This window comes from Nicotiana sylvestris, chromosome 4, assembly GCF_000393655.2.
Source record: "Nicotiana sylvestris chromosome 4, ASM39365v2, whole genome shotgun sequence".
Lineage (NCBI taxonomy): Eukaryota > Viridiplantae > Streptophyta > Magnoliopsida > Solanales > Solanaceae > Nicotiana > Nicotiana sylvestris.
In genome coordinates, this window is record NC_091060.1 from 74,926,775 (window position 1) to 74,987,722 (window position 60,948).

General features: G+C 38.9%; 1 protein-coding gene across 6 annotated transcripts; it reads left to right on the top strand.

The window, feature by feature from the left end:
- The first annotated feature begins 41,132 nt into the window (after positions 1–41,132).
- On the top strand, positions 41,133–53,408 carry LOC104220731 (uracil-DNA glycosylase, mitochondrial). 6 transcript variants are annotated; one of them, XM_070172022.1, is made up of 9 exons: positions 41,133–41,479; positions 42,247–42,503; positions 42,942–43,100; positions 45,033–45,063; positions 50,045–50,180; positions 51,557–51,640; positions 52,591–52,728; positions 52,920–53,078; positions 53,186–53,408. In XM_070172022.1, the coding sequence occupies exons 1-7, from the start codon at positions 41,218–41,220 to the stop codon at positions 52,655–52,657; spliced, it is 996 nt and encodes a 331-aa protein (XP_070028123.1). In that variant the 5' UTR covers positions 41,133–41,217; the 3' UTR covers positions 52,658–52,728; positions 52,920–53,078; positions 53,186–53,408. The 6 variants fall into 6 exon arrangements, with proteins under 6 accessions (XP_070028123.1, XP_009769957.1, XP_009769956.1 ...); XM_009771655.2 differs by having other exon boundaries at positions 53,378–53,408; XM_009771654.2 differs by lacking the exon at positions 52,920–53,078 and having other exon boundaries at positions 53,378–53,408.
- The last annotated feature ends 7,540 nt before the right edge of the window (positions 53,409–60,948 follow it).

Consider the following 60,948-nt stretch of genomic DNA (forward strand, 5'->3'; position numbering starts at 1 on the left):
AAGAAGGTTCACCTCCTCTCACACGAGCTTAGTTCTCACAGTTATTCTTGCAGAAGTTCATTACTTCACTCACAGAGAGGAGTTCTGTAGTCAGTTCGAGCGCCTTTAGTAAGGTAGTATGACTGTTAGTCTGTATGAGACTAGATTTGTGGATCTATCACAGCATGAATCTATCCTAATATATGTTGAGAGGGAAAAAGTGCAGAGGTTCATAGACGACCCTACATATGGCATCAGGATGTAGATGGCCAGGGGACAGAGGATGATATTTCTTTCACTCCGGTAGTAGAGATCGCCAGGAGGATCGAGCACATCAGAGGTTAGGCTAGGGAGACAAACTCTGACAAGGCCTTGTTATTTTGGATGATTCAATGGTGCCTCACCCGGAGGCATGGGTTCTTTTTGTAGAGGCCATCTTATCAGGCTGGTTTACTCAGCTCTACAGGTTACACATGGTGCTTTGGGTGATCGTGTGGCTTGTGGGCCTTGTTCTGAGCAGCTAGCATTCAGTGCACCTTTAGCTCCCATTAGTGCACCTTTAGCTCCTGCCAGGCCAGGGGCAGTTTCTTCTGACACCATGATCACATGTATTGTTTCAGTGTGCCATATGGATGCTTTAATGCTATTTGACCCTGGATCCACTTACTCTTACGTGTCATCCTATTTTGCTCATTATTTGGATATGCCTCGTGATTCTTTAGATATGCATGTTCATGTATCTATACCGGTGGGTGATTCAATTATGGTGGATCGTGTATACAATCGTGTGTGGTTACTATTAGGGGTTATGAGACTAGAGTCAATCTATTATTTCTTAGTATAGTTGATTTTGAGGTGATTTTAGGGATGAGTTGGCTATGTCCGTACCATGTTCTTCTTAATTGTCATGCTAATATAGTGATATTGGCGGTGTCGGGATTGCCTAGGTTGGAATGAAGATTTTCCCTTGGTCACACTTCTAGTAGAGTGATTTCATATTGTTGAGTCAGTTGCAGTAGTGAGGGAGTTTCCAAATGTGTTTCCTATAGACTTGTCTGGCATGCCACCCGATAGGGATATTGACTTTGATATTGATTTGGTGTTGGGCACTCATCCCATCTTTATTCCACCGTATCGCATATTACTAGTAGAGTTGAATGAGCTGAAGAAACTGTTACAGAAGTTTTGATGAGGGTTTTACAGGCCTAGTGTATCACCTTGGGGTGCACCGGTATTATTTATGAAGAGGAAAGATGGTTCTATGAGGATGCCCACTAACTACAGGCAGTTGAACAAGGTTACTATTAAGAACAAGTACCCACTACCACGTATTGAAAATTTGTTTGATCAAATTCTGGGTGATAGGTTATTCTAAAATATTGATTTGAGATCAAGGTACTATCAGTTGAAGATCTGGGCTTCAGATATTCTAAAGATGGATTTCGGGGCCCGCTATGGTCACTATGAGTTTCTGGCGATGTCTTTTAGGCTGACCAATGCCCCCGCAGCTTTCATACGCTTGATGAATTGTGTATTTTAGACCTATCTTGATTCCTTCATCATAGTTTTCATTGATGACATATTGGTGTATTCTTGGAGCTAGGAGGATCATGAGCAATATCTAAGGATCGTGCTCTAGACCTTGAGGGAAAAGAAGCTATACGCTACATTATCCAAGTGCGAGTTTTGGTTAGACTCGGTGGCATTCTTGGGCCACGTGGTATCTAGTGAGGGGATTAAGGTGGATTTGAAGAATATTGAGGCAGTTCAGAGTTGGCCTAAAACTGTCTACTACTACTGAGATCCGGAGTTTCCTTGGGTTGACTAGGTATTATCGCCATTTTGTGAAGAGGTTTTCATCCATAGCATCCCCATTGACTAGATTCACATAGAATGGTGCCCTATTCAGGTGGTCTAATGAGTGTGAAGTGAGCTTTCAAAAACTCAAGACTGCCTTGACTACAGATCTAGTTTTGGTTTTGCCTTCGGGATCAGGTTCTTACACAATCTATTATGATTCTTCACGGATTGGCATTGGATGTATGTTGATGCAGGAGGGTAGGGTGATTGCTTATGCTTCACATCAATTGAAGCCTCATGAGCAGAACTACCAGTACATGATTTGGAGTTAGAAGCCATTATTCATGCGCTCAAGATTTGGAGGCATTATCTTTATGGCATGTCTTGTGAGGTGTTCATGGATCACAAGAGTCTACAACACTTATTCAAGCAAAAGGATCTAAACCTGAGGCAACAAAGGTGGTTAGAGCTACTAAAGGACTATGATATCACAATTCTTTATCATTTGGGAAAGGGCAATGCGGTGGTTGATACTTTGAGTAGTAAGGCTGAGAATGTGGGAAGTCTTGCTTATATTCCAGTTTGGGAGAGGCCGTTAGTATTGGATGTTCAGGCTTCGGCCAATCGGTTTGTGAGGTTGGATATTTCACAGTCCAGTATGGTTCTCACTTGTATTGTATCACAGTCTTCCTTGTTTGAGTGCATCAAGGCGCGTCAGTATAATGGTCCCCACTTGTTTTTCCTAAGGGACAAGGTGAATTATGGTGATGCTAAGGAATTTACTATTGGAGATGCTGGGGTATTGAGGCTACAGGGTCAGATCTGTGTCCAAAATGTGGATGGACTGCGAGAGTTGATTCTTAAGGAGGCCCATTGTTCGTGGTATTCTATTCATTAGGGGGTTGCGAAGATGTACCATGATTTGTGGCAGCACTATTGATAGCGAAGGATGAAGAAAGATATTGTTTAGTATGCTGCTTAATGTTTGAAATGTTAGGAGGTGAAGTACGAGCATCAGAAATTGGGTCGTTTGCTTCAGAGGCTTGATATTCCATAGTGGAAGTGAGAGCGGATCACTATGGATTTTGTAGTTTCACTTCCACGGTCCTTAATCAGATTCGATGCAAAGTGGGTCATTGTGGAAAGACTGACCAAGGCAGCATACTTCATTTTAGTCATGACTACCGATTCTTCAGAGCAGCTGGCTCAGATTTATATTTGGGAGATTGTTTGCCTTCATGGTGTGCCCGTGTCTATTATGTCGAATCGAGGCACGCAGTTAACATTGCATTTTTGAAAAGCAGTGTAGCGTGAATTGGGAACATAGGTCGAGCTGAGTACAACATTTCATCCCTAAACAGACGGGCAATTCGAGCGCACTATTCAAATTTTAGAGGACATGTTGTAAGCATGTGTCATTGATTTCGGAGGTTCATGGGATTAGTTTCTACTAATAATAGAGTTTGCCTACAAAAACAACTATCAGTCGAATATCTGCATGTCTCCTTAAGAGGCCTTATATAGAAGGCTATGTCGTTCTCTAGTTGGTTAGTTTGATCCTAAGGAGGCTTAGGTTGTTGGGAGTGATTTGGTTTGTGATGCTTTGGAGAAAGTGATGTTGATTCAGAAGCAGCTCGTACAACGCATCTAGACAGAAGAGTTAGGCTGATAGGAAGACTCGTGATATTGCATATATGATAGGTGAGAAGGTCCTACTTAGAGTTTCGCCCATGAAGGGTATGATGAGGTTCAGGAAAGGGGAAAGTTTATCCCTAGATATATTGGTCCTTTAAATTGTTAAATTGATTAATTGTATAGCTAACATTCGCTTGCCTAGAAAGAGGTGTTAGGCGCCATCACAGCCCCATGGTTGGAATTTTGGGTCGCGACAAGTTGGTATCAGAGCACTAGGTCGCCTAGGTTTCATGAGTCATGAGCAAGCTTAGTAGAGTCATGAGGATCGGTACGGAGACGTCTGTACTTATTTTCAAGAGGTTATAAGGCTTTAGGAAACTTCACTTTCTTTCTTTTTCTATCATGCGACTTTGTTCTATCGTTAAGTATGAATCATTCTTCTTTTATTCTCTCACAAATGGTGAGGACATGCACGGCATCCGCAGCTGATCAGGTGCTAGAGCCCCATGTTGTAGCAACTACCTGGGGTAGGGGCCGGGGCTGAGGTAGAGCTAGAGGTAGCGGCAGAGCTCAACCTAGAGCATGTGCATCGCCACCTGTTGTTGAGCCTAAAATAAAGCAGGATGATGAGATCCTTGTTCTGACTGAGCTAGTAGGACCAGCTCAGGTCCTAGAGGGGTTCATTACTACCTGGTGATTCAGGATGCCCTAGTCCGTATGGTTGGCTTGATGGAGAGTATGACCTAGGCCCGTGTGTTTCCTATGGAACCAACCATTTATTATTCCAGGGGAGGAGCCCAAACTCCCCCTACTCACACTCAAGAGTATATGTCTCATGGGTAACAAACCCCAGCAATTCTACCAATTAGGGCGGTTCAGCCTGTTGTTGCTACACTACCCAGGGAGAGACCCACGATGTTAGCTGAGGGGCTGAAGAGGTTGGAAAAGTTCACCAAGTTATTTCCCCTTCACTTTAATGGTGCACCTTCAAAGGACCCCCAAGATTTCCTGGACCATTGCCATGAGATTTTGCACAACATAGGTATAGTGGAGTCCAACGAAGTTGATTTCACAGTGCTTCAGATGTATGGTTCTGCCAAGAGATGGTGGCAGGTGTATGTACAAGGCAGGCCAACCAATTCACCTCCTCTTACATGGGCTCAATTCTCATAGTTGTTCTTAGAGAAGTTCATTCCCATCACTTAGAGAGAGGAGTTCTGCAATCAGTTTGAGCGCCTTTAGTAGGGTAGCATAATTGTTATTCAGTATGAAACTAGATTTGTGGATTTATCACGCCATGTAACTATCTTGAACCTATTGAGAGGGAGAAGGTGTGGAGGTTCATATATAGACTTACATATGGCATCAGGCTACATATGGCTAGAGACACTGAGGATGAGGTTTCTTTTACTCGGTGCTGGAGATCGTCGGGAGGATCGAGCGCATCAGAGACCAGGCTAGGGAGGCAACATCAGATAAGAGGCCCTGTCATTTTGGAGGATTTAGTGGTGTCTCATATGGAGGCAAGGGTTCGTTTGTTAGAGGCTATCTTGCCAGGCCGATTCAATAAGCTCTACATGTCACCCATGGTACTTCAAGCAGTTGTAGTGCTTACAGACCTCGACCCAAGCAACTAGCATTTACTACACCTTCAACTCTTATTAGTGCACCACCAATTCAAAGCATAGTGGTTATTCGAGTTGCAAGGTCAGTCTCAGATTCAGCAGTCACGCCCACCAAGTGGATGCTTTGAGTGTGGAGATGCGGGTCACGTTAGAATGTATTATCCCAGATTATAGAGCAGTATGCCACAGTAGGGTACTCGTGCCATGATTCTGGCACCAGTTTCTCCATCACATGCTTAGCTAGCTACATGCGGGGTCAGGTAGCCCAAGGTGGTGGTCAGACAGTTAGAGGTGGAGGCCAATAAGTGAGAGGTCGTTTGAGAGGTGGAGCTCAAGTTGGTGGGGCTCAGCCTCGCTATTATGCATTTCCAGCTAGACCTGAGACGGAGTCATTTGATGCAGTTATTACAAGTATTATCTCAATTTCTCATAGAGATGCTTAAGTGTTGTTTGATCCGAGTTCTGCATATTCTTATGTGTCTTTATATTTTACTTAGCATTTGAGATGCCTCATGATTCTCTTGGTGTTCTTGTTTCTGTGTCTATGCCAGTTGGAGATTCTATAGTAGTTGATCAGGTGTATCGGTCTTGTGTTGTTCTATTAATGGATTTGACACCGAGTTGATCTTTTGTTGTTGGATATGGTGGATTTTGAGGTCATTCTTTGGATGGATTGGTTTTACCCGTATCACGCTATCTTGGATTGTCATGCCAAGACTATGACTTTAGCCATGCCGGGGTTGCCTAGATTGGAGTGGAAATGGGCTCGTTGTCACTCCACTAGCAGGGTAGTTTCATATTTAAAGGCTTGGCATACGATCGAAAAGGGGTGTTTGGCATATTTGGCTTATATCCGTGATTCTAGTGCGGAGGTTCATTATATGGATTTGGTACCGGATGTGAGTGAGTTTCCTGAGGTGTTTCCTACAGGTTTGCTAGGTATACCACCCAACAGGGATATCGACTTTTGCATTGATTTGGTTCCGGGCATTCAGCCTATTTCTATTCCACCATACCGTATGGATCCAACTGAGTTGAATGAATTGAAGGATTAGTTGCAAGATTTGCTTAATGATCACGCCCAACTATGCCTTATAAAAAGGACTAAGTGGTCGTTGCAAATATAATCCGGTTTACAAGTCCGGAGTCGAATCCCACAGAGAACTAAGGCTTAGCTACAGTTGTTCAATATCGCTAAGAAACACAAGTCAAAACAATTTCCTAATTATAAATATTATAATGTTTATTTTTTTTATCTAATTAACTAACAAATCCTAGAAAGCAGTAAAACTATGAATTAACAAGGATAAGGATTGGAGACAAGATTAAGGAGATCCAGAGTTATTATTTCCCCTATTGTCAGAATCCTTTCCGCTACGTTTTCTATAAATTCGCCTAAGTAATCTCTACCAATCATGAGCTCTATGACTGTCGTAACTCTCTCTCGAGTAATTACCATAATTTACTAGATATATTCTCCCAAATTATGCTCGTTGTCATTAAGTACGGTTTACTCAGATCGCACCTAAGGTTTCGTTATCCCTAACTCCACCTTTAAACCCTTTATATATATCCCTCATATACGTTAGGAGTGATGTTGTTCAACAACTACCTAAATATGCACCCTCTCTCGAGTAATACATACTAAATAGGCACAGTCGGTTGAGAGCTCTTCAACCAACCACAATAATAACGTAGTTGAAAATTAGAGAAAAAACTACAACAAATCTATATTAACGTAACAGGAAAATCATCCTCCAATAGGTTCCATCAAAATCCTAGATAACAAATTAGTTATTCACAATAGTATGCATAACTATAATACTAGAATTCATAACTACTAATGGAAATAGGAAGAAGGAAGTGAAAAACTCGTAGAAGAATTCTCTGCCTTGCTCCTAGTGTGTTCTTGCCTCCTGAGGTCGAATCTTCGGTCTCCTTAGCCTCCTTAGGTCTAAAGTGTGTCAAAAAGTATGTACCCCTCCTTAAAATAGCGTTTTTACATGTATTTATATCAAGTAGGGTCGGGCCCAGATGAAAATACCTTCTCCCATGCGAAATAGGACTTTGGCTCTGTAAAATTTGCATAGGCGCACCACATGGGGCGACGCGCCACGCGGTGTGCTTGTGGGTAAGTTCAGAGAGTTGATTCTGATAGGCTGCAGGAAATTTCCACAGATGCAGCGCGTGCCACACCACACCATGTGATGTGGTAGTCTAAAACACAAAACATTAAATTGTAGCCCTTTCAAATAGCTTTACAACGATATATTGTGGAGCCCAAACGGAGCTCTGAGCGCAAAGTTATGTGCATTTTACTAGACAGTGCGCCGCATGCCCGCTCGATTCTTCGTTCGTTCTTAACTATCATCCATTGATCCCCGAATATGATCCCGGCTTAATTCCTTGGGCTTTTACTCAGACTTAAAAGCTCTAAATCACTTGAATTCATTCAATAACTTCTACATAGCTCGAAATCACTCCTACAAGACATAAAACACATAATTAGTGCAAAATACTAGCGATTAAAGCTCAAATTCAATTAAAGTGCAGTAAATTAGAGTGTAATAAACGACTAAAATACATAATTATATCTTATTATCAACACCCCACACTTAAACCATTGCTCGTCCTCGAGCAATTAAACTACATTTTATATAGACACGACCTTTTAAAGCAATTTTCCTAACTCATCACACCAAGAATATTTTAAATGGAATAAGCACAAAAGTGTAACATCTTCAGCTCAAGATTTGACTCACAAGTACCACGCATTATTCACAACTCACCTACATATGCTAACATAGAGGTCACTGAAATTACCTTTCTTTCATGAATCAAGTGTCCACACATAATAAAAGAGAATAGTTCCCCACAATAAAATTTAAGAACAATTAGGAACTCAAGATAGAAAGAATTCACTCACTCTCAAAAATAACATTCATATGCCACAAAAAATGCACCATAGGCTTGCCCGTAGCGTACTATTCTACTAATCGAGCTCATTCAGTCTAGGATCAAGTAGGACTTTATTTGGTTGTAATGTAGGCTACGGGGTGGTAATATATATATATATATATATATATATATATATATATATATATATATATATACATACATACATACATACATACATACATACATATAAGAGTGACTACACCTCCCTAAGCACTTTAATACATACATTTTACCTTTCAAAATTCCACACTTATGTCAAACCATAACTCTACCTTCACATCAATATACATCAACTCCCAAATTATTTAAGCACAATTACATCAAGAGCTACCACTTGTCAATGAATATCTGCATACAATACAACTTTTTTTTCTTTTTTTTCTTTTTCAATTCAAGTGGCTCTTGCTCTTTCAAATCAGTGCACTTTTCTCTTTAGTTCATTAGTTCCACTCAAAAGCCTAACCAACCACCCCGCACTTTAACTTTTACAAAGTTCATAACAATTCAAGTGCTCATGAGATGTAAAAAGGCTCAAATAGATGGTTAATTCAAACAAAGGGGTAAGGCTTGTAATGTGGTTGCCAAAGAAACAAGATTACAGGCTCAAAGGGTTTAACTACGATACATAATAATTAGGCGGGTAGAATATACATATCTGGCTCAACAAAGAAATGTCTATATCACTTCAAAAACTGAACAAAATTATATTTCACTTTGCAAACACACAAGACAAGTTCTAGACATCAAATGCGATGCACAGAATACAACAAACCTCACACGCACATGGCACATGACTCACTCAACATTGGATCATCAAGACACTCTATTCAAAGCAGTTAAGCAAAGTTAAGATCATACAATTTAAGGTACTTCTACAAGAGTCAAAAATTGAGCCTAAGCGTCACAACCAAAGTACTAATTATTCTCAAGGCATAACAAAGTTAAGAGATATCGCTGCAATTCAATTCATCTCACACTAGCTCCTACTCCTAAAAAAATAAAACTAACTACACCCGGCTCAAACAAAACCCTTGGAAAAGAACCACGACACAAATAAAAACCAAGGGAAAATTAAATTACTACACTACCTACCAAGAAAATCTTTTTATTTTTATTTTTTAAGAGACTTAAATTCCTCAAGAAAATTGTCTAATAGATTCATCGTCGGGCGAAGTCCAATCATTTTTTTAAAAAAAATTATTCAATTAGACTAACACAGCTAAAGTAAGAAAGTCACCCAGACAATCTCCTCACCCCACACTTAAAATTGTGCATTGTCCCCAATGCACATCATAACTAATAAGAGGGTAAAATAAACTCCCTGGTAGGCCAAAGGCCGAGCAGTAGCAGCTCATGGGGTACTCAGACTTCTCTCAGGCTTGGTCCTTCGTGCGGGTACCTCACACTTAGTTCCAACCATCTGGTTTGTTGTTGCATCCTTCCAATAGCTTTGCTTTCCATGCTCCTAGAAAATCAAAAATCGACACTACAAAAATAATACAATTAAAAATACTATTAATAAAAAAATAAAAGAAAGCAGTAAAGCCGGGTTGCCTCCCAACAAGCGCTTGATTTAATGTCGCGGCACGATGCGAATCACTTTCTGCCTCCACTTTAAAATTATAAATTAGACCCCAAGTTTTGATTATGCTCTATGATCATGCTCATGGGGTGATACAAATTGTTGCGAGCCAAAAATTAAATGATACTTTATGAACTTTCTGGATTTCAACCGAGGAGTGTCATTTTGAGGTCCAATGCGCTCAAATACATGAACTTCAAGATTTTTAACCTACTCAACACCAATCACACTAGAGTCAACTAAATTTGTATCTTCAACGTCCCTGGTTGACTCTAGTATTACTTCTTCAACATCGGTATCCTCATATTCTAGCTGGTTAGAGTGTTGGGGTTCTACTTTGGACCCCTCCATTGGCACCTCAATTTCTATCTAATGCACACTGCTCCTCGCTACTATCCATAATATTGGCATATTGAGCATTAAAAGTTTCAACTAGCTGACTCACTTGAGCCTCCAAGTTGCGAATAGTTGCATCTTGCCTTAGTACCCATAGTTGTATCTCGTCATATTGTTCTACAACATACTTTAGCATATCCTCGATCTTTTTCAGGTCATCATCCCTGGGTTCTTTGTTCCTATTAACTTCACAAGAAAAAGAAGAACCATCAAAGTAAGGGGTTGGGGGAGATAACAAATATAAGCACAACCATGAAAGTGACCATCTTGACCACCACATATATCACACACATTCTACACATAAGATTGAGTTGGTGCACATAACTCGCTCTCGGGAATATTTTGATAATTTTGTCGTGGGTGGTTTCTTCCACTAAATGCATAAGGAGGATCAAAAGTAGAATTACCAACATCAAAACTCTCATAATTCCAAGATGTCATGTCTCTCATATAAAAAAATTAAAAAACAAAAATCAAATACAAGAAAACAAAAATAAAAGTTCAAACTTGCAACCTAGAAATATGTACACCTACAGCTACACCGTTGGTTCCCCACCAACGACGCCAAAATTTGATCACGCCCAACTATACCTTATAAAATGGACTAAGCGGTCATTGCAAATATAATCCGGTTTATAAGTCCGGAGTCGAATCTCACATAGAAGTAAGGCTTAGCTACAGTTGTTCAATATCGCTAAAAAACACAAGTCCAAATAATTTCCTAATTATAAAGATTATAATGTTTATTTTTTATCTAATTAACTAACAATTACTAGAAAGAAGTAAAACTATGAATTAACAAGGATAAGGATTGGAGACAAGATTAAGGAGGTCTAGAGTTATGATTTCCCCTATTGTCAGAATCCTTTCCGCTACATTTTCAATAAATTCGCCTAAGTATTCTCTACCGATCATGAGCACTTTGATGGTCATAACTCTCTCCCGAGTATTTACCACAATTTACTAGACATATTCTTCCGAATTACGATAGCTGGTATTAAGCACAACTCACTCGGATCGCACCCAAGGTTTCGTTATCCATAATCCCACCTTTAAACCTTCTGTATTGATCCCTCATATATGTTAGGAGTGATGTTGTTCAACAACTACCTAAATATGCACTCTCTCTCGAGTAATACATACTAAATAGGCACAGTCGGTTGAGAGCTCTTCAGCCAACCACCATAATAACGTAGTTGAACAATTAGAGAAAAAACTATAACAAATCTGTGTTAACGTAACAGGAAAATCATCCTCCAATAGGTTCTATCAAAACCCTAGATAACATATTAGTTATTCATAATAGTATGCATAACTACAATACTAAAATTCATAACCAATAATGGAAATAGGAAGAAGGAAGTGAAAAACTCGTAGAAGAATTCTACACCTTGCTCCTAGCGTGTTCTTGTGTCCTTAGGTCGAATCTCCAATATCTTTAGCCTTCTTAGGTCTAAAGTGTGTCAAAAAGTATGTCCCCCTCCTTAAAATAGCATTTTTACATGTATTTATACCAAGCAGGGTCGGGCCCAGATGAAAATACCTTCTCCCGCACATAATAGGACTTTGGCTCTATAAAATTTGCACAGGCGCACCGCATGGGGCGACGCGCCATGCGGTGTCCTTGTAGGAAAGTTCAGAGAGCTATTCTGACAGGCTGCAGGAAATTTCCATAGGCGCGGCGCACAGCGTGCCGCACCATGGACCGTGATAGTGGGAATTCGCAAAAATGCAAAACATGAAAGTTGTAGCACTTTCAAATAGATTTCTAACGATATATTGTGGAGCCCAAATGGAGTTTTGAATGCAAAGTTATGTGCATTTTACTAGATAATGCACCGCAAGCCCGCTCGATTCTTCGTTCGTTTTTAACTATCAACCGTTGATCCTCGAACACGATCCCAGCTTAATTCTTTGGGCTTTTACTCAGACTTCAAAGCTCCAAATCACTTGAATTCATTCCATAACATCTACATAGCTCGGAATCACTCCTATAAGGCATAAAACACATAATTAGTGAAAAACACTAGCGATTAAAGCTCAAACTCAATTAAAGTGCAGTAAATTAGAGTGTAATAAACAACTAAAATACGTAATTATAGCCTTTTATCACTTAACAAGGGATTCATTAGACCGACTATCTCACCTTGGGGTGTACCGGTGTTATTTGTTAAGAAAAAGGATGTGATGAGGATGTGCATAGATTATCGGCATTTGAACAAGGTTTCTATCAAAACAAGCATCTGTTACCTAGAATTGATGATTTATTTTACCAGTTCCAGGGTGCCAAGGTATTTTCCAAGATTGATTTACGATCTGGCTACCATCAAGTGAAGATTAGGGCATTGGATGTCCCTAAGATAGTTTTCGGACTCGTTGTAGTCACTACGAGTTCTTTGTGATGTCATCTGGCTTGACTAACGCCCAAGCAGCCTTCATGGATTTGATGAACCGAGTGTTCAGGCCTTATTTGGATTCCCTTGTGATTGTATTCATTGATAATATTCTGGTTTACTCTCATAGTAGAGAGGAGCATGTACTTCAGACTTTGAAGGATCACCAACTATATGCCAAGTTTTCGAAGTATGAGTTCTGGTTAGACTCAGTTGCTTTTTTGGGTAATGTTGTATCTTCCGATGGTATCAAGGTGAATCCTAAGAAGATTGAGGCAGTTTAGAACTGGCCTAGACCTACTTCAGCTATAGAGATTCGGAGCTTCTTGGGTTTAACATGTTACTATCGTCGGTTCGTGGAAGTGTTTTCAACTATCTCAACCCCATTGACCAAGTTGACCCAGAAATACTCTTTTTAGATGGTCTGACGAGTGTGAGGTGATCTTTTAGAAGCTCAAGATTGCCTTGAATACATTCCTAGTGTTGGTGTTTCCTATAGGTTTAAGATCTTATATTGTGTATTGTGATGTATCGGATATTGGACTTGGCGCGGTATTGATGCAGGATGGTAAGTTGATTTCCTACATATATCGTCAGTTGAAGGTTCATGAGAAGAGTTACTCTGTGCATGATTTGGAGTTAGCGACCATTGTTCACGCGATCAAAATTTGGAGGCACTATTTCTGCGGCGATCCATGTGAGGTCTCTGCCGACCATCGAAGTCTCCAACACCTATTCAAGCAGAATGTCACGACCCCAAATGCCCGGTCGTGATGGCGCCTATCATATTACTAGGCAAGCCAACCCAAACCATTAACCACAACAAGTTCCTTTTATAAAACCATTTTCTAACACAGGTTTAGATACCAAATTTTCATAATAAGTGTTTAAAATACAATCACATACGCGGAAGTCATAGACATGAAAACTACACAGCCCCAAATATCTGGTGTCACGAGTTTAGATCCTCTATTACATAACTGACTGTCTGATACAACATAAGTCTAGAAAATGCGGAAAGAACAAGATAAGAAGGAGAAAATAAGACTACGGACGCCATGCAGCTACTTTGAAATCTTCGGCAACCTCTGGATTAGCTGAGGACCCTCACTCTGCCACTCGGGCACCTGGATCTACACACAAGGTGTAGGGAGTAACGTAAGTACGCCAACTCAGTAAGTAACTAAAGTAAATAAGATCTGAAAGCAGTGACGAGCAGTTAAAAATCATATAACTGAATAAATAATAGGATAACAGGTCAACTTCATAGTTTAAAACAAGTTTCGTCATAAAATCATCAAACTTCAGTTTAAACACTTGAAATCATATACTTAGCAATTTTTCCAATAGAGGCTTATTTTAAAAGAAGAGTGAAATCAGTAGAAATATCATAACTGGGCCCCTCGGGCAAGGTATCACCCAGAATATGGCCTCTCGGGCAGCCTCTCAGTCACTCATGACTCAACTCTCGTCACTCAATACTCACTCTCAGCACTCAGGCTCATTAATATCTCATAGTAATAGAAATCATAGTAACCTCTGCGGCGTGCAGCCCGATCCATAATTTATAGTCGACTACACTCACTGGGGGTGTACAGACTCCGGAGGGGCTCCTACAGCCCAAACGTCATATCGCTGTGACGCGCAGCCCGATCCAATATATATATATCGATGCGGTGTGCAACCCGATCCATATAAGTATCACTACGGCATGCAACCCGATCCATAATATATACATATAATATCCTCACTATTAGGTTCAACTTCTCTCAGTCATTAACCTCACAGTCTCTCGGGCACAACAATAGAAATCAGGGAACTCAGCCTAAATAGTCCTCACATTTAAAAGTAGGGTGATAAAACCAGTTTTAAACATTTAAACAGGTAAAACACGATTGAGGATATGCTTTCAACAAGTAGAGTGAGGAAAAATAGTAAAAATGCCCCTAAGGGTCTCAACAGGTCGGCACAAGGCCCCAAATATCGCATACAGCCCATAACATAGTAAAAATAGCTAAAGTACGGAATACCATAGGGTTCCAAATCAAATATGCGGCTTAATAGTCGTTACGGGACGGACCAAGTCATAATCCCTACCGGTGCACTCCCACACGCTCGTCACCTAGCATGTGCATCACTGCATTTATCAAAACAAGTCAAATACCGGGGTTTGTACCCTTAGTTCCAGATTTACAATGGTTACTTACCTCAAACTGGTGAAAATACTACTCTGCGACACCTTTGCCCCTCGAATCGGCCTCCACTTGCGTCGAATCTATCTAAAATCAGAATCACGGCATCAAAATATGCTAAGGGAGCGAAGCCCAAGCTAAAACAATCAAATAATACCAAAAATCCCGAAATTGGCCAAACCCGACCCCCGGGCCCACTATTGATACCCAATTTTTTCCTATATATTTTCAATATGCAAAATACCTTCAAAATAGCATATATATACATATGTAAGCATATCCAAGTGTTTTAGTATTTTTCCATAATTTTTAAAGGTTTTCATATCAATTTATTTCCCTCTTTTATCCATAAAAAATCCAATAATTATTTCCAAAAGTTATTATTTTGGTAATTCATTTATTGGACTTTTATATTTATGCTAAAATATAGCTAAGGTAATTTTTTGTATATGTGTACAAATTTATTTAGTATTTTTAAGCTAAATTGCATATAATTGCAATATTAGCCCTTTTAAGATTCAATTGTATTTTATATTCATAAAATTAAGTCCAGTATTTTTAAATTATTAATTATATATTATAAATCATTTTAGTGCTTTCAATTTATTTTCAGAAATTAATTTACTATTTTTTTATAATTTTAAAAAGGGAAAATTGGCTATTTAAATAATAGCCCAATTACATTTCAATTTAACCTAAATTCGACCCCAAATTAAACCCAATTTCCCCGGCCCAATTTCATTTAAACCCGACCCCTAACCCAATTAAATGACCCAACCCAGATTCTCCCCTTTTGAATCCAGGCCGTTGATCATTCAGATCAACGGCCACCATTCGCCCTTCCATTATTAAACCCAAAAGACCCCTAAACCTACCTCATTCTTCACCAAACACCACCCTTGAATCCCTCTTTTCTCAACTCTCTCTGAAACCCCTCAGAAACCCTAGTCGTCGCCATCTAATTTCACCCTAATCTACCTCAACCCCTGCCTAATCCATGGCCTTTTGTGGCCATTGGAGATGTGTATCAGCCTCATATGGCTCCTGGGTGTTTGTTTCTATGGTTTCAAGGCTAGACCTCGAAGAGATCTGGTCCATTCCTTGCTCGACTTCTGTTCATGGTCTTTTTCCGGCCATCCATGACCTTTCTCCGGCCATTCATGGCCTTTCAAGGCAAATCATTGACTCTCCTGGTTAGATCGATGACTTTCAAGGTCTTTCTCACCTTTTCTGGGTTTTCCGAAACCCTAATCTTTAAGATCTTTCATTTTTTTTGTAACTACCATAGATTTGTGCTTGCTATGAATTTCTTAAGTGTTTTCTCGAAGGTTCTTTAACTTTTCCTTCAAAATGACTCTTCATTTTCCGACGATTAAGGTTTTCCCTTAAGTTTTTCAAAAAGATCTCTTCTCTGATTTTAATGTTGTTTGTGATTTTGCTATGTTTAAAATGACTTGCTCATGTTGTTCTTCTATCTATTTCAGCATGTTAAAAACCCTAGTTCCCTCTTTGTCCTATCCGAGTTCTGAAATTGTTTGCCTAAATGTATGCTTATTTTAAGTTCTTTATTTCTGACTCTCTTCTCCTTGTTTGACTTATCTGATTTGAGTTCTTTTCATCTCTCAAACTCGACTACTATCGAAGCCCTAATTTCTTAAAAGGGGCTTTTCTCACCTATTACTACTGTGAGACCTTTACCTTTTCTGACTCTCTTTACCTGTTACTATGTTCTTCTTCACTGTTGATTCTATGTGACTACTTGACCTACTTGACTACTGTGCTTCGAATATTTTCCTTACTACTGAATCCTATTTTATTTCTGTCACTACTGTATGTTTGTGTTATCTCTTTTGCCAATGTGTTTGGTCTCGCATGTCTGATGCTTCTGCTCACTCTATTTATATACTGAAGTTTCTTCCTTGTTTGATCTTGATCTTGTGACTGATGACAAAAGCTTTTCTTTTATGAACCCTAATTTCACTCGCTTGTTTAAAATTAATTGATTCCTTTTCCTTTACTGTGATGTTTTACCTTATTGAATCTTTTCCCAAAATAAGCATATTTTGTACTTAGACTTGATTGTTTACTTCATGCTTTTACTGCCCCTTATATGGCAATAATCAATCTGTATCAAGCTGATTTCTTTCCTTAATTAATCACTGTTAGTATCCGTTAAGCAGTAATTTCTTAATTAAAGGGAATCACTTGTGTTAATTGATTCTGACTTGTGATTGTTTCCATGTTTGTGTTAAGACTTTACTTATTACCTTACTTTTCACTCGTTTTCAGAAGCTATAAATACCATGCAACCTTTTTCTTTCAAACACACGAACAATTGAGTTCAAGAACACACACTTACACTCAAAACTTTCTCTTTTTTCTCTACTACTACTTGTGTTACTTCTTTGTCTAGCCGGCTGAAAGCCAAAGCTAGACTGTGGAATCTTGCTTATTTCTTTCTTTCTGCACTTTGCTTCTCTACTGGTATGTCCTAGTTAATCTTCAAGCATCAACAACAACATGTTTCTTTAACTGTTTCTATTTTCCTTCCCTCTTGTCTGCTTCTGCTGATGTTTATGCAATCAAGTTACATTACTAAGCATGCTATAATCTGCTCCCCCCCCTTTCTAAATTAATGTTTTCCCTTATGTATGTACTCTGTCAGTCACTTGATATGTGATTTGCTGACTTATGAATCCAAAACCCCCATATCCCCCTATGTATTTGTGTTCTCTGGCTGGTTTGTGGGCATGCCAGCATTATCTATTGCTATACATGACCAAACCTGACCCTTTTTGGGGTCATATGCTTCATGCAATATAATCCCAAAACCCCTAATCCCTTTGTGTATCTGTTGATTCTGTGTAGTTTGAGTTTTATTACTACTGTTTTCAAATCACCCTTACCACTTACTATTCTCAACCCAATTTTAAATAAATCTCTATTTCTGCACTTCCACTATATTCTTAGAACCTAGGTTCTGCCCCTCTTGTGTGAGCCTTGCCTTGGGACCCTTGAGCTCCCTCTGAACTTGGATACAAAAGGGCTAGCCCTTCCACACTGTACTCATCTCTATCTGGTTATGAAAACCTAGGTGTAAGCATTGCTCGGGATCCCTTGAGACCCTTAGGGAACTTTGACACACCCAGGTCTGAGAAAGGCTTTGAAACAAGGGGCATCTGAGGTGGTTTATTCCATAACTCAGAAAAGAAGTCAGAATCAGGCTTCCTATGGTTGTAACTTCTTATTTTACACTTTTTTGATGTAGTTCAGTATTTGGTCTGTAATAATTTGTAAAAAATATTGGGGTTGGCTAGTGAAATGGGATGGGGGTAATTATGCATGTTTTAGTTATTAGAAGGGTATAGAACATGCCTATAGGATCTGTTCTGTTTTAATTCAAGTTCTGCATGTTTTACTTTCACGCAAAAATAGAGAAGATACCTATAGGATCTGCTCTGTTTTAACTCAAGTTCTGCATGCTTTACTTTCACACTAATAGAGATCATGCCCATAGGATTAAAATTCATTTTAATAGAAATCATGCCTATAGGAATTTCGCTTTAATCAAATAAATCCTACCTACTTCACTGCATGTTCAATTAGATACCATTCCTATAGGACCAAAATCAGCTTTTAATACGTAGATACCATGTCTATAGGAATTAAAATCAACTATAATAGAGATCATGCCTATAGGATCTAAATCAGTCTAGTTAAAATCAGTTTGACTCATGTCTGTCTGAATCAGATTAAATAGTTCACTCTCTTCGTGTTAATTAATACGGTTTAGAAAGCATGTCAATAGGATCCACATCGCCTTTTTAAAATTAACCACTGCTTTACTGCATTCCTAATCAGTAATAGACATCATGCTTATAGGACATCACCAATACACACTTAGGCAAGCCTTAGGTAGTAATGATAAAACTGAACTCGCCTTTGTTTCATTAGCACTGCTACAACCAGTATGCAGGCCTGATTCGGACTTCTTATCTGAGTTATGTAATAAATTTGGGTCTGCTTCAACAATTAAAACACCCTTGCCTTAGTACTTTAAATTCTGACCCTAATTGTGTTTAAGTCATGCTATTTATGTGCATTGTCTGTGGAGGTATACCTGAGCCTCTTATTTGTTTATATGTTTTCTCCTAATATGCAGTCCTACGTGTTTTGTATGTTGCCTTAGCCTTTTTACCTTTAAAACATAAGAGTCAGCCTAAAATCTTCCCTCTTATAGGAATAATAGTCCTAAATTCCTCCGGGACTAATAGGAATAGGACGGGTAATAGCATGTGATAGAGGTCGAGACCAATCCACGCTTTAATACCTTAACGGGGTGGGAAAGGTAGATATGTATATGATGACTGGTGCGCTAATACCACGTGTATACCCTCTTTTGAGGAGTGTCCTACCGGGTATCGCATTGATGTGATCCATATTATAAATAAACCTAGGACCCCCTCCTTTTATATTCTCAAGTATTTGTAGAATTATAACTCATTTTCAAAATTCACCTTTTAATTGTTTTCAAACTCATGTGTTCAAACTTAAATCCCCTACTATTTGAGCCTATATTTGTCTATCTGCTAATTGTACAAAAATTCACAAGAACTGTTTAGCCGGAAACCACACTAGTGGATCTTGAGGGGTGCCTAACACCTTCCCCTTAGGATAATTTCAAGTCCTTACCCTATCTCTGGTTATCAAATAAACTTAGAAATGAACCCTATAGGTGTCCTAATGCACCTTAAATCATTAGGTGGTGACTCTTCAAATGCAAACTCAGTTTCCAAAAGGAATGAGTTGTCCATACCCAAAATGTCATAAACCCGATTTTTCGATGCAATGAGGGGAAAAGGGGGCGTGACAGCATGGCGACTCTGCTGGGGATATTTAGGCTTTTACCATTTCAAACTTTTCTTGTAAATTTGTGCCTCCCTTATGTGCAATTACTTGTTTAAATTTCTTTTCGCATTTAATTTCTTTTTCAAGATGCGAAACTGACATGTCTTCTTTGTTTCCTTCATTATTGCTACTTTAAATTATGAAATTGCTGTATTTATCGCTTTCTTAACATGCAAATACATGTCAACATGTTTTTAATTATTGCATAATCATTCTCAACATCATACTCAACTCGTGCCAAACAAATATCATAGCAACACTTATAATGAGTGGTTGCGCTCTTCTTATATCATTACCCCCCAAATTCATAAAGTCATATTTGCGGTAAAATTAGTCGATCAGCGGTGCAGTCGATAGTTCTGTGCCTTCCCTCTTGAGTTGTCCGCTCAGGGGTCCCAGTCTAAAACCGCATAGAAACCTTACTCTGTTTAAATTGTGCATGCATCATGGTCAAACCTAGCTGGGTCAGTTATGTTGTCCACATAATAATCCTTTAAGATAGCCTTGTCCAAAGTCCACTGGGTTTCCCTAAACCCAAACGGACATCATCACGTTCTGTGCATTTATTTGAAGAACTAAATGCTTCATGCTAATTGTTGTTATTAAATAGTCGAGTCCAGTGGGGGTAAGGGCCTAACCTTATTTGTTTTGCAGAAATATGAGGCACGAAGTCCCTAGATTCGGCATGGTCACCAACATCCACCCAAGGTTGCTAAGCTGGTGGAAAGATCTTCACTCTAGTGATCAAACTCTCGTCTAAAAATATCTGGGAAATCTACCATCCCTTCTAGAGATCCAACCTAACAACAAGATCATAGAAGTTGCCACACTATTTTGGGATTATGAAAGGGTTGTATTCCGCTTTGGGGACATTGAAATGACACCCTTGCTAGAGGAGATAGGAGGATTGGCCGGTCTGGTGTGGGAAAATATGGGTTGCTTAATGCCTGAGAACCGCAAGGGCAGGGGTTTCCTCAAAATTATGGGTTTAAAGAAGAACCCAGAATTGACATGTCTGAAGGAATCATACATCCCTTTCGACTACTTGTATGAAAGGTACGGTCACAGCAAATCCTACCGTACCTACCCTGACGAATTCGCCATCACATCCTTGGGGCACATTCATCGTAGGGTTTTCGTCTTCATGTTTTGTTTCATGGGTCTGATCGTGTTTCCTATGAAGAAAGCAAGAATCCATACCAGGCTGGCTACTATAACTAAGACCTTAATGGAAGGAATTGGTGGGCAGCCATTTAGCATCGCGCCCATGATCATTGCGGACATATACCGAGCCTTGGAGAAGTGTCAACGAGGAGCAAAGCACTTTGAAGGCTGCAATTGATTACTTTAACTCTGGCTCATGGAGCATCTCCAAAGGGGCGAATACCGACAAGAAATTCAGCGAAGGGACTGGGATGATCACATCGCTTTCCATCATCCAAAGCGAATGAATTACGTCCCCAATATGTTCGCTCAACCGGAGGATGCTAAAGGATGGGTCGAGCTATTTGATAATCTGGCAGAAGAATAGGTTCAATGGATGTTTGAGTGGTTTCCGAGCGTGGAATTCATCGCCCGATCTAGAGATGCACCTTTTCTAATACTGATTGGTTTGAGGGGAACATATCCTTATGTCCCTCTCCGAGTTATGAGACAAGCTGGTAGGAAGCAGGTTATACCCAGGGTCGACAAGATGAGTCATTTCCGGGCTGACTTCTAGAATGATGATAGTCCTTACAAGTGCCAAGCTCAGCATATGTGGCACTACAAGATCATAATGGGGAGAGATACCATCGAGCCAGAGAGGTATCATGCTGGTTGCGCTCCTTTCTGCTCCGGTTGGTTGGAAGACAATCATGATGGTCTGGGCCAGCCAGGGTTTGCTCGAGGTCACAGGATTATAGATGAAAGGGCCGAGGCATAGGTCAAATACAACCAACTGCGCAAAAGGATCCGGGAGTACGAAAGCGAACACTGCAAGATACAAGAGTCCAACCAAAAGCTGATTAAGGAATGGAAGGACATGGCTGTCAGTGCCAACAAGCGACTAGGATAATTGGAGCAAGGCATAGTGGAATTGGAAAGAAAATTTCTCAAAAGGGTCGAAGATTGCCAAAATGCTGAAGGGACAGAAGGCGGACACCTAGCCAGAGCATACCTGTTGTTGGGACTTCACGAGTTGGGGAAGATGTTCGACGGAGCCAAGGATGCCGAATCTGAGGAAGGTCCTTCTGAGACCAAGTAGATAGGAGTTTATCTTTTCGCTTTATAAATTATAATAAGTCCAATGGCCATTAGTGACTTTTTATTTCCTGTTATTTAGTGTCAATTTGGGATTCGTCTATTTTTATCAATAAAATGAGGCATTTAGCATCCTAAGTTCTCCAAATCAATTTGTTGCTAGGCCTACCTCGGGTACAAAGAGGTCCCCAAATTAGGACGCGTTTTACATTCCCTCATTATGTGTTTAAATATTACAGTACTTTTTATGATCCTCACTAACTTGGTTACCTTTTTTGTTTTATTCTTTGTTTTTTCTTTTTATTATTCCCTTCCCTAGAGGTTAGTTTGTGCACCCTGGCATCATCATCCTATTCCACGAGATCCAGGGGCCCTCCACCCACTCCTCCTCTTAGTCTTGTCAAAAACAAGAACAAAGGCAAGATGGAAGATTTGAACAACGTCAGAAAGGAGAATCCAACTGAACGGGTAGAGGCCACTAATGGCCATGGTACTCACGTTCATGGGGAGAATGTATCCCAACTTGAACAAAAACTGTCGAAATTCCAAGAAGAGCTCGAGCAGGTTCAAAATCTGGCAAGCCTGTCATTTTCCCTCAGCACCCCAGATATCAATTTCCCCAATACTCAAAACCCTACACCGCCTCAAAACATACCAAAGCAACAAAATCATCTCACTCCTCACCATCACATTGTTCCACGAAAGACCCAATGCAACACCTGCCATACCCCAAACAATACTCCGCTACTCATCCCAGAACCCTAAAACTCCACAAAGGACCACTTTTACACCCACCATAACACCCCTATCTACGTGGAGACCATGCCACACTTCACCCAACCTATCTTAAGCACACCCGAGTCTGATGAAAAAGACCTGCTCATTAGAAACCTGGTTGAGGAACTTAAGAAATTGACTAGCCGGATTCAGGGTGTTGAAGGAAGTAAAGGAATCGGGGGGCTGAACTATGAAGATCTTTGCATACAGGCCGATGTCGAACTGCCCGAGGGGTACAAACCTCCGAAGTTCGAAATGTTTAATGGTACAGGGGGTCTAAGGGTCCATTTGAGAACGTACTATGACAAGTTAGTTGGAGTAGGGAAAGACGAGAGAATCCGCATAAAGCTGTTCATGAGGAGTTTGAAAGGCGATGTGTTGTCTTGGTACATCAGCCAAGATCCAAAAAAGTGGTCAAGTTGGGTAGGCATGGCGTCTGACTTTATGGACAGGTTCAGGTTTAACACAAAGAATATGCCGGATGTGTTCTATATTCAGAATCTAAAGAAGAATCCTACAGAAACGTTTCACGAGTATGCTACTCGCTGGAGGTTTGAAGCTGCTAAGGTCAGACCTGCCTTAGAAGAGGAACAAATGAACAAACTCTTTGTCCAGGATCAGGACCCGCAGTATTATGAACGACTGATGATGATCGAGAGCCACAAATTCTCCGACATTATCAAACTGGGTGAAAGAATTGAAGAGGGTATCAAAAGTGGAATGGTTACAAATTTCGAGGCCTTGCAAGCTACAAATAAGGCCTTATAGTCCAGTGGTGTGTCCAAGAAAAGGGACGTAGGGATGTGATGGTTGCACAAAGGACCAAATCTCCCCTCAAATACCAAACTTACCCAACACCTCCACTCATATATCAGCCAACTCCAAATTACCAAGAACCTTCACCCTCATACCAAGCTCCACCACCTACTTATCAATCGCCTCCACCTCCCACATATCAACCTACCTCACCCAGATACTCCCAACCTGCTCATTCTACCAAACCTGCAATGCTCAACCATCCCACTATCAATCACCTCCTGTATGCCAAAACTTCCCTAGACCCCGACCTAATTTTGACCGCAGACCTTCAAAACAATATATAGCCATTGCTGAACCCATTGACCAGTTGTACGAGAGACTCAAAGTTGCTGGTTATGTCACCCCAATCCCTGCTGCAACCCTTGAGAACCCTTCTCAGTGGGTTAACCTAAACAAATCCTGTGCATAGCACTCCGGCACGAAAGGGCACACCATCGATGAATGTCGTTCCTTGAAAGACAAGATCCAGTCTTTAATTGATAACAAGATTATTATGGCAAAGGAACCTGCTCTAAATGTCCACAACAACCCCCTGCCAGACCATAAGGGTGGAGGTATACACATGATTGAAATAGAGGATGATTGGGATCCCGAGGGATCAATCGGGTTAATCACGGAAGGTGATGACCCAAAGAAGTCGATAGTTACTCTCAATCCAATCATAGTCCAGATACAACCGTCTGATGATGCTGAGGTGAAATTGTCTGTACCACTTGAATTTGAAGCAACATTATCCGCAAAGACACAAGCACCAATTGAGGTTGAATTCGTGTCTCTGGCAGATGCACCCGCGCCATTTGAGGTTGCAGTTTTACCACCCAAGGTACATGCTCCATTTGGAGTGAGGTTAGCCATGCCAATCCCAGTGGCAATGTCGACCATGACACCATTCCATACAAAGGTTGTACCCTGGGATTATACAGCTGAGGCGAGGAGAAAAGGCAAGGTCAGGTTCGAAGAGACCGTTGCAACACAGGGTATGACAAGAACTGGTAGAGTCTATACCCCCGAACATCTAGTTGAGTCTAGCAAGCAGGCCTCCAACCGGCTGACCATCATTGAGACAGGACTAGATGACCTTTGGCGGAAAATACAGGCCAAGGAATACTCGGTCATCGACCAGTTGAACAAAAAACCAGCATAAATCTCCATCCTTGCTTTACTACAAAATTTTGAGGCACACAAGAATGCTCTACTAAAGGTGCTGAATGAAGTATACGTACCAAGCAACATCACTAGCGGGGAAATGGCTAACATGGTGGGACAAGTGTTGGAGAGCCATAATATCACCTTTCATTAGGACGAGTTGCCACCTGAAGGGTTGGGGCATAACAAGGCGTTGCACATCACCATGCAATGCGAAGACTATTTTATCACCAGGATCCTGATTGATGGAGGTTCCAGTCTTACTATTTGTCCACTGGTAACACTCAAGAAGTTGGGTAAGGGACTACACGAGATAAAAGATGGAGCAATCAATGTGAAAGCTTTCGATGGTTCTCAAAGGTCCATCATTAGTGAGATTAGTCTATGCCTGCAGATGGGCCAACATGGTTCGATGTCGATTTCCAAGTGATAGACGTGCCATCATCTTACAACCTACTGTTGGGATGGCCATGGATTTATGTTGCTGGGTCCGTAGCATCAACACTGCATCAGGCAGTAAAATTCGAATGGAATCACCAGGAAGTAATCATTCACGGTGATGGTAGCAACCCTATATATAGTTGTCAGACCATTCCGGCGATCGAAGGAAGAAGGAAGTTGGGTGGAGAGACTTACCACCACATTGAATGGGTAAATGCTGTTGACAAAGACAAATAGTGGGATAACAAAATCGAGAGTATACTGAATTGGAGTGGGTACGAACCTGGCAAGGGGCTCGACAAGAACCTCCAAGGAATCGCTAAGCCTATAAAACTCAAGAAGCATGGCACTACCTTCGCTTTGGGATATGACTATACCTGGGAAGAATTCAACAATGGTCGCTGCCATGGCGTGGTCCTTACTATCCCCTGGAGCAGTCAATACTGTATCTAGAGTAGACTTTCCAACAGGCCGACATTATTTATGGGTCAGACGAAGAAGAAGCACTTGCAGTGGTGAAGAATTTGTTCCTAGAAGACAATGACATGGACTGTTATGTTGTTCTCGAAGAGGAGGGGAGGAAAGACCTTCCATACAGGCTGTGAGCAGAGGGGCATGCCTCAATAACTGGACCATCAGGACAACCAGAACCCGACGAGCCTCGGGGTAGCAAGGCTAAAACAAGCATTATTCATTATTTTATATACTAAATGATTTTCTTTTCATATTTTTTAATACCCGCAATAAGATCTCCAATGTTCAAAACAGTTATGCAATTTATTAAAGCATTTTGACTTTTCTTATGAATCAACACTCATTATTAGTTTTCTATCATTACTTTACATATACAACATTACTATTACTTATCTTGATGAACCAATAACTGTGACATGCAATGAGACAATGCAACAAACAGACAATGATTCAGAGGAGGATGACATACCTGACGAGATTGTCAAAGAAGTTGAGAATTGACCTAAGTCCAACCTGGACGAGACCGAAATTGTTAACCTAGGAGATGTAGAAAACATCAAGGGAACACGAATCAGCATTCACCTATCGCCATCAGAAAATAGAGAATGACTGCCAACCGATCCAACGTGTCCGCCGGTAAAGCAAAAGCTCAGAAAGTTCGAGCTGGGTATGAGTTGGAAAATTAAGAAAGAAGTTACTAAGCAAGTCAAAGCTAAGGTTCTCAGGGTAGTAGAATACCCGAAATGGTTAGCCAACATCGTGTCAGTGCCAAAGAAGGACGGGAAGGTCAAAGTCTGTGTCGACTATCGGGATCTCAACCAGGACAGTCCGAAAGACAACTTCCTTTTGCCGAACATACACATCCTGATTGACAATTAAGAAAGAAGTTACTAAGCAAGTCAAAGCTAAGGTTCTCAGGGTAGTAGAATACCCGAAATGGTTAGCCAACATCGTGTCAGTGCCAAAGAAGGACGGGAAGGTCAAAGTCTGTGTCGACTATCGGGATCTCAACCAGGACAGTCCGAAAGACAACTTCCTTTTGCTGAACATACACATCCTAATTGACAATTGCGCTAAGCATGAGCTACACTCCTTTGTAGATTGCTTCGCTGGTTATCATCAGATCTGGTTGGATGAAGAAGATGCTGAGAAAACGGCTTTCATTACGCCGTGGGGAATGTACTATTACAAGATGATGTCGTTCGGCCTAAAGAATGTAGGGGCCACCTACATGAGGGCCATGACTACCATTTTCCATGATATGATACACAAGGAGATAGAGGTATATGTACATGACGTTATCATCAAGTCCAAGATGGCCACTGACCACATGGAATATTTGAGGAAGTTCTTCAATAAATTGCGGAGGTACAACCTGAAACTGAACCCCGCGAAGTGCGCATTTGGGGTTCCTGCTGGGAAATTGCTTGGGTTTATTGTGAGCTGCCAAGGGATTGAGGTGGATCCATCGAAAGTCAAAGCTATTCAAGAACTACCACCGCCAAAGAACAAGAAGGATGTGATGAGTTTCTTAGGGAGACTCAACTACATCAGCTGGTTCATAGCACAATCTACAGTTATTTGTGAGCCAATCTTTAAGATGTTGAAGAAGGACACCACTACCAAATGGACCGATGACTGCTAGAAGGCCTTCGACAGAATCAAGGAGTACCTGTCAACACCACCAGTTTTAGTCCCGCCCGAGCCAGGAAGACCTTTATTACTATACCTTGCAGTATTGGATGGAGCTTTCGGTTGCGTTCTGGGACAGCATGATGAAACAAGAAGGAAGGAGCAGTCCATTTATTACCTCAATCAGAAGTTCACTCCGTACGAGGCCTGGTATTCTCTATTAGAGCGCACCTGTTGTGCTTTGACTTGGGTAGCCCAGAAGCTAAGACATTACTTATGTGCCTATACTACATATCTCTTATCAAGGATGGATCCTTTGAAGTACATCTTTCAGAAGCCCATGCCCACTAGCAAGCTGGCCAAGTGGCAAATCCTGTTGAGTGAGTTTAACATTGTCTATGTAACTCAGAAAGCAATCAAGGGACAGGCACTAGCAGATCACCTAGCTGAAAATCCCATGGATGGAGAATACAAACCCCTGAAAATGTATTTTCCTGATGAAGAGGTATCATTCGAAGGAGAGGACATTGCAGAATCCTATGACGCTTGGAGAATGTTTTTCGATGGAACAGAAAATTTCAAAGGGGTTGGCATAGGAGTAGTCCTAGTATCAGCAATCGGTTAGCATTATCCGATGTCTGCCAAACTCAGATTCCCGTGCACCAACAACATGGCTGAGTATGAAGCTTGCATCCTAGGGCTCAAAATGGCCATTGACATGAACATTCAAAAGTTGCTAATGATTGGAGATTCGGACCTACTTATACATCGGGTGCGAGAAGAATGGGCAACCAAGAACTCCAAGATACTCCCGTATCTACATCATGTACAGGAACTGAGGAAAAGATTCACGAAGACAGAGTTCCAACATGTTCCTAGAGTCCAGAATGAGTTTGCCGATGCATTGGCTACTTTGTCATATATGATACAACATCCAGACAAAACTTTCATTAATCCCGTTCCAGTAAAGATCCATGATCAGCCAGCTTATTGTGCCCATGTTGAAGAAGAAGCAGACGAAAAGCCTCGGTTTCATGATATCAAGGAATATTTGGCAAAAGGAGAGTACCCAGAACTTGCAAATCCTACTCAGAAACGCACACTTCGGAGATTGTCCAACAATTTCTTTCACAGTGGAGGAATCTTGTATAGGAGGACTCCTGATTTAGGATTATTAAGGTGTGTCAACGCAAAGGAAGCATCTAGGCATAGAGGAAGTTCATGTTGGGACCTGCGGTCCGCATATGAACGGTTTTGTCTTAGCAAAGAAGGTACTCCGAGCTAGTTACTTTTGGATGGCTATGGAAACGGACTGCATCCAGTATGTCCGGAAATGCCACTAATGTCAGATATATGTAGACATTATAAAGGTACCTCCAAATAAGCTTAATGCAACAAGCTCACCATGACCTTTCGCCGCTTGGGGAATGGATGTTATTGGACCAATCGAGACTACCGCTTCCAACGGGCGCAGGTTTATCCTAGTAGCAATCAATTATTTCACCAAATGGGTCGAAGCAGCATCTTACAGAGTAGTAACTAAGAAAGTCGTGGCAGACTTTGCTCGCGACCGCATTTTTTGTCGATTCGGGATTCCAAAGTCGATCATTACTGATAATGGCTCCAACCTCAACAGTGACTTGATGAAAGTTATGTGTGAAACCTTCAAGATCAAACACAAGAATTCCACATCCTATAGACCTCAAATGAATGGAGATGTAGAAGCCGCCAACAAGAATATCAAGAAGATATTGAGGAAAATGATAGAAAAGCATAAACGGTGGCATGAAAAGTTATCATTTGCTCTATTAGGGTATCGCACCATAGTCTGCATGTCAACTGGGGCAACCCCCTATATGTTGGTTTACAATACGGAGGCTGTTATTCCCGCTGAGGTAGAAATTCTTTCCCTAAGGATCATACAGGAAGCTGAGCTCGATGACGCAGAGTGGGTAAAAAGTCATTATGAACAACTAGCCCTTATAGAAGGAAAGAGAATGAATGTAGTTTTCCATGGTCAACTCTATCAGAACAGAATATCTAGAGCCTTTAACAAAAGAGTAAAGCCAAGACAGTTCACACCAGAGCAGTGGTGTTAAAGAAAATTTTTCCGCATCAAGATGAAGCCAAGGGGAAATTCTCTCCCAACTGGCAGGGTCCATACATGGTCCACCGGTTTCTGATAGGAGGAGCCCTCATACTTGCAGAAATGGATGGAGAAGTCTGGCCGAAGCTGATTAACTCAGATGCAGTCAAGCGTTACTATGTGTGATTTTTATGCTTTCCTTATATGATGTAAATTGAACTACACTTGTTCTGATTCTTGTTTAAGAGGTGATATGTAGGCAGCCCTATGGTTTTGGTAACAATTCAATAAAAATTTTATTTCCCCCGCAATTGGAAACTGGGGTAGAATTTTGAGGAGGACCCTCAAAATTTCGAAGAAACTTCAGTCGATCGTCGCACAAGCAAAAGTCAGAAGCATCAACCCATTAAACTAGGGCAGAATTTTAAGGGGGACCCTCAAAATTCCGTAGCAAGAGAGGTTGCAATGTCTCGAACCGCGTCATAGTCGTCGGTTCATCTAAAAGCTATTTTTTTACTATACACTTATGTCATATCTTTACGAAATCATGCATATTTATTACTGAAATCGCTTTGTTTAGCAAAATAATACGTATAGTATCACCAGCTCCAAAGCCGAGCAGGTCAAGCAAAGCCAGCAGGGATATGAACTAACCTCCCCCCTCTACAAAACTCACAATTTTTCTTTGGATGCAGGCACTTGGATTGCAAAATCATCAAACATACTATACACTCGTGGGACGAACACTGTTCAAGGAATATGACTTTCCAAACCATTGCACTCGCCAGCATTTGCTGTCCACTAGTGATGTCCCGTATGTCACAATGATCCCAGCAATCGCAATACTGCAATTTGCTATCAGCTAAGAAAGCTCTACTACCATTTGCCATTTTATTTCTTGCATAAGGCTACTATTCTGCCTTCCGAGACTAAACGCTGTCTCCATCTGCATTCCTGCATAAGGCTACCATTCTGCCTTCCGAGGTTAAGCTCTACCTCCATCTGCATTTGCATTGCATAAAGCTATTATTCTGCCTTCCAACTTGCATAAGGCTACCATTCTGCCTTTCGAGACTAAACGTTGTCTCCATCTGCATTCTTGCATAAGGCTACCATTCTGCCTTCCGGGGTTAAGCTCTACCTCCATCTGCATTTGCATTGCATAAGGCTACTATTCTGCCTTCCAACTTACATAAGGCTACCATTCTGCCTTCCGAAACTAAATGTTGTCTCCATCTGCACTCCTGCATAAGGCTACTGTTCTGCCTTCTGAGACTAAACGTTGTCTCCATCTGCATTCCTGCATAAGGCTACCATTCTGCCTTCCGAGGTTAAGCTCTACCTCCATCTGCATTTGCATTGCATAAAGCTATTATTCTGCCTTCCAACTTGCATAAGGCTACCATTCTGCCTTTCGAGACTAAACGTTGTCTCCATCTGCATTCTTGCATAAGGCTACCATTCTGCCTTCCGGGGTTAAGCTCTACCTCCATCTGCATTTGTATTGCATAAGGCTACTATTCTGCCTTCCAACTTACATAAGGCTACCATTATGCCTTCCGAAACTAAATATTGTCTCCATCTGCACTCTTGCATAAGGCTACCGTTCTGCCTTCTGAGACTAAATGCTGTCTCCATCTGCATTCTTGCATAAGGCTACCATTCTGCCTTCCGAGGTTAAGCTCTACCTCTCTCCGTATTTGCATTTTTTCATAAGGCTATCATTCTGCCTTCCGAGGCTATGCTCTGCCGCCAATTTTCTTCGAAGCTAAGCACTATCTCAAGCATTATTTATTTCGTTTCTCTTACGGGTTAAGATCTGCCCCTCAATTCGCAAGACTAAGCTCTATCTTGTCCGCATCATGCTACTACATCTCATAGGCTAAAAAGATCGCCTCATACTACATCTCATGGGCTGAAAGATCGCCAAATTATCCAAAGGCACCATCGTTCAGAGACACCATCTTCATAGCCTGAGAACACCATGTCATGACCTGAGGATCCTTTTCAATCTTTTACATATTATTATTCAAAGGCACCATAGTTCGGAGGCACCATCCTCATAGCCCGAGAGCATCATTTCATGGCCTGTGAATCCTTTATCATACGCTTTATAGCCCAGGACGTCATGGTCTAAGGACGTCATCCTAACTGTCCGAAGACAACATTCATGGTCCGATGGGAATTTGCATCATGTTTAGATTTATGCGCGATATATGCTTGTATTGTTTCTAATTGCAGGTAAACCAGCGAGCAACGGCCATCCCAGCAGGAGCGGCCCCACTCCAGTTCCCATAGCCATATCAAACCTTAACCATTCTCGTAAACCTTTCACCCACCCGGCCCTAGATATTGTGTTCGTTCTTGAAAAGTCTCCATCGGCATACTCCGTCGACGGATCCTGAACTACATATGGCCTGATTCTTGTAAAATCAGGGATATGTAGGCAGCTCAAAAGCTAGGATATGGCCCAAACCTCTTCAAACTGTTTTGCTCGATCAAAATTGTCCATCATATCTTTACCCGACAACTCTTTCATCCTTCCCGAGTAAAGAGAGGCAGTTGTTGATACTCAATTTTTCCCTATATATTTTCAATATGAAAAATACTTTCAAGATAGCATATATATGAATATGTAAGCATATCCAAGTGTTTTATTATTTTTCCATAATTTTTAAAGGTTTTCAAATCAATTTATTTCCCTCTTTTATCCATAAAAAACTCAATAATTATTTCCAAAATTATTATTTTGGTAATTCATTTGTTGGACTTTTATATTTATGCTAAAATATAGCTAAGGTAATTTTTTGCATATTTTACAGATTTATTTAGTATTTTAAAGCTAAATTGCATATAATTGCAATATTAGCCCTTTTAAGATTCAATTGTATTTTATATCCATAAAATTAAGTTCACTATTTTTAAATTGTTAATTACATATTAAAAATCATTTTACTACTTTCAATTTATTTTCAGAAATTAATTTACTATTTTTTTTATAATTTTAAAGGGGAACATTGGCTATTTAAATAATAGCCCAACTAAATTTCAATTTTAGCCTAAATTCGACCCTAAATTAAACCCTATTTCCCCGGCCCAAATTCATTTAAACTCGACCCCTAACCCAATTAAACGACCCAACCCGGATTCCCCTACCTACCCTTTTGAATTCAGGTCGTTGATCATTTAGATCAACGGCCACCATTCGCCCTTCCATAATTAAACCCAAAAGACCCCTAACCTACCTCATTCTTCACCAAACGCCGACCTTGAATCCCTCTTCTCTCAACTCTCTCTAAAGCCCTCAGGAACCCTACCCACCGCCATCTAATTTCACCATAATCTACCTCAACCCCTGCTTAATCTATGGCCTCTCGTGGCCATTGGAGATGTGTATCAGCCTTCTATGACTCTTGGGTATTTGTTTATGTGGTTTCATGTCCAGACCTCGAAGGGATCTGGTCCAGTCCTTGCTCGACTTCTATTCATGGCCTTTCTCCGGCTATCGATGACCTTTCTCCGGCCATTCATGGCCTTTCAAAGCAGATCCTTGACTCTCCTGGTTAGATCGGTGGCTTTCAAGGTATTTCTCACCTTTTTTAGGTTTTCTGAAACTCTAATCTTTAAGATCTTTCATTTTTTTAGATCTACCATAGATCCGTACTTGCTATGAATTTCTTAAGTGTTTTCTCGAAGGTTCTTCAACTTATTTTCAAAACGACTCTTCATTTTCCGACGATTAAGGTTTTCCCTTAAGTTTTTCAAAAAGATTTCTTCTCTGATTTTAATGTTGTTTGTGATTTTGCTATGTTTAAAACGACTTGTTCATGTTGTTCTTCTATCTATTTCAACATGCTGAAAACCCTAGTTCCCTCTTTGTCCTATCCGAGTTCTGAAATTGTTTCCTAAACGTATGCTTATTTTAAGTTCTTTATTTCGGACTCTCTTCTCCTTGTTTGACTTATCTGATTTGAGTTCTTTTCATCTCTCAAACTCGACTACCGTCGAAGCCCTAATTTCTTAAAAGGGATTTTTCTCACTTATTACTAGTGTGAGACCTTTACCTTTTTCTGACTCTCTTTACCTGTTACTATATTCTTCTTCACTGTTGATTCTATGTGACTACTTGACCTACTTGACTACCGTGCTTCAAATATTTTCCTTACTACTGAATCCTAGCTTATTTCTGTCACTACTGTATGTTTGTGTTATCTCTTTTGTCAATGTGTTTAGCCTTGCATGTCTGATGCTTCTGTTCACTCTATTTATATACTGAAGTTTCTTCCTTGTTTGATCTTGATCTTGTGACTGATTACAAAAGCTTTTCTTTTATGAACCCTAATTTCACTCGACTGTTTAAAATTAATTAATTTCTTTCCCTTTACTGTGATGTTTTACCTTACTGAATCTTTTCCCAAAATAAGCATATTTTGTACTTAGACTTGATTGTTTACTTCATGCTTTTACTGCCCCTTATATGGCAATAATCAATTTGTATCAAGCTGATTTCTTTCCTTAATTAATCACTGTTAGTATCTGTTAAGCAGTGATTCCTTAATTAAAGGGAATCACTTGTGTTAATTGATTCTGACTTGTGATTGTTTCCATGTTTGTGTTAAGACTTTACTTATTACCTTACCTTTCACTTGTTTTCAGAAGCTATAAATACCCTGCAATCTTTTTCTTTCAAACACACGAACAATTGAGTTCAAGAACACACACTTACACTCAAAACTTTCTCTCTTTTCTCTACTACTACTTGTGCTACTACTTTGTCTAGCCGGCTGAAAGCCAAAGCTAGACTGTGGAATCTTGCTTATTCCTTTCTTTCTGCGCTTTGCTTCTCTACTGGTATGTCCTAGTTAATCTTCAAGCATCAACAACAACATGTTTTTTTAGATGTTTCAGTTTTCCTTCACTCTTGTCTGCTTCTACTTATGTTTATGTAGTCAAGTTACATTACTAAGCATGTTGTAATCCGCTCCCTCCCCTTCTAAATTAATGTTTTCCCATATGTATGTACTCTGTCAGTCACTTGTTATGTGATTTGCTGACTTATGAATCCCAAACCCCCATATCCCCCTATGTGTTTATGTTCTCTAACTGGTTTGTGGGCATGCCAACATCATCTATTGATGTACATGACCAAACGTGACCCTTTCTGGGGTCATATGCTTCATGCAATATAATCCCAAAACCCCTGAACCCTTTGTGTAACTGTTGATTCTTTGTAGTTTGACTTTTATTACTACTGTTTTCAAATCACCCTTACCACTTACTATTCTCAACCCAGTTTTAAATAAATCTCTGTTTCTGCATTTTCACTATATTCTTAGAATATAGGTTCTGCCCCTCTTGTGTGAGCCTTGCCTTGGGACCCTTGAGCTCCCTCTGAACTTAGATACATAAGGGCTGACCCTTCCACACTGCACTCATCTCTATCTGGTTATGCAAACCTGGGTGTAAGCACTGCCCGGGGTTCCTTGAGACCCTTAGGGAATTTTGACACACCCACATCTGAGAAAGGCTTTGAAACAAGTGGCATTTGAGGTGGTTTACTCAGAGAGGAAGTCAGAATCAGGCTTCTTATGGTTGTAACTTCTTATTTTACACTTTTATGATGTAATTCAGTATTTGGTCTGTAATAATTTGTAACAAATATTGGGGTTGGCTAGTGAAAAGGGATGTGGTAATTATGCATGTTTTAGCTATTAGAAGGGTAGAGAACATGCCTATCGGATCTGTTCTATTTTAATTCAAGTTCTGCATGCTTTACTTTCACGCGAAAATAGAGAACATGCCTATAGGATCTGCTCTGTTTTAACTCAAGTTCTGCATGCTTTACTTTCACACTAATAGAGATCATGCCCATATGATTAAAATTCATTTTAATAGAAATCATACCTATAGGAATTTCGCTTTAATCAAATAAATCTTGCCTACTTCACTGCATGTTCAATTAGATACCATGCCTATAGGACCAAAATCAGCTTTTAATACGTAGATACCATGTCTATAGGAATTAAAATCAGCTATAATAGAGATCATGCCTATAGGATCTAAATCAGTCTAGTTAAAATCATTTTGACTCATGCCTGTCTGAATCAGATTAAATAGTTCACTCTCTTCGTGTTAATTAATACGGTTTAGAAAGCATGCCTATATGATCCAAATCGCCTTTTTAAAATTAACCACTGCTTTACTGCATTCCTAATTAATAATAGACATCATGCTTATAGGACATCGCCAATACACACTTAGGCAAGCCTTAGATAGTTATGATAAAACTGAACTCGCCTTTGCTTAATTAGCACTGCTACAACCAGCAGGCAGGCCTGATTCGGACTTCTTATCTGAATTATGTAATAAATTTGGGTTTGCTTCAACAATTAAAACACCCCCTGCCTTAGTACTTTAAATTCTGACCCTAATTGTATTTAAGTCATGCTATTTATGTGCATTGTCTGCGGAGGCATATATGAGCTTCTTATTTGTTTATATGTTTTCCCCTAATATGTAGTCCTACGTATTTTATATGTCGCCTTAGACTTTTTACCTTTAAAACACAAGAGTCAACCTAAAATCCTCCCTCTTATAGGAATAGCAGTCCTAAATTCCTCCGGGATTGATAAGAATGGGACGGGTAATAGCATGTGATAGAGGTCGAGACCAATCCGCACTTTAATACCTTAACGGGGTGGGAACTTTAATACCTTAACGGGGTGGGAAGGGTAGATATGGATATGATGACCGGTGCACTAATACCACGTGTATCCCCTCTTCTGAGAAGTGTCATACCGGGTATCGCATTGATGTGATCTATATTATAAGTAAACCTAGGACCCCCCCTCCTTTTATATTCTCAAATATTTGTAGAACTATAACTCATTTTCAAAATTCGCCTTTTAATTGTTTTCAAACTCTTATGTGTTCAAACTTAAATCCCCTACTATTTGAGCCTATATTTGCCTGTCTGCTAATTGTACAAAATTCACAAGAACTGTTTGGCCGGGAACCACACTAGTGGATCCTGAGGGGTGCCTAACACCTTCCCCTTAGGATTCCACACTAGTGGATCCTGAGGGGTGCCTAACACCTTCTCCTTAGGATAATTTCAAGCCCTTACCCTATCTCTGGTTATGAAACAAACTTAGAAATGAACCCTATAGGTGTCTTAATGCACTTTAAATCATTAGGTGACGACTCTTCAAATGCAAACCCAGTTCCCAAAAGGAATGAGTTGTCCCACACCCAAAATGTCATAAACCCGATTTTCCGATGCAAAGAGGGAAAAAGGGGACGCGACACCCACACCTTGAAATTCGATAATTTTTACATCAATAGATTCCTCATTTCCCCACGAGTTCATACATATCAAAAGTTTTGAAATCCGACCTCAAATGGTCATTCAAATCCTCAAGCAATGGTCTAAGTTTCCAAGCCCTAGTTTTCCCAATTTTAGCCCTTAAATTCCATTAATCATCGCTCTAATCCGTAAAATAATAGCATAGGAACGAGTTTTAGGTCCAAATTCCTTACCTCAATGAAGTTCCCTTGAAATCCCTCTTTCAAATCGTCAAAAAAGCTCCAAAGCCGAGATAGAAATGGTGAAAATAGCTAAAAATCGCGAAGGGCACAATTTATACCTTATGCCCAGGAATTTTCGCATTTGCGGCCCTATTCACCGCTTTTGCGGTACCACATATGCGGCCAACTAACCGCTTCTGCGGTTCCTCACTTAACGGCCAAAACCGCTCATGCGATCAACATTCCGCACCTGCGCCTTCGTAGGTGCGGTCCATCAACCGCATCTGCGGTCCCTGCCTTCCCAGCCATTTCCGCTTCTGCGACCTCCCTTATTGCACCTGCGACATCGCACCTGCAGTCCCTAATTCACATGTGCGGAAATACCAGAAGCAGCAAATTCAGCAGCTGCAACAAAGTTTCAAACTCCCCGTCAACCATCCGAAATCACCCCGAGGCCCCCGGGACCTCAACCAAAGGCACCAACATATCCCAAAACCTTATTCAAACTTGTACCAATCTTCCAAACACCTCAAACAACATCAAATCAATCAAAACACATCGTATTCAAGCCTAAGTTTTCAAAATCTTCCGAATTCTGCTTTTGATCAAAAACCCAACCAAACCACTTCCGAATGACCTGAAATTTTTCACACACATCCCAAATGACACCAGCTTTCTAACTCTCTATGAGGAGTGAAAGCCACTTGACTGTAAGGAGAGGAGCTCCACCCCTACTTCAATTAAAGCTCGCCCCCCTTTTTCCCCTCTAAAGTCCCTCGCTCCACTCATTTTTTAACTTCTAATCAGACCTGGCTGAACTTTCCACTTAATAGATCAAAGGGTCGTTCATTAGCCCTACTAGTCAAATACAGGAAAAAGAGGGATGGATTTCGACCTTGCTTTTTTAGGTCTCAGGCTAGCTTTTGACTTATATGGCGCTTAGGCTTAGCTCATCAAACAAGTGCGCCAAAAGTGGGGGATGGTATCATATTCTCTTATAAGAGAGACACGCCTGCTTTTAGCTCGTAATTTCACTCTTGCTTTTGCCTTACCTTCTATTATATTAGTAAAGGGCGAATGGGGGGCGTGTGCAATAGTTTTCTTACTTTCTCTTGAAGCGAAACTACTGCAACTCTCGGAATTCCATTCTGACCCCTATATCAAAATCTCGCCTACCAACCGGAAATCGTCAAAATATCAACTTCGCCAATTCAAGCCTAAATCTACTCAGAACCTCAGAAACTCATTCTGATTACACTCCTAAGTCCCAAATCCCCCCGAAGATAACCGAACCATCGGAACTCATATCCGAGGCCTCTAACACATAAGTCAACATCCGGTTGATTTTCCAACTCAAACTTCCTCAAAAGGGACTAAGTGTCTCAAACCTTACCAAAATCATTTCGGATTCGATCCGACCAACCCGAGACCACATAACACGGATAAACAAAGCATATAGAAGTAGAAATGGGGGAAACGGAGCGGTAACTCATGAGACGACTGGCCGGGTCGTCACAGAGAACGACCTTAATTTGTGGCAATGGAGAGGTTAGAGTTACTGAAGGACTATGATATCACCATGTTATATTATCCAGGGAAGGCGAATGTGGTGGCATATCCCTTGCTTAGGAAGGCATAGAACATGGGCTGTTTGGCATATTTACCGACAGTGGAGAGGCCATTAGCCATGGATGTTCAGGTTTTGGCCAATCGGTTCGTGAGGTTGGATGTTTCAGAGCCTGGTAAGGTTCTTGCTTGTGTTTCGCACAATCATCGTTATTAGAGTGTATCAAGGCTTGTTTGTGTTGAAAGACAAGGTATAACAGGGTGGTGCCAAGGGGGTTAAGATTTGAGAAGATGGTGTTATGCAGCTTCAGGGCCATATTTGTGCTCCGAATGTTGATGGGTTGAGAGAGTTGTATCTTTAGGGAGGCTCACATATTACGGTATTCCATTCACCCACGTGTCACGAAGATGTATTGGTGGCGGAAGATGAATAAAGACATTGTTGGGCATGTCTCTTAGTGTTTAAATTGTCAACATGTGAAGTATGAGCATAAAAAATCAGGTGGGTTGACTCAGAAATTGGAGATATCGGAGTGGAAGTGAGAGAAGATCACCATAGACTTTGTGGTGGTCTTACCACGGACCTCGAGGAAATATGACGCTTTTTGGGTTAATGTGGACCGGTTGACTAAGTCAGCACACTTCATTCTTGTGATGACATCCTATCTTTAGAGAGGTTGGCTCAGATTTACATCCGAAAGATTATCTGCCTGCACAGTGTGCTTATTTCCTTCATTTATTATCGAGGCACGTAGTTCAATTCATATTTTTGGAGAACCGTGCAGTGGAAGTCAGGCATGCGGGTCGAGTTGAGTATCGAATTTCATCCTCAAACGGACGGACAGTCCGAGCGAATTATTCAGATTTTGGAGGACATGTTCCGAGCATGCTATATGGATTTCGGGGATTAGATGGACCAACTTTTACCTTTAGCGGAGTTTGCCTACAACAACAGCTATCAGTCGAGCATCCATATGGCTCTGTACGAGACCTTATATGGGAGGCCTTATTTATTTAATAGTTTATTTTAATTAATAATATATTTAAAAACACTTTATAAACTTTTAGTTTTAATATAATATAATATACTAGGACGGAATAAATGAAAGAAATCTATTCATATACATACAAAATTAGGATAATATATACACGCTTTAGCTGAGTTTTCTTATTTACAAAAAGTAACTAGAGTTTCCTTACAATATATATATATATATATATATATATATATATATATATATATATATATATAAATATATAATTTGTATACAACTTTTTGTTGTACAAAATTCTACTAAAACATACTACTCACAACTTGTATATAACTTTTTGTTATACAAATCCGGTCAAGCACATACAACTCACATGTAACTTACTTACAATTATGTTACTTTTATGTATTTTATATGTAGTTCGTACGTCCGATATATATAATTTTTATATCTTCCTCTTCGAGTTTTAGTCTGAAATTTCAAATAGAACTAACTCGAATCTTCGTCAAACTCCCTCAATATTGATATATAAACTCCAAAGGATATTACTAATCATTTGCAACAATCTCCAATCTAAAGAAATAATAATTTTGTAAAATTAAAATTTTGAATTCAAAGCTTGAAAGCTTTTTAATGACTGTCAACGAATTTATTAACGAAGTTTACGTACAGTCTAAGGTGTATAGATCTCTCTATTTAATAGCAATGGTAAGTTGTTAACTATTCCCTGCCGATTTCATCCTCTTGAACTTTTGCCGACAACACCCCAACTTCTGGAGCGCATCCAGTTCAGCATCTTGGACAATTAGTATTGTTATCTTTTGGAAGTAAACCTATTATGACAGATATTTTTACTTGAAATTTCGGTCCGTACTTTAAAATTAGATGATTCTTAAGGTTAGCGAGTCCAGGCATATGAAGTGTAACGTGAGTGGAAGAAAGAGAGAGATCACGAAGGAAGATCGGAATCTAATTTATTATTTTGTCTATAATTGATAAATATGTGTTTGTTAGGTAATTAAATGAAAACCTTACTAATAATGATAATATTTAGCTATAGGTAAAAAATTCTAAATGGGAAATGAGTTGTCCTCGGGTTCTATTCCCGCTAGAGTTAAAGGGTGTTAATAGTTTGGTTCAACCGACTATTTTATAAAATTTGTACCATATCAATTTTTTGATTATTTTATTATTTATAATATCGTCCCAATCATATTGGTTTTTTTCCGGTATTTCTTTAAATGTCATGTAAAATTCACTAGTAAAAGAAGAATGCAACAATATACATACTTTTATAGGACTTAGCAAAACTCTCTAAATAATTTTAGCGTTTAAATGATGATGAATTAAGAAAACATGAAAGATGTCTAGAGTATAGATCCATCAGCTATTCTACGATAACATAAAAGAAACTAAACAAAGACAAAAAAAAAAAAAATCACACGAGTAGAATGATATTAACCAAGCTGAGACTCAAGAATAAAATCTATAGAAGATTAAATATTAAAAAAGATAAATCTAAATAGCACGAAAGGAAATATATTCAATATATTGTAGTTTGCTACTCATAATCGCTAGAATACTTTGTGTCTTGCTAGTGAATATGCAGGAAATAATTTTGTTTCGGCAGGAGTAGCATAATAGGTTTGAGAATTAGAATTTTGATTTTAATTACTTGTTGGCTTGTAACCCTTTTTTATAATTCTAAGGCCGAAGGAAAAATTTAATGCTTTATTATTTTTAAACTTAATATATAAATATACTTTACATATGTAAATTTATTCGGTATGGTTCAATATTTTTTGGGTGTACTTTAATAAAATAAAAAAATTATTCTATTTATCGGTATGGTCCTAGAAACCTACGATTTTATTTTAAAAAACCTAAAAATCCATTTGGTGTCGTTTAGTAAGTTTTTAAATATTCATTGACCCTACGTAGACTAGAGTATTTTTTTTCCAATCCAGAGAATAGTCTCCTTAGGGTGATTTTAGGCGCCATTTCCTCTTCTCACCACTACTTCCTTCTGAAGAGAAACCCAAACAAAAATGGCGTCTTCCTCTTCCAAAACCCTAATGGATCTATTCAAGCAACCTGCAGCAAAGCGGCTAAAACGGGTCTCCTCGCCATCTTCCGCTGACAACTCCTTCTCATCTTCATTGTCGGGTGAAGACGGCGGCAACAAAGACCCCAAAAATACAATGCTCACGTCCGAGCAAAAGTCGAGAATGGAGTTCAATAAATCGCTTGCAAAGGCCAAAATGAACCTCAAACTATGCTCTGATAAAATCTCCAAGTTAAACGCAAATGGTCTGTTAAATATTGCTCCTTTCACTTTTCTTGAAAAATTATATTTGGTTCCATTAAGATTGTGTATTTACTAACTTGGTCCTTATTTTCACTTGAAAAAGCTTGTTCCACTTTCTATTTTGTGTTGTTTTTTCAGTTACTTGGTAGATTGTGATGCATTTTCAATGCCACGAAAGGTTTGAACGACCACATTTTAACTTCATCCACTATTTTACTCCTCTAGAAAAGCAATTTTCAAATAAGAATCTGACTTCTTTCTCAAGAAATATTGAATAGATTATATTTTCACGCTGCCTATTCTGGTTATAAATATTGAAGTGGGCAAGCAAACTGAGTGCGAAAGAGTAGCTGATTTAAAAGTTTTTGATGTTTGGACATATATTTGTGGTACATGTTCTTTTTTCTTTAATGTTTAGATGTTCATGTTGTTAGCAGAAAGAAAAACACATCATTGAATTGGATGAATTTCAAAATTACGACAGCAAACCAAGCCACAAGATAGTTTAGGCTCTTGTGCTGTAGCTTGACAAAAGAAAACATATTTTTTCTGCAGTATTTATTAACTACTTGTGAGATCAATGTACAAATTGAACATTTTCTTCTTATACTTGATATTTGATTTTTCTTGTGAAAGAGCAAAGTAGGCCTTCAGTATCAATAGTAAGATAGCTACTTGCAGACCAATTTGTTATATTCACTCTTTGTTTTAAGATGTCGCTCTATTTTCTGTTTCATATCCTTTGGTTAAACTGCTTATTCCTTGCTAGGCACTGAAAAGGCATCTCTTGTGTACCAACTGTTAGGTGATGGCGTAGGATATGTGAAGTTAGAGGAACTGTTGGTTGAGGAGACATGGTTGGAAGCACTGCCAGGGGAATTTCAGAAGCCCTATGCAAAACACTTGTGCAGATTTGTTGAAAAGGAAATTAGTGGTGGTGTCCCAATTTACCCCCCACAGCATCTGATTTTTAATGCTCTTAATACTACTTCATTCGACAGGGTAAAGGCTGTCATCATTGGACAGGTAGAGGTTCTAGTTTGAAGGTAGCATTCACATGTTACTAATAGTATGATCTCAAGGAATGACAACCTGTATAGACATTGGTTTGAATTGAATGCAAACTTTACAACCTTACCCAAAAAGAGACAGTAAACTATTACACAGCACAATGCACATGTGATAATTTGTTTTTAGTTTTTGAAATGCAACCATCTGAAATATCAAGATGTTATTAAGTTCCTCCATTTAATGCATTTGATCATTTAAAACACCAAAGTTCTCTTAACTAAAAATAAAATACAAAAGTTGCTTTGGTTCTCTTAGCAAATCTCCATTAGCGATTTGTTTTTTCATCTTCAAGAATTCGGTAATGAAGCTACACTGATATTTGGAGATATTTTAGCCTTCTAGAATCATTTTTCTAACTTACAGCAGCATGATCCTTTTTCAATGTGATTTCAGGATCCGTATCATGGGCCAGGTCAGGCAATGGGCCTCTCTTTCTCGGTGCCTAGAGGTGTGAAAGTCCCTTCAAGTCTGGTGAACATATATAAAGAACTTAAGCAAGATTTGGGTTGTTCAATACCACTCCATGGAAATTTGGAACAATGGGCTTTACAGGTGCTTCTGAACTTCTTGCTGGAACTTTTCATCTACTTTATGAGTATCATATTAATTTGGTTTTTTCTACTGTGCTTTACTTATCAGTTTGTTCGGTCAAAAGCAACGAGTTGTTACCAGTATGTTAAAAGGCGTTTTCTGGGCGAGCCCCGGGGCGAGGCAAACCAAAAATACCCCGAGGTGATTGTGGGGGGCGAAAGTCTCAAGAGGCGTACGCTTTGCAATTCGGGGCGTACGCCCTCGCGTTGAGGTGCGTTTTTGCATTGAGGCATAAGCCCAAGAGACTTTTTCAAATTAAAATAAAATTTGCTGAATAAATTCTTAATATAATACCCAAATTCTCAAAAGTCAGCTTGTAATTACTCAAAAGTTTTAAAAAGGAACTGAAACATTAAGTTTAAAAGTCAAGACCTTTTTTAAGTTGCCAGAAGCCCTAATTTATGGTTTTCCCAACTCTTTATCTTGTCCGCTAGTCTGCTACTATCTCCCAAAAGCAACAAACGGTCATTTTTTTTGCAAATACAAAGAAAACTCCGTTCTCCTCCATAGCAACAAGTTCAAAGTCCAAATTGCATATTAGTCATCCTTTTTGTTCCTCCATGTAGAAAACTTTATTCTTGTCAACTCAAATTACTTGTGCTTGTAAGTAGAATATAATGGATTATTTTGACTAGTTTTTTGTGGGGATGGTGCACCTCTATATATATTTTTCACTTATTTATTGCTTTCTTCAATTTTTATGCAATTTTACCTATTTAAAAACATTTATTGTCATTATATTATTTTATGAAATATTAAAAATTAAATGTTCATGGGGCTTACGCCTCGTGCCTCGGGGCTTACGCCTCACTGAGGCATATGTAGAACGCCTCGCCTTACGCCCACGCCTTTTAAAACACTGGTTGTTACCTTGACAGTTTTCACTATTAGTCCTTTGACATATTTTATACATGGTGTGATATTTGAAGCAACAACAACATACACAGTGTAATCTCAGAGTGGGGTCTCGGGAGGGTAGTGTGTAGAGGTAGAGAGGCAGGTGATAATTTATGAACCATGGTCATAATTCTACCACTATCCACTTCTGATCTCTTTCACTTTAACTCATGGAAATTTATCGTTGATATTTAAGCAAAAAAGTGACAGCATGATATTTACTCTGTTTTGTTTACTGAACCTAATATTGCCACTGATAAATGAGATCGTTACAATTCCTGGTTATTAACTGTGTAACAGTCTGCAAATGGTTTCAACTTTAACTTTCAAGATAAACTTATCAAAGATCCTCAATTTGTTCTGTATCAAGACCTCATCGTTTTTTAAGAGTTGGGGCCAACTATCGAGTACATGGTGATACTATCGTTTCTTTACATGATAGTGCTATAGTGGTGGTTCTTATCTCTAAGTTGATATTTATGTAAGCTTATTTGATAGAAATGACAATAAGTAGTTTAAAATTTGAAACTTGTGAGTTTTGGTAAACCAAGACAATACAGTACATGGTACACCCTGGGTTTACAAAGACTGGTGGCATATTCAGTGCTAAACTGTCACACAAAGCCGTATATCGTAGAAATCCTCAACTTACACCACTCCCGCGTAGCTCTGGTATTAGGAAGAGATGTTCCGGCTTACTTGCATACTTGAAAGCATGCTTGCTTCTTGTTAAGGTACCAAGATTTCTATTTAGAGCATACTTAGCCTAGATTAGTACTTAATTTAAGCAGGAAATTTGAGTTGTTCATGATTCATTATTAAATTTCTGTAAAATTAAACTGATGCTTCCTGCCTGTTTATTCTTCTCAGCAGCAATAAATTTATAAACCACTTTCATAGCCTTTTATGGCCCAAAAAATAAAAAACTGATGTCATAGCCTTCCATTTTTTTCTTCCTTTAAGTAATTCTCTGACATACACCATTTTGCTTTATAGGGTGTTCTGCTTCTTAATGCTGTTCTTACAGGTAAAACTTCCACCTCTTCAATGGTTTTATATATTGGTCCGCACGCATTCCTTTTGGATTTTTTTCTTCTCATTGCTTTTTGAGACTATATTTTATAACTATTGCCTATTGCCACAAATGTACTTGAGAAGATTAATTTCAAATGAAGTAAAAAAAAGATTAACTGAAGTAATATCTCTGTATTTCTCTCTGTCTCTTCCTCTCTAAATAAATCAGTTAGGGGTGATTATAAGATCTGAGAATTTGATTTGGGGAAAAAATAAGAAAGTCATCGTCAAGTAGGTAGAAGAGTGATTCAGAACTACTTTCAGCATAAATTTAGATGTTTGTACTAGGTTGAAACTTGAAACATCTGTGCCTACCGTATCAAATTCGCTGTATTTTGTAATCGTATTGTTAGACTATCTGTCATATTTCAGGCTTTATTTATGCTCAATTTTATTTCCTTCTTTTTAGATTGCATGCACATGACTGAAACATAAAGATTTACAGACGTGAAGCCTATGATAAAGAATTTGCATTATATTGTCATGAATTGCTTTCTGTCTTGTCCCATGATGCGTTGGCGGTGCTCCATAATACTGTTGGAAGTCCTTCAATTCCTTGTACTATGGGGCGCCTTGGTCTTAGCTGCACTAACTTACAAGCACTCTTGTGCCATCGGCCCACCTATTAGTGGCCGCCCATGTGCATGCCACAAACAAGCCTGTCGTACGCCTTCAACAACCAACTATCAATATTTAACGCCAGGACATGCCACAAGCAAGAGAACAAAAAGCAACGGGGCCTTGCTTCGCTTAAAGCGTGAAGTGTGAATGAAGCGCTCCGCAATTTTAAAGAAAAAAGAACAAAATAAACCTTGCACATGGACGATATATATAAGCAAATGTTTAATTTAAAAACTAAATAATAGACAACACAAATTCCTACAAAGGACAAACAAAATCAAAAAGTATAAAATGGATCATCATCTTATTTTTTTTACAAGATTGTCAAAATCTCTAAGTCCATATCATCATTATATTGCTCATCATCTTCTTCGTTTTCATCTTCATTTTCATCAATTAGGGATAGACTTGTAGCTACATCTTTTCCCCTCCTATTTAAGCTTGAAGTACTACCCTTAAACCATAAATGTTCTCCTTCGCTTGCCTCTGCAACATCACCCCAAGTGAAGTTAGAATCTCCGTCAAATACTTCTTCATGATTTTCAGAGACTCCTGTTAGCTCTTCATTAGTCTTATTAGTATTATCCAAACACATTGGATTTATTTTTTGCAAGCGTTGTAACAAACGCCTCAATATTCTATTGTATTTAGTGAACACTAGATCATGAGATTCTTTAGGGTTAGTCTAGTTCTCTTCGTAGTATGAATCTACGAATAAGTTATGACAAATAATTAGTAAGAGTTAGGACAATTGAGATACAATTTAGTTATTCAATATACTCAATCGTTCTTCGTACATATTCAAACATGCTCTAATTCCTTTCACATCCAGATGAGCTACAAGTTAGACCTAAAACTTTGACAACAAACTTTTTTAACTCTGGAGTGGGAGAACCATATTGCTTTCATAGTTCAACTGTCGAAGTAGAACAAATATTCAAAAGTTAATATAAAGAAATAACTTAAAATTTAAAGCTATAAAGAAACATAGAAGCACTCACTCACTTGGTGACCTCTTCTTTCTTTGTCTAACAACCATTAGATATCCAAAAAGTCCCTTAACATTCTTGTAAGTACTAATCTGCTCCGTTATCTTATGTTGCTCATATTCATCAAGACCAACTTACCAACAAAGTCGTAGAATCACTTTCACACTTCTGCATTTAGTAAATCCTTCTCACAGTTGTCATAAAAGAGTCTCGGGTTCTAAACATACCCAGCTGCATGCATAGGTCGATAAAGTTGCCCCGACACCTTATATCAATGATCTTAAAGACTTTTATATTTCTTTTCATCACTAAATGACGCTTGAATAACCTCCTTAGCCCTGTCCATAACTTCATAAAGGTAGCTCATTGATGATTTTTGCTCCTATCCACCAATCATAGTACTTTAAACAAAGGACCACCAATTTTTAAGCATGAATAATATTATTCCAAAAGGTAGGAGAAACAATAATGTTTCCAGCTTTCTTTCCAAATGCACTAGTTGTGTATTTTGATGAAGCGAACGACCTTCTCATAATGTTCTTTTGCAAGTGCATTCTACGGAAGATTAAGAAAGCTATAGCAAAACTTATCTTGGTAGGTATCAAACTTCTTTGTTGCGTGAATCTCCTCATTATATTCAATAAAAGCCTTTGACTAATATAAGAATGCACCCTAACAACCTGAACAAAAATTGTAATGGAGGGTCTTTCCTTGAAAATATCACGGGATATCAAACTATACAATGCGTTGCATACGGAGTCCACTAAAGGTGCGGGTACACCCTTTTCAACTATTACCCGCTTTAATATTTTCACTAGCATCATTCATAACAACTTGAACAACCTTAGTTGGTTCAATGTTCTCTATAATATTCCTAAACAAGGAGAATATTTTGATGGAATTAGTAGAAGAGTCGCTAGCATCAATGGATTCAAGAAACAAACTTACTTTTGGAGAATAAATTGATGAAATTAGAGGTCCTTATCTAATTAAAGAGGTGGAAGAGACAAAAACATTGTGGAGGATCATAAAGGAGAATGGAACAAGTATGGATGTTCCATTATGATGTATAAATGGACAACAAGAAATGGAAAAATGATCATCAATGTGTTGATGAATTCTCTGAAGGAAGCTTGTTTCTTGAATCCGTTCATACTAGTGATTCATCTACTGATTCCATCAAAATGTTCTCCTTGTTTGAGAACATTATAGAAAAAATTAGAGCAGATAAGGTTGTTCAAGTTGTTATGGACACTGTTAGTGAAAATATTAAAGCGAGTGATGAGTTGTAAGGAGTGTATCCGCACCTTGGACTCCATGTGCAGCGCATGGTATAAATTTGAGACATTTTCAAAGAAAGACCCTTCACTACAATTTTTGCTTAGGCAGTTACAATGCATTCTTAAGTTAGTAAACTTTTATTATTAAATATGATGAGGAGATTCACACAACAAAGAAGTTTCGTGATACCTGCCAAGACAAGATTTGCTACTGCTTTTTTGACCTTGCATATGATGCCCTTGCAAAAGAACAATTTGATAAGGTTGTTCACTTCATAAGAATACACCACTAGTAAATATGGAAAGAAACTGCAAACATTATTGTTTTTCCTAACTTTTGGAATAATGTTGTTCATGCTTTGAAAGTCGATGGTCCTTTGATTAAAGTACTTCGTTTGGTGGATGGGGAGCAAAAACCACGAATTGTCTACCTTTATGAAGCTATCTATAGGCTAAGGAGGCTATTCTAGCATCATTTAATGACGAGAAAAAATATAAAAAAGTCTTTGAGACCATCGATAAAAGGTGGTCTGATCAACTTCATCGACCTTTGCATGCAGTTGGGTATGTGTTAAAGCCGGAACATCTTTTATGATGTGAGAAGGATTTACTAGATGTATAAGTGTGAAAGGGATTCTATAATTGTAGTTGGTCGCTAATGAAAATGAACAACATAAGATAATTAAGTTAACTAGTAGTAGACTAACCCTAAAGTGTCTCAATGATCTAGTGTTCATTAAACACAATAGAAAATTGAGGCATTTGTACGATGCTCGCAATGTAATTGATCCAATTTGTTTGGACAATATTGATGAGGTTAATGAATGACTAATTGGAGTCTCAAAAAATCATAAAGAAGTATTTGATGGAGATTCTAATTTCACTTGGGGTGATGTTGCGGAGGCAAGTGGAGGTGAGGAGAACATTATGGTTTAAGGGAGAGTACTTCAAGCTTACGTAGGAGGGAAAATGAAGTAGCTACAAGTCTATCCCATAGTTGGTGAAGATGATGAGCAATACAATGATGATGATGGAATTAGAGATTTTGACAATCTTGTAGAATTTTATGTTGATCCATTTGTCCTTTAGTTTTGATTTTGCTTGTCCTATGGAGGATTTTGCCCAATCTACTTTGTAGTTTTTGAATTGAACATTTGCTTATTTATATTGTCTCTTTGCGAGGTTTATTTTGGTCTTTTAAAAAAAATTGTGCTTCACTTAAATGAAGCGAGGGCTTCACTTCACGCTTTAAGCGAAGCAAGGCCTTGTCACTTTTTTGCGCTTCAAAATCACTAGTAATGAGATAGGTTTCTATTTGTACATTTATACAGATGCTGGACATTATATGGACAGATCACTTACACCAGAGTTTGCTGTTCCACAAAAAAAAAAGAAGGAAAATCTTGCATCATAGTTTGATTCCAATCCAAATTTTCAACATTTTACATAGATAATATTTGTCTCCTTTGTTTTCCAATCTAATGTGGTTGTTATATCTACCTTAATTCACAAGTTAATGCTGTCAGCTACATTTTGATATTTTTAAAAATTAAGATTTCTGACACGTATTTCGGAAAGGAGAACTCCCTTTTTTCTCCCTTCATTCTCCTTCTCATTTGCTCTTGAATGCTTTATCATAATTATTATTTCTTTTGATCGGTATAGTTATTAATGCTTCTTTTCCATGGCTCCTCATTGTTGTTTCTGGCTGTTTTTTTTCATTACTGTTGTGCTTATGTTTCACCGAGCCGAGGGTCTATGGAAACAACCTCTCTATCTCAACGAGTAGGGGTAAGGTCCGCCTTACACACTATTCTCCCCAGACCCCACTATGTGAGATTGCACTAGGTATTTTGTTGTTGTTGTTTGTTGGTAAAGACTAGCATTTTATATATTCTAAAACCAGCAAGAAGAAGTTGCTGGATGAATGCTTTATCATGTTATTTACTTTTCTTTTTAAGTGAAGAGAAGTAGTGATACTGCTTCTTGTCTTCTACTAATCACTAGCATTTTGAGCCTTTTCTTTTTCCTGATATACTTTCAGTTAGGCATCACCAGGCAAATTCTCATGCAAATAAAGGCTGGGAGCAATTTACAGATGCTGTCATCAAAACAATTTCTCAAAAGAAAGAAGGAGTTGTTTTCATTCTGTGGGGAAACTATGCCCAAGCAAAAGTCAGGTAGTTCATCACAAGCCTGCTAATACTCTATTATGTATGTTAAAAATCTGATCGATAATCCCTACTTTATAATAGTTAGTCTCAAGATGACTTAGTTGTATTATGGGCATCACTTGTAGTCTTTGCCTTTGATGGAACTATATCTGCAACTTTAGATGTTCAGTGTGTTCAGTACAAGGATAGGGAAATGATCTGTAAACATTTTTGAATGTCTAATAGTAGACTTCAGGTTAAATTTTAGAATTTCCTGTGAATAAATCTCTTTGCTTTGCTTCCATCTTCAGCTTCTTGCTGGTACTTGAGGAGAGCCATTTGATTTAACCATTAGCATCTAGTTTAACTAAATATTATGTGCATTGATTCTTAACTGGTGGACCTTGAAGAGAAGTAGAAGTAGAGCATGTATTTATCATTTGCTTTCAGAAGTTTTATGACTGAAATTCTTCACTCAAGCTTAGATCTCCAAATCTTAAAATTACCCCCTGCCAAGGATTTTGTTTATAAGTTTTCCGTTAATTCTTCAGTATCATCAGAGTGGTTGCACCTTGGGTCAAACGTGTTATATATCCCTAAAGTGATGGCATCTTGAATATTTCACTGAATATTCTTCTTCTCACCAGTCTTACTCAAATTCGCAGTTTTAGATTAAATGTAGAATGCCATCATCCAAATCAGTGCTCTTATTGAAGGGTGCATGAGGAACTCTATAGAGAAGGTGCACCAGAATATCATCCGAACTGGTGCTCTTTTTGTTCAGGTCATACTTTTTGAAGAGAAAAACATATTGCACTTGTATAGTTTCTTCTAACCTGCTCGAAATTTCAGAAAAAATAGCTGGTCATTCTTATCCCCCAAACCCCACTTGTGGGTTACACTGAGCTTGTTGTTGTAGTTCATATTCTTCTTGAGTTGGAACAATTTTGTTATGTTATGTTTTTTCTTTTTTAAGAGAAACGGTTACACCATCAACACCGGATTAGTAGACCTATTTCACTCCCTATAATCCTTTCTGATTTTTCCTTTCCTTGTCTTAGAAATAACATGCTGCAGATTACCTGCAGCTAGTTGAGGTGACACCCCATTGAGTTATACCTGGTACAACTTTAGATGTTAGGTATTGATTTTCCATTTTTATTCTGAAAAGGTTAAAGTTTATGATTCAGGTAATTGATTTGGATGCTTAATGAAGATTTCTCAAAATGTCTTTTAGTTTCTATCAAAAGCTCAAATTTAAATTTAGAAGCACTGGAATGGAATTGGGCTGTTCGTTTCTACTTTCTTGAAATTGATTGGAAATTCTGCTGATGAGGTTCAAATGGGAAGTCACAAACCATTCCTTTTCCCTCCTAATTAATCATTTTCAAACCTTTTTACAGGTTAGTTGATGAAACAAGGCATCATGTTCTCAAATCAGCACACCCTTCTGGTTTGTCTGCAAACAGAGGCTTCTTTGGATGTCGGTGTGTTTCCTTGACAATAGAAACTCATTCCAACAGAAATCTCTAAGCATTTCATGCTTTTTGTAAATCCGAGTGCTGTAATCATGTTATATCGGTTTACTTGTTACTGTTGCATTAAATATTTACTTTCTAAACATTCCTCATTATGTAATAAAAAATATGCTCATGGAAGGGGGAGGGACGACAACATGAATGATGCATAAGAGCAACCAATCTGCCTTTTTATTTGTTTCAAGAGCCTGGTTTCCTCTGAAATCACAACTTCTTTTCTCTCCCACCCACAAAAAAGACAGGGAATTTATATCACGGCGATCAGTCAAAAAATAGGTTATTTTCTTCGTCATCCATGATTTCCTTCTCCTGTCTCCGCTCCTTCTGATTTATTCTTTATTTGTTGTGTAAGAAAAAAGAAAAAATTATGGATCAGCTTATCGTCAGAATCTTCCTCTGTAAAATGATATGATATTTTTTGCTCTTGTTTGCATGGGGCAGGCAGCTCACATGATGCCCAGAAATAGTAATGTGATTGGATGAATTTCTTTTGCTAGAGTGCAGTTGCATATGGTGTCACAGTGGCCAATATCCAGCCATTTACTCATTACTTGGGGAGATGCCATCTTCTAACATGAGATTTCTGCGGTTTTTCTGTAATGACATGCTTTAACGTTCCCAAGCGTGCCTTAGTTTTCTTTAATTGTTGACTGATACGTTGTGGTAACTAGAGTATGAATAAGGTCCTCTACAATCTCCCCCCCCCCCCCCCTTTTTTTTCCTTTTCAGCTGTTCATTTCGCAGATATGAAATATATCCAGATGTGCCTTGGAGCCTGGAGATGGTCTTGATGTGGCATGTTTAGTTCTCTGCTTACATTATGAAGTTTCGTGCTTAAATTGACTAGAAGCTAATATCAAAACTGTTTTTCATGCCTCCTATGGTAATTACTTCTGCAGGCATTTTTCACAGACAAACCAACTTTTGGAGAAGATGGGAATACCTCCCATTGAATGGCAACTATAAGCTGCTATGCAAACATCTCTTTCGGAATGCTACTGCCGCAAGAGTTTGCCACTAAGAAGTGATTCTTCTAGGTATGTATTAGTCATTGCTTGACCAGAACCGCTAAGAATAATTATTGTATGATATCCTCATGTATATAGTAGCTATGTCTGGTAACTTTGTTTGCGATCCACCTTTTGCCGTTTTTTTTGTTGGGTTTTTGTGTGTGTGTGTAGGGTGGGGATAAAGTAGCTAACTTCTTTCGTAATCGGCTTTCATTTAGTGCATGCTTTTGGTTGGCAACTGTTCAGCAATCTATTCGGAGAATGATGATCTTGTGTCTTTTCCTGAAAAATTATCCTGTGAAGTGGAATAACGATTTTGCAATACTTCCATGATGTATCTAATAACATGGGGAATGACTGTTGAAGATGTTTTGGAGGTAGGGTTGCTTCCATTTTTGTGAAGGTTGATCCTTAAGTTGAACAAATTATGCTTTATTGATTATGCTCTGTGTGGTTTACACTGATCTACACGAGTCATTTTCAGCATACGTTCAACACTGAGATCAAGGAAAATAGCGTGGATGTTCAGAATTTTGTTCTTAGATATAGTGATGAAATCTTTTTGAGGTTTCTGGACATACATTGATTAAAGTTTTCAAAGGTCTCTTTCTATTGTATCTGCTGCCTTATTAGGCTACTAAAATTGCTGACTAGCACGCATAATTCATTGCTGCAGGAAGCCTATCTTGGAACGTTCTTGCAGTAAATGGAAATTCGGATATGGTTTTGCTGCTTCTTCCTATTTTTCCATTCTCCTGTCAAGGTTTTTAATTTGGTTCCTGATATTTTGTTATACTATGTCGGCAGCATGTATATATACAACTGCTTTCTTGTTATCAAGACGATATACTTATAGTTGTTAAAAGGTTAACTAAATTGTGTTTTCTCATTCTATCGTATTAATTAATTTGATTTTGACTGTAATGGATCCACTTATTCTCCTTTTCAACACCTTGATCCTTGTAATTCGTAAAATCGAAAGAGCTTAAATGTACAATTTATCACTTTGAACCTTTTGTTTTTTGTTTACATTTATATTGTATCTGCATGTGCAAACAAATAGAGCAGAGCCTTTAAGAGCACGCAGCCGGCTCAATGGCATATGGTACAACATGCTTGAGTGCCTTTTACCTTTTTTGCTGTTAATATGTTGACGTCTTCATTTTCTCGCTTAAAAAAAGTATTACTTTATTTGCACACAATGTTTACTAATTTACCTTGGTTAAGCAATAAATTACACTGAGAATGAGTATAATTACCCAAGGTTTGGTGATAATAATGTGTAAAGACATGTATCATATTGGATTGATTTAAACATTAGGTGCAGATAAATATTTATTACTAATTTTTTTCTCTTTTGGGTAAGCGTTTTGAAATTTCTTTAAACATTTGCATCAAGGTGCTAGAGTACTCCAAAGGCTTAAATATAGTCAATTAAGGTAGTAAAACTCTTGCATAGCAAACAACATAGAACTCAGGAACCCTAGATATAGTCAAGATTTGAACAACAATAGCTAGACTCGTTGTATGATTGAACTAAATTTTTTAAAAGGTGTTTCTAGTGTGACTTTCGGGGCATAGTAAAAATGCAACTGGGTCGTACGCTTAGGTGTTGGGTGAGCTTTTGTCTTGGGGTGTAGCTAGCTAGATTGGTGACTCACCACCCAACATGTCACGACGTAAAATCCCAATTACTGGGCCGTGATGACACCTAACATATGCTTGCTAACAAACCAATATTAGCATAATAATTAAGCAGCTTAACAATTTAAAAACACAATAATAAGAAATTAAGATTGAAATATCCTGAAATGCGTAATAAATCCGAAACTCTCGTCGTCTAAGATTATTCCCAGAAATTGGTGTCGCAAGTACATGAGCAACTAGAATACTACATATAAGGTTTGAACTAAAATACAAAACTGTCTGATGCAAAGTAAACAACAATAAAGATAGGAAAGGGACTTCAGGGTCTACAAACGCCGTGCAACACTACCTCAAATCTTCTCGAAGGAAGAGTCTGAGGATCACCACTGAACGCCGCTGGGACCAATACTGGGATCTGCACAAGAAGTGCATATGTATAGTATGAGTACAACCGAAATCATGTATTTCGTAAGTACCGAGCCTAATCTCGACGTGCTAATGACAGACTATGATAAGATACTCACTAAAAACTTGTACGAGTAATAAGTAGGAAAACAATAACAAAATAGGGAAAAGAATACCAACACGATTGACAGAACAACAAATAAATGACAGAAGGCCCCAAAATATCATCTCAACCACAATCTCACACAATAACACGATAGCGGGATAAAACAACCAAGAATGACCATGATTCATTATTTCCGTTACGGCGCGCAGCCCGATCCCCCCCTCCCACACACACAGGTTCAGGTTTTAACAAATATACAGATACATAAACATAAATTTTTACAGGATAACATAAATATGAAAATCTTGACCAAAATAAAATAATCTCAAAAAAAAATAATCTGACCAAACAAAGTCTAAAAAATAAATGCCTACTAATTTATTCTAGGATTACTACGTCTAAATTCAGTAATATATATTCTAGGATGCCTACTATATATATAAACCTATTAAGACGAATCTCACAACGCAACATAAAAAAGGAACTAAACCCTAAACCCTAATACACATAAATCCTCTAAAACAATCCAATATAACATACTAGAATGAAATAGAAGGAAGTAAAGACGAATAAGCAAGTAAAAGCATGAGACATGTAAAAACAACTATCTAATAACATGTAAGAACATATAACAAGTAAATGCAAATAATAAATAAAGGCATGGTTAAGTGGGAGCATGTAACAATTAAAGACATGTAATAAGTGAAGGCATATATTTAACAAGTAAGAACATGTGACAAGTAAAGCACATAACAAGTAAAAATATAAAATTAATGAAGACATGGTATAATTGAAGACATGTAATTAAGAAGTACACCCCGCATGCTTGAACCCATGATAACGTATATACACCGGTCACCTTACATATATGACATCCCCACACATAAATCACGCAACACATAGACCAATCAAGTCCTAATTCTCTCAAATCAAGGTTAACTACGATGCTTACCTCTTTCCGGAACACAATCAACAACCCAACACAACTTTTCCTTTGGAACAAACTTCCAAACTACCTGAATCTAGTCAATTGTTGTTCAAACAAGTCAAAACAAGCTTTAGAAACTAATCCCATACGATAAAGGTTCAATCTTTAACATAATTAAAAATGTTAACAAAAAGTCAACCCGAGCCACGTGGTCGAAATATGAAATTAAGATCAAATTCCGATTCATTCACCTCCGAACCTGGATATGTAATTTATTTCGAAACTCGACCACAATTTGAGGTCTAAATTTTAATTTTATTAAATTCCTAAATTCTACAAACCCCCCCCCCCCCAAATTTTTACCCTAAAAATCTTAGATTTGATGATACAATTCATGAAAAAGTAATGAAAATTAAAAAAAATAAGTTAAAGTTACTAACCTATGATGTTGGGAAAAAATTTCTTTCCAAAAACTGCCTCCATGAAATCTACGTTTCAACAATGGTGTAAAATGAGTAAGTCTCGAAATCTCGAACTTTTACCAGTTGTAGATATCGCAATTGCGAACTCTTGATCGTATATGCGATGTTCGCAAACACGAACCACTGTTTGCAAAAGCAAACAATGTCTGAGCTCATAGATGTCGCAAATGCGACAACACCTTCGCTATTGCGAAGGTCCCTTGCCTCGCAAAAGCTAACCAAGTTTCGCATCTGCGAAGCTCTTCCTACTGCCCAATGTCGCACATGCGACACATTAGTCGCAAATGCGTGAACCCCACCTTCACAAAAGCAACTCTGTCATTACAAAAGTGAAGTTCCCAGTCCCAGTCCCACACTGCAAATGCGAGCCTGACTTCGCAAAAGCGAAGCTCGCATTTGTGAACAGGTCATCGCAAATGCGAGACCTACAGACCATGCACACCACAATTTCTCAGCAAAGCCAAAACTATCCGCGATGCATCCGAAACTTTCCCAAGCCCCTCAGTCTCTTATCCAAACATCCACTCAAGTGTAATAACATCATTCAAACTAGCTCGCTAGATCAAATAATCAAAACAACATCAAAATTCAAGAATCGATTATTAAAACTCAAGATTTTCAAGTTCAAAACTCCCTTTTCCAACATTTTACATAATGCACCGATATGACCTCGGATCGACCGGGACCCCAACCAAATATGCGTACAAGTCCAAAATCATCATACGAATCTACCAAAATTATCAAAACAGGCTGTTTACCAAATACATTAACCGTGGTCAACTCTAGTAATTTTTTAAAGTCAAAAACCATATTTTTTTCCTTCAAAATTCACATTTTTCGGAAATCGACACGGACCACACATGTGAGTCATAAATTGTCATATTGAGCTATGGAATTCTCAAAACATAGAAAAGGGAGCTAGTACTCAAAATGACCTATCAGGTCGTTACATTCTCCATCTCTAAAAGAAACGTTGGTCCTCGAATGAATATAGAAATATACCTGGACTAGTAAAAAGATATGGGTATCTACTCCTCATATAGGAATTGGAGTCCCATGTAGCCTCCTCAATCGGCTGACCTCTCCAATGCACTTTCATAGAAGGAATATCTTTGGATCTCAATTTCCGAACCTGCCAATATAGAATAACTACCAGCTCTTCCTCAAAGGTTAGATTCTCATCAAGCTGCACCTTGCTGAAGTCCAAAACATGTGACCTATCTTAATGGTACTTACAGAGCATGGAAACGTGAAATGTCGGATGTACCCCCGCTAGGCTAGGAGGCAATGCAAGCCTATAAGTAACCTCCCCAACTCTCTCCAAGATCTCAAATAGGCCAATAAACCTCGGGCTTAACTTGCCCTTCTTTCCAAATCGCATCACGCCCTTCATAGGCGAAACTCAGAGAGAACCTTCTCATTTTCCATGTAAGCCACATCTCGGACCTTTCGGTCTGCATAACTCTTTTGCCTGGACTGAGCTGTACGAAGCTGCTCCTGAATCACTTCACCTTTTTCAAAGAATCATGAGCCAAGTATGTGCCCAATAATCGAGCCTCACCGAGCTCAAACTAACCATTTGGAGAACGATATCGCCTCTCATATAAGGCCTCGTATAAAGCCATTTGGATACTCGACTTGTTGTTGTTGTTGTATGAAAACTCTGCTGCATACAGAAACTGGTCCCACTGACCCCTAAATTCCATAGAGCATGCTGTCAATATGCCTTTAGAATCTAAATGGTCCGCTCGGACTGCCCGTCCATCTGAGGATGAAATGCAATACTCAGCTCGACCAACGTGCCCAACTCACGCTGCACAGCTCTCCAAAAATGTGAAGTGATCTACATGCCCCAATATGAAATGATAGAAATGGGCTCACCGTCCAGGCGAATAATCTCCCGAATGTAAATCTGAGCCAACTGCTTTGAATAATACGATGTCATCACCGGAATGAAGTGTGCAGACTTAGTCAACCATTCCACAATGTCCCAAACATCATCATACTTCCTTAAGGTCCGTGATACGCCTACCACAAAGTCCATAGTGATGTGCTCCTATTTTTACTCCAGTATCACCAATTTCTGTGTCAACCCACCTGGTTTCTTAGGTTCACACTTCACCTGTTGACAATTCAAACACCGAGAGACATGTCCAATATTATATTTCTTCATATTCCCCACCAATAATGTTGCTTCAAGTCACATTAAATATTCGTGACACCTGGGTGAATGGAATACCGTGAACTTTGAGCCTCCTCAACGATAAACTTTCTTAACCCATCAACGTTCGGAACACAAACCCGACCTTGAATCCACATAACACCATTATCCCCAATGACCACCTTCTTAGCACCACCCTGCTGGATTGTCTCTTTCAATGCCAATAAGTGAGGATCATCAAACTGGCGAGCCTCGATGCGCTCCAACACAAGCAAGAATCCTACCAGGCTCCGAAATGTCCAACCTCATGAACCGGTTAACCAAAGCCTGAACATCCATGGCTAATTGCCTCTCCATAAATGGTAAAAATGCCAAATTACCCATGCTCTTCGCCTTCCTACTCAAGGCATCAGATACCATATTGGCCTTCCCCAGATGATATAATATGGTGATATCATAGTCTTTCAATAACTCTAACCATATCTGCTGCCTTAAATTAAGAACATTCTGCTTGAATAGATGCTGGAGACTCCATGGTATAGACATCACATGGCACACTGTAGAGATAGTGCCTCTAAATCTTGAGCGTGTGAACAATGGCTGCTAATTCCAAATCATACATAGGGTAATTCTTCTCATGGACCTTCAACTGACGATACATGTAGGCAATCACCCTACCATCCCTCATCAATACAACACTAATTCCAATATGTGATGCATCTACACAATGTAAGATCCCGAACCTGTGGGCAACACCAATACTGGGGCTGTAGTCAAGGCAGTCTTGAGCTTCTGAAAGCTCTCTTCACACTCATCAGACCATCTGAAAAGAGCACCCTTCTAGGTCAACTTGGTCAATAGGGCTGAGATAGATGAAACCCCTTCCACAAACCGACAATAGTAGCCCACCAAACCCAAGAAGCTCTGAATCTCTGTAGCTAAATTAGGTCTAGGCCAATGCTGAACTGCCTCTATCTTCTTAGGATCTACCTCGATACCCTCAGAAGACACAACATGACCCCTAAAAGGCAACTGAGTCTAACAAGAACTCACACTTCAAAAACATAACATAAAGCTGACGATCCTTCAAAGTCTGAAGTACAATCCATAGATGCTACTCATGCTTGTCCCTACTATGGGAGTAAACTAGAATATCATCAATAAAGACGATCACGAAGGAATACAAGTAAGGCTTGAACACTCGGTTCTTCAAATGACATCATTAAGAATTCGTAATGACCATATTGAGTCCTAAAAACCGTCTTAGGGATGTTTGATGCCCTAATCCTTACCTGATGATAGCCAGATCTCAAATCAATTTTGGAAAACACCTTAGCGTCCTGAAGCTGGTCAAATAAATACATCAATCCTGGGCAATGAATACTTGTTCTTGATAATGACCTTGTTCAACTGCCAATAATCAATGTACATCCTCATAGACCCGTCCTTATTTTTAACAAATAACACCAGTAGCCTAAGGTGAAAAATAGGTATAATGAATCCCTCCCTTGTCAAGCAAATCCTGCAACCGATCTTTCAATTCTTTCAACTCAATTAGAGCCATACGGTATGGTGAAATAGAGATAGACTGAGTGCCCGAAACCAAATCAATGCAAAAGTCAATATCCCTGTTGGGAGGCATACCCGATAAATCTGTAGGAAACATCTCCAGAAACTCCTTCACAACTGATACTGAATCTATAGAAGGAACCTTTACGCGAGAATCCCGTACATAAGCAAAATACGCCAAATACCCCTTCTCGACCATACACCGAGCCTTCAAATATAAAATCACTCTGCTAGTGGAGTGACTGAGAGTCCCTCCATCTAATCTAGGCAACCTCGACATGGCTAAAGTCACAATTTTAGCATGACAATCCAGGATAACATGATACGGGGACAACTAGGAGTGGCAAATGGGCGGGTCGGGTCGGATATGGTTCGGGTCGAAAATGGGTAATGAAAAAATGGATCAATTATCCCACCCGACCCATATTTAATACGGATAAAAAATGGGTTAACCGGCGGATAATATTAGTTACCCATATTATCCATGGCTTCTTGTATATGATTACTTTTGGGAGAATTCTTAGTCTCCCTAACTTGAGGAACCCCCAATTTGAGGCTTTACAAATATAAAAGTTAGACTCATTGATTATCCATTGATTACTCATTGGTTATCCATTTTCTAAATGGATAATATGGTTCTTATCCATATTTGACCCGTTTTTAAAAAGTTCATTATCCAACCCATTTTTTAGTAGATAATATGGGTGGTTAACTATTTTTTTAACCATTTTGCCACCCCTAGGGACAACCAATCCATACCAAGAATGACCTAAAAATCAACCATATTCAGCAACAGAAGATCAATTAAAATATAAAACCATTAATAGCGACAACGCAAGATCGGTATACATGATCAACTACTATAGAATCTTTAATTGGTGTAGACATAGAAATAGAAACATCAAGAGAATCACGAGGCATACTCAAATGTGAAGCAAAATATGAAGAC

Bases quoted from the DNA above. Each gene is read 5' to 3' on its own strand.
- LOC104220731 (XM_070172022.1), top strand. From the start codon at position 41,218: ATGGCGTCTTCCTCTTCCAAAACCCTAATGGATCTATTCAAGCAACCT. The intron at 42,504-42,941 runs GTAGAGGTTCTA...ATGTGATTTCAG, and splicing joins AGGCTGTCATCATTGGACAG to GATCCGTATCATGGGCCAGG. The intron at 50,181-51,556 runs GTAGTTCATCAC...ACCTTTTTACAG, and splicing joins TATGCCCAAGCAAAAGTCAG to GTTAGTTGATGAAACAAGGC.